This window comes from Polistes dominula, unplaced genomic scaffold, assembly GCF_049000335.1.
Source record: "Polistes dominula isolate Pdom_NZ unplaced genomic scaffold, Pdom_raw_medaka contig_68, whole genome shotgun sequence".
Taxonomy (NCBI): Eukaryota; Metazoa; Arthropoda; class Insecta; order Hymenoptera; family Vespidae; genus Polistes; species Polistes dominula.
In genome coordinates this window covers 36253-99466 of record NW_028301034.1, presented here as the reverse complement: position 1 = coordinate 99466, position 63214 = coordinate 36253, and the positions used below count along the sequence as shown (strand labels likewise).

Here is a 63214-nt window from a genome sequence, read left to right as displayed (position 1 = left end):
ATTTGAATATTACTAACTGCCTCACTCATATAAATATGTTTGTCGTTGAAACGTGTGCCTATAACTTCTAAAATGACAATTCTATCGTCCATTAGTTCGACCAAGAGGCAGAGATTTTTTCAAGAATGGATGATATCCCTAAAAAGTGACGATACTAATGTTCTTTGCGTCTGGCCAAATGAACGCACAATTCTCCTTCTGACTGTTGATCATCATTTTTGCTTTAACACTAATCATACTAAGACTTAATATATACCTATTTCTACCATAGCGGGTCAAATGACCCGACTTTATGTTTCATGCTTGAATGTATGAAATATGGATGATAGGAAGGAAATAAAAATATAAATTAAATTTATTATAATTAAACAAAATAGTATGTTGAGCATTTCTATTACAAAAGCAAAAAATAAAAATTTTTAATTCATAGTTCATCGTATTTTTTACATATAAGTGTGTCCATTGTACATTTTCCGCAAACATATTTTTTACATTTAGAGCAAATTTTGTTGGTTTTATTTTCTTTACAGTATCCTATTTGACATCTCATACGTTTATAAGCATCTGTAGTAGACTTAGGCAACGATCCTTTCGTATTTGTTTCTTGTTTTGGTTGTTCACGGGCTTCTCGAAAATCGGTGCCAAGTTCTTCTACTAGCTTGAGTAAAAAATCTTGTCTCGAGATATTTTCTCCTGTCGTTTGCTTGTACAAAATCCAGGCATTTATGCCAGCTAAATCAAGGATATTGAAAAAAAACTTGGAGAGGCCATCTGCAAGACTTAGATTTTGTAGTACAATTATCTGTTGTAAAAATTTTCGATGAAAATCGTTCCATATCATTTTTCTTTTGCTTCGCAATTAGTGGTAATTCTCTTTTATTTGACCGAATAGTTCAAACTAACGTAGTTTTTTTGGCTAGTTGTGTTGCTAGGGATTTGCTTGTGAAGAAGTTGTCTGTGGTCACAGTTCTTCCGCAACCCGTAAATGGCTCAATGAGTTTGAGTACAACATATTCAGAGAGTGGTACTGAAGAGGGCCTATATTCATCTTTTCCAAGATATGGAAGTGCATTTATGACGTATTTGCTATCGACGTCCGATGCTAACCAAAATTTGATTCCAAATTTATCCGGCTTGTTAGGCATGTATTGCGTAAATCTACATCGTACTTTAGTCGGAAATAGCTGTTCGTCTATAGTAATATTTTCACCCGGTTTGTAACAGTTTTGGCTGTTCTCAATGAAAATATTTCAAATTGCAGATACCATAGCGAATTTATCTGTTTTCAAACGTTGGCTCCGCTGACTTTTTTTATCAAAACGAATAAATCTAAGAATTTCGGTAAAATTATTTCTGCTCATAGTTTCAGAAAAAAATTTAGGCCCCCATATGTTATTCCACAAAAAGGAAATATTCAAATTATTTGCTCCATATGCAGCTCGAGCATATAAAATTGCAATAAATGCATCTAATTTTTTTTAGATAAACTCTAATCGGAACCTAAAACTCTCTTTGCCTCTTCTATTGTGCATGTTCCTATATGGTTCATAATCCGGTGGTCAATTATCAATGAAAATGCAGTACTAACTTTACCTTTCATTATATGACGTTTTGCATATACTGTTGGGCCTACTTCTTGCCTGAAAATGTTATGAAGTGGTGCTCTTCCAGGTGTGCCACCTACTTGCATTTGTTGCCAAACAGATCCATCATTCGCAACATTTTGTTCATTTATTTCTACTTCACTTTCTTCCGAACTTGAGAGTAATCTTATTCTTTTTCGGCCACTACATACATTCACAATATTTTCCTCTTCATCGTCAGTATCTGTAGAATCAAACTCATTTTTATTTGCAACCAATATATCTTCATTTTCAGAAAATTCATCTTCACTAATTACTGAAAACTCTTCGCCAATATTATTTATATCCTCTAAGAACTTGTACTGTCTTGTTTGCTTCGACATTTTTCTGGGTAAAAAATGAGCTGTATTACTATAGCTATCAAAATAAAATATAAGCTAGGTACTTACCAAGACTTTCAATTTTTGCCACTTTTTCTTACACTAAAAAGCTATTTTCAATCTAAAATTTGATATTTTCTTGAAATTATTCTGAGCTATTTTCGTTGAACTACTTTACGCAACAGTCTTTGGAAGAATGTGCAACTTACTGACTACAAATATGACTCGATAATCTCATAAAACAAAAAAATTCTCTCCGGGTCAAATGACCCGTTGTGGTAGATATCGGTATACAACAAGGATTACTCAGAATAAACAAAACAAAACAAAACAAAACAAAACAAAACACAACAAAACAAAACAAAACAAAACAAAACAAAACAAAACAAAAAAATTTTTATAACTGTACATTAATTACTTAGAAAAAGTCATGAAGTCAAATGTGCAAACGCAATAAAATTATACGTGCATTTTCAATGCAGAAGTACAAAATGGGTCATTTGACCCGTTATGGTATGTTTAGTGATAAATATTTCATCGAAGAAGAAAATGGACAACGCTGGCATCACTTTTTCCAATCTCACTGAGTTCTACAGGTATACGCTGGAGAATCGCAATGGTTTGCTACAATCTCCGGCAAATCAGGTCGATCTGATTGCCGAGGCCGAGACTCTTGGCGAGAATGAATATTTAACATCCATGACACCCACCTTCAAGACCATCTTTGTGGCCATTTACAATATGCTGAATGTCAATCATCGCAATTATTTGGATGAAAACCGTAAACGTGGTATTAGCCGAGACGTGCCGAAACGCGAGGATGGCATTAGCGATGCAATACAAAGATGCCATTCACCACCAATTATTGCCGCAGTGGCAGCTTTCTGTTTACACACAGTACACGAAGAACGTGTTCGTTACTATGGCATCCTACGTGCGCTCTCGGGCGAATATGCTTCTGTGAATGAGGTATTAAAGACCGTACGTGATTCTACAACTATTGACGAATTTAAGGCTGACGTGCCACTGAAAAGTCAGAAATTCATAATACAATCGATGATGGAATTGTCGGAGATTTGGAAAGATCACAGCTTTTCTCGTCTCGCCATTACCATCAATGAGAATCTTTACAATAAAGCGGTTAAAACATTATTCGCTTAAGAATACTTCCACGCGAACAGCAGCAACCGATCTTCGCCTTCTTGATTCGATGTGAGACTAGAGTGTGTATTATACGAGTGTTTTTTTAACTATTATTTTTTAAAAAATAATAAAAAGTAAAGGCCCCTTGCGGGGACTCGAACCCGCGAACCCCGATGCGTGAGTCGAGCGCTCTACTTTTTTTTTTTTTTTTGAAAAAGTTTATTTGCTTTATTAAAAAAATACAATCTTATTTACAGGTTTAACACTTATAACTAGGCAGCAAATAATACTTAAAAACCGGCCTTTAATATCACATGTTTTCATTCCTTAATGTTTGTCTCCACGCTTGGAGCTACTTACATTGATGCTATCTCTATCTGTACTAATATTGCAGAATTTTATCACTAAGGCATTCGCTTTGGTTAGGGTTTAACTAATGTTTAAATTAATTCTATAGTTGAAACTTATACTAGTGATGAAAAAGTAGTATAACAAAAGAAAAAACATCACTTTGTCTCTGGTAATGTTATAAATAGAAAAAAAAAGAAAAAAAAAGTAAAAAAAGTACATTATGTATTATGTCGTATCAAAGTATATCATGGGGTTAAGTCTTATCTTCTCCATATTAGCCTATGTAATACTGATATGTTTCGTTATTGTCTTTTCAGTCTTATATTTCATACCAGCCCCTCTTTCTTCTGTCTATGAGTTCTTTTCTATGAGCTGGTTCTCCCCTTAGCCACCAGTACTTGTTACTTAGCCTTCTGAAGTCCATTTTGTCGCAATCTGGGATTGTCATTGAGTAGACCCAGTCCGTGTTCGGCGACAAGATGTCTTCTGGCCTTAACTCAATTTTCTTGTTGGCTTGGTGTCGGCGCCAATGGTATATGATCGGCCTGTTATTGGCGTCTTGGATCACTCCAATTTTATCGAAGTATGTGAACGCCTGCGGAGGGATACACGCCGAGTTTTGGTTCCTTGTTATCACCTTCGTGTCGTCGATTAACGCCAGTCGTTTTATTTCGTTATTAGCACTGGTTGGCATTTTGCTTAAGTAATCTCTTGTTAGTTTTATGATGAAGTTGTCTATTCGTGGAATCCCCGCCAGGTTGTAGAGTATCTTATTACTGATGATTTTTTTGTAATTTGATTCTCTTGATCGGTATACTCCAAGGCATGCTTTTAAGCATTTCCTTTCGAAGATTCTTAGTTTTTCCATTTGAGATGCGCTGGCGTTCCACCATATGGGCGCCGCGTAGGTAAGTATCGGTCTTATTAGCAGTTGGTAGCAAATCACCTTGGCCTTTCCATTTAGCCCTCTTGCGTGGAAAAGTCTGCTATTTGCCTTGAAAGCCATTCGTGCTTTATTCAATTGTGTCTCGAGATGTCCGTTGAGCTTGGTGAGATGTTCAATGTGCATCCCTAGATATTTTACTGTAGTTTTTCTTGGTATTTGTACTATTTCTCCTGTATTTGGGTCCGTCGCCCTTATTCCGAAATCATTTCTGTTTCTTTTTTGATGTCTGCCCATGTGTTCACTAGTTCTTCTGAACAGGATAGTCTCGCATTTTTGATGATTTACCCTCAGGTTCCACATTCTGTAGAACCGATTGATTTTATCAAGTAGATCTTGGAGCTGTTCCTTGACCTTGTCTGGTGTTTTTTCAGACACGCAAACAATCACGTCATCTGCGAATGCAATAGCTCGTTTGTTCTCCTTGTTCAGATTGAACATTTTTAGTAGTGATACTGTGAAGATGACAAAAAGTATTGGGGATGAAACCGTGCCCTGTTGTAGCCCTTCTTCAATGTTAAAAATTCTGCTCGAGGTATTGTTACCGTCCCAGGTTATAAATCTTTTGTTGTGCACCATGTCCCATGTAATAAGAGTTAGCCATGACGGGAACCCCAGTTTTGTTAATTTGTATATTAATCCATCTAGCCACACCGAATCAAAGGCCTTTTCCAGGTCAATCAGTACAGCCCCTATCATTCGGTTATAGTGAAGTTCTTCTGCTAGGAAGTCCAGTAGGTAGTGGATAGCATGGATTGTGGAATGCTTATGTCTGAACCCAAATTGCTGGTTTGGGATTATAGAATTATCTTGGCAGAATTTATTTATCTGTGCTGTAATGATTGACTCATAGACCTTACTGAGTGCCGGCGTTAAGCTTATCGGTCTGTAGCTCGATGGCTTTCCTGGGTCCTTATTTTTTTTGAGTATTGGTAATACTTTGGCTTTTTTCCATATTTTTGGATAGTAGTAGTGGTTTAGCGCGTTGTTGAAAATGACTACGAGGTTGCTCACTACATTTGCTGGCAGATGTTTTAGCACTATGGGGGGTATCCCGTCCAGCCCACTGGAGGTCTTGTTGGGTAGATGCTTAAGTATTTTGTCTAAGCTGTTATAGTTGCAGTAGTAGGCGTTGGCTGCCTCGTAATTCGGACGAGTTGCTCTGTTGATATCACTGAAGTTTAGGTGTGTGCGTTTTGTTCTCCTGTTTTGTTCGAGTTCTTGTTTGATTTTTTTTGCCTTAGCTTCTACAATTTCCTTTAGCCTTGTGCCGTTGTTAAGGTGTCTTGTGGAATTTATGGATTCTAAGTAGTTGCCAATCACATTTAGTTTAGTTGTTGGGTCGGAGATGATTATTTTACCTTCGGTGTTTATGTTATCGGTGTTAATGTTTAGTTTATTAATGATTGGGTCGTTGGGATCGACCACCTGATCGCCAATCTTAACCCATTCTTTGCTTCTTAGCAGTCTGTTAATCTTAGGGAAGAAGGTAGACGCATCTTGGTGGCTTATCTGTTTTAGCTGCCCTTCGTAATAGCTGGTCGTCGCCCTAGCAAATTCTTTTCTTAATTGCTCTTTAATGCATTTTATGATTACCTTGGTTATTAATATTTCGCTTCTCCATCTGCTTGGGTTGTTCTTTTGCATTTTGTGAAGTGTTTGGATGTACCATGTTTTGCTCTTTTGCAGTTTTTTTATTTTGGCATTGAGGTATTTGTGAATATTGTTATGCGGTTTGAATTTTGGTACTGTTTGTTCAATGGTTGTCAGTAATACATCGTTTAGCTCAGTAATGCTATTATCTATTTCGTCTATGTCTAGGTTTCTATTGTCTGGGATTTTGCTGGTATAGTTCTTTTGTAGTTTTTTCCTAAATTTGGTCCATTTTGTTGCTTTGTAGTTGTATCTGTGTTTTTCGATTCTACTATTGTCATATTCTGCATGGTTAGGTAATTTCACTGTAAACTGTAGCGCTTGGTGGTCGCTATCATAAGAGCGGGTTTTGATTTTACCATTTACCAGGTCTATTATTTGGAGGTTCGTTAGGCAGATGTCTAGGTACGTTGAACTGTCCAAGCGGGTTGGCGTGGTGGTCGTGTATATTTTTACTCCGAACTTACTGGCATCGGAATATTCCCACTTTCTCATGTACCTGCCTCTTTCATTATCGGCGTGGTCGCCCCACTCAGTTCTTCTTGCGTTAAAGTCTCCAGCTATTACAAAGTCGCAGTCCCGATATTCGGCTTGAATTTTTGTCAATAGGTGGTTGAGTTCGTTGATGAATATAGTTTTATTGGAGTTAGTTGCATATAGGCTCACTACAAACAAATTTTTAGGCAGATTATTGTTCGTTTTAATTTTTATTATTGTATATTCTATTATTTCATTACCTGCTGAAGTTGGGTATCTTACGACCTCATGGTTGATTTCCTTTTTTACTAAGATTGCTGTACCTCCTCCTTGCTTGGATTTCGGGCGGTCGGTTCTGACTATTTCATAGTTTTTATATTTGATTATGTGATTGGCATTGAGCTTTGTCTCCGATATTAGGGCGATATCCGGAGAGGCGTCCTCTAGAAGCGCTAGTAGTTCTAATCTTCTGACGTTGTGTTGTATTGAGTTCACATTTATCGCTATTATTTTTATTGTTTGGTTGTTAGACGTGTGTCTTAATCTCATGTTTTCATTTCTGTGTGCAGTATTAGTCATTTTTATAACCTAGCTGATCGAATAGAAAATTGACTTTGTTTTCTATATCTTCGAATCTGCTAATTTGACTGTTGAGTTTTTCAACTGTTCTGTCAATTTTTTGCATACTTCTCATTATTTCGTTTGCCCAGTATGGTACTTCCTTATTATTGTTATTTATGTCTTGTTGGTTAGCCGGCATTGGTTTTTGCCCTGATTTAAACCATGCGTTTTGCGTTACTTCGGTTTGATAGGTAGGCCTAGTTTTTAGTAACAGTGGCCAGACGTTAACGTCATTTATTATTTTTTCGTTTGCTCTTCGCTGGAGGCTTTCGTTGATAACGGTTCTTCTTCTTATTCTCTCTATCGTTTCTTTTTTGCACATTTTCGATTGTTCTGCCGCGAATTTCCTATACGGGCAACCCTCGTAGGATGCCGGGTGTCCGCGTTTCCCACAGTTCACGCATATTAGCATATCTTTGGGGTCGTTTGCCGTAATTGGGCATTTGCCCCTTTCATGGCTTCCTCCGCATTTTACACATCTGTACATCATTTGGCACTGCGAGGAAGTGTGCCCCACTCTTTGGCAGTTTTTGCATTGCGTGATGCCTTTTTTGATCAGTTGCTCCCACCGCGTATTTTGGCTGAGCAATTGCTTTACCCTTAGCAGCTCCTTCTTGTTGCTGTCAGGTTTGATTTGTACGATGAAGTGTTGTTTCCTAAAGTTGCTCCTTTTGCAGGGCATTGCAATTACCTTTGTTATCTCGACGTTGCGGAGTTTGAGGTCTTCAAGTGCTCTTTTTATATCTTCACTGCTATATCCGCCGTAGAAGTTTTTTAATACAGCCGATTGTGGCTTTAATTCTTTTGGGGTGTATGTGTAAAATTGAGCGTTGCTTTCTTTTAACTTTTCTTTTATTAAGTTGTAGGTTTCGTTGTCCTTCGCTCTTATTAAGTGGCTACCGTTGTTTTGTTTGATTATGAAATTCTGGGAGCTTATCCCTTTCTCCGTTAGTGCGTCAGTGGTTACTTTGACGTCATCGCCCATTATGAAGATGGGCTGAGGTTTTGAGCGTCTGTGCTGCTCCCTGCTGGTCGCATTACACGCTTCGTTCGTTTCACCTTCCTCGGTGGTTTCGTGCTCCGCCGCCAGTCGGCGCTGTGAGTTACTAGTTTGGGGGCCCTCTTGGGTCAGTGTCTCGAATTGGTTTTTTGTTTCTATTTCCCTAGATGTTTCTTTATTGTTTCTTATCTTACTTGGTCTCTTTGGTTGTTCCCATCCATTTTCTATTTCTATAGGGACCGAGCCCTAACTGTAGAGGCAGCACACTTGTCGGAAGTGGCGCGCTCTGGTGTTTAATAAAAGCAAAAAACGGGTAAAAAGTGTGATAATAGATTATGTATTTTTTTGTTAATAATGGAAAAAATAATAAAATATGGTTTTCAACCAATAAAAAATACTCTTATTCGAGGTCAAAACGATACAAAAGGTAAAAAATTACATGAGTCTGGGCATGTTTTTGATGTGATTGAGAAAAAATTATTAAATGGTCTAGTAACCATAACCGCTGATGTTGTTGCTCAGACAAGTGTGTCTAAAACATATAATGTTAAAATTACAGTAAGTATTGACATCTAACTTTTTTTACACTTAATTACATAATTAAAAAATCTAAAAAATAATGTTAATCAGAAAATTTTTGTTTTTAGCTAGATGATCAGCGCAATACAAGTAATGCTGTGTGTACGTGCAAAGCCGGATTAGCTGGCAAATGTAAACATATTTGTGCAGTCGCTTATTACGTAAACTCACCAGATTCTGCTGATTCAAAAACAAACCATGGTCAAGAATGGGGAAAACCATCTCGTCGCCAGCTCTTGGAGTATGAAAAAGAAGTAAAAATAAGTAAATTATTTACTCCACCTCCTTACACCGATAAGAATCCGAAAGTGGTACCACTAAAGTTGGAATCACTCGTCTTTCCAGAGGATATGTCCGGGTGTCCTCTTTGTACAATGATAAACGTAGATAAAAGAGATGAGAGGGAAATTATTGCAGCTGAATCACTTGCTGCTTTAGTAAAAGTAAATGATAAGCGTGATGTAGAAACAAAGGTGAATAACGTTATCCAGGAAGTGATTCAGCTGCAATTGGTGAATAAGATTTATTCTCGAGAAAATTCAGTAGCAAGTGATGTTTATGAATTTTATTTGAAAGAAGTTAGTTGTGATAGTACAAAAATTATCAATATTTGCATTAAAACTATTCTCCAGTCTAAGATAGACGAGTGGTACAAACAGCGTATCTTCCGAATAACAGCAAGTAATGGTCATAAGTTAAAAGGGGATCGTTTTGATATTGAAAAAGCAATCACTAACCTATTAACACCAAGTAAAGCTGAGACACAAGCCATGGCGTATGGTAAGAAAATGGAAAGTGTAGCTTTAAAAGAATACAAAAAGCTTGTGGACCAAAATTTCGAAATTGTTCAAGTCGGTGTGGTCGTTAACATTAATCAACCCTGGTTATGCTGCTCGCCGGATGCTATTTTGATTTATGGTTCTGCTATTTGGCAAAAAAAATTAGTAGAAATAAAGTGTCCTTATACGTGCAAGAAGATACCTATATATGATGCTGAGAATGGAAAATGTAATGTGCAATATTTAAAATCAGATGAAAATGGATTACACCTGAGTACAACTCATTCCATTTACACTCAGGTACAACTGCAAATGTATATTACAAATATCGCTTTATGTGATTTATTCGTATACTCATCTCGGGGCTGTGTTTTGATAACAATTGCTCGTGATGAAATTTTTTTAAGTACGGTAGTTCCTAAACTAGAAAAATTTTATTTTAAGCATTACGTTCAAAGATTATTTATTAAGTATAATACAAGTAAATGAAGTACAAACATACTAGTAAATAGTTATATATTAATTTGTTTTAATATTTTGATATTGATCATAGTTTATGTATCAGAGTTTAATAAAAATTATATTTAATTACAATTATGGATTTCGTTTTATCCTCTAAATTTACAATTAGTTATTTTTACAATTTAATCATATTTTTTTATCATTCTATTTCTGATTTTTCTTGTTTAAACAGGGGCTTTTGAATATTTATGATAGCACATATGACAAAAACAATTTCATCAACATGAGGCAAAAGTGACACTGGTACTTTGGAAAGAATATTAAAGTCTTTTATTCGTTGATTCACTCTTTCAATGTGTATTCTCACTGAAGCAATATTGTAAGTTTCATCAACTTCCTCAGGTGTAAATTGATTTTTGTTGCAAAACGGAGGCATAATAAAAATCGCATTTTTCTCTTGCACTGTTGTTTGTATTTGCGGGAAACCTTTATCTGCTAGCACAACATCACCAGGTTCAATTAAATCTATTAGACCACAATCATTTGTGATAAAACAATCACCAGCACGACCACCATAACACTTTGACAGAAAACTTATAAATCCACTTGGAGTACACCCTACTAAAAATTTCATTGTGTGATGATGCTTATAATCTGAATACATTAAAACTCGATGTTTAACTGCTGGTGGAACTTCTGTGTTTACTTCGGTGCAGTCAATGATAACACGAGTGTTTGGATAATGTAGCTTAAATGATTCAGGTAAAGTTGCTTGAACAGCGGCTTTAGATGGCCAGAATATAAAATTTTTCAATAGAATATTTAACTGTTGCAAATTCTTTACGAATATTTTATTTACAGTAGTCCGATGAATATTAAATAAGACAGAAATCGCAGTAAATGTCAAACCGGTTTTCAGCTTCATTAACGTAATTAATAATTTTGTTTTTTTGTCAATGCCAGAACGTTTACATTCTGGGAGTTGATTCAAAAGCCATAGAAAGATAGATAATGTAACACCTGTTAAGCTACTCATAGTTTCATTACTTGTAATAGATGAAAATCCATGGAACCCTTTGCAATGAGATTGTACAGACTCGAAATTGATTGGATCGCAACTGGAATCTTGAACATTTTTTTTCATAGGCGGCATCGAAGTTTCACACATTTTATCTGCAGTTTTTTTTACAGATATATTAACTTGGACTGCTGCAGTATTAATACCATCATGATTATTCATATTACAAAAAAAATAAGTACAATTATCAGTTGAAATATCAGGAATGAATTCCTCAGTTTGAGAAGTAATACTTCGATAGGCTGGGGGAGAAACATTCATAACATTCACGTCCCTATCACAGCTGTCCTCAGTTTCTGTTATCATTTCTCCTGCGTCTTGCTTCATTTCAATGTCACTTGAATTATTTTTATTATCTTCAATAGAATTATTGCTGTTGATACTGTCAGTTAATATTGATTCTTTGACGTTCATTTCCTTATTTAATTGACGTGTTCTTGACCGTTCAAATCGTTGTAGACGTTGAATGGAATTTCTTGTGTTTTCTTTTCCAGGAAAAATCGAAGGAACATAAGATGGGTGATATGAGTTGTCTGATTTACTATTATTTATAAAATGAGCACTACAAATTCTTGTATGTTGATTTGGCTCCCATTTTTTCGGATTTTTACTAAAAAAAAAAACAACGAAATTTTAAGGTTAAATTTATACTATTATATAAATTTTAATTTAATTGTTATATGGAACTTTTTATTCAAATGAAATACTACTCGGTTTGATTTTGTAATATTTAAATTACTATGCCACTGCTGTTGATAATTATAATTTCTTACTTACACATAATTTTTTACTGCATTTATCCACTTTATACGTTTATCATCCTTCCATGAGGCACCACATTTACTCGAGGGAAAACAATAAAATTTCACTGGCATATCGACTTGCCACTTATGACGAGATTTTTCTGTGCATCCTTTGATACAACAAGATTTTCCTGATCGAGACATTTCGATTAATTTTTTAATATTTATTTAAACAACATTAACTAAATTGAAAATAACGTGTTGTTGCTTTACTTTGATTACCCGTTTTTTGCACATTTCTGTTACCAGTTGGCGTGACAGTCTAGCGGCTCGGTCCCTATAGGTTAAGGATAAGGACAACGATTCGGCGATTCGTTCCAATAGTGGGCCGAGTCTTTTAGGGTTCGAATCTTAGGAGGTAAATATTTTTTTTTCTATTTTTATATGTAAAGATACATAATAGAGTTTAAATAAGTTGAAAATGAAATGTCTTAAATGACTAGAAACCTTATAAGAGTTTTTTTTTTTATTAGCATTTGTATATGTTCTCAATTCTCACTATTTTATATGTATATATATATATATATATATATATATATATATATATATTAGATATAGTAGAGCGTGCAGCTAGGCAGCCAGTGTAGCCGCAGCACTTTAACTCGATATTCCCGCTAATATGTAGGTGGGGGAGTGTTGAATATCAAAGAGTAAACACAGATAAGTAGGCAGGCTACAAAAGACTATCGAAATAAAGAAAGACGGTGTTGGGACTGCTCTTTGTAAGTGAAGAAGTTGTGTGTGTAAGTCGGTGTGAGCTAGAAGGTTTTCGAGCGATATCACTGATTTGTTTATGGGACCGAGCTGGACTTTGGGAAAATTCGAGAACGATTCGAAAATGTTTTGTCCCTCGGGACTGCAGGGTGAGGAAGAAACCTCTTAAAGAGTGGACGGTCACGCGAGAGGAGCGTTTTTTTTCGGAAGAGTGTAGAGAGAACCCAGCGACGATAGCGAGCGATTCCATACGAACATGATTAGCGAGTGAATAGTAAAAGAATAGCGAGTGAGTAGTGACTGCGTGAGGTTTGACTGCAGTGAGTGAGAGAAGTTGCGAAGCGTAATTATATTGTAACTGTAATAAACAATAACTTGTGAAAATAAATAATATCTTTTATATCTCAAGTAGTGAGGCGGCAACTCGGTGAGATTAGATATCCTTAGTCGGATACAGAACGATAATTTTTTCCCTACAAATATAAGTATGAAATACGCGTTAACGCAACTGTCCATGTAGTAGTTGTATACATACATTTTATCCAATACTTTGATACTATGAAATATGTATATAGATATAGTAAAGCTTGTAGCCAGGCAGCTGAAGAAGCCACAGTATTTTGCCTCGATCTCCTAGCTAACATATAATATGATTTTCACGAACGGTCGCTGTTACTCGTAGCTGTTTGCCTTCCTACCATCGTTACATACAGAGACCAAAAAAAGATATTCTAGTACCAAGTATCATTTACACATTTTGTTTCATCGTCTTCCTCGTCGTCGTCGTCGTCCGTATTATTTGCATCTTTGATACTGGTACTACTATTATTTTTATTATCAATTATAAGATCTAGTTGCTATGACTTTGTACATTTATTTCGTACAAATAATTCTACGTTTAGTGTTTGGGGAGACATATTTAATATCGAAAGTGATTCTACGACAAAAAGTGTATAAAACACTTTAACATTATTCCATCATGCCGCAGTGCTGTCAGATAGTGGGTAAATCTTACCCTCTCCCTGTGCCACTGGGATTGCACACAATGAAAGTTTTCTATGTTCGTGTGTTTGGGATGTCGATAAAGGACAGAGTAGGGCACATATACGTTTCAAACACACATCAAAATTATATCACACGACACAAAAGAGAGAACATAGCGCGTTTATTTAATAATATAAAAATATATATATATATATATATATATATATATAAATATAAATAAAAAAAATAAATAAAGTTAAAATAAAGAAAAAAAAATGTAAAATAAAATAAAATAAAATAAAATAAGAAAAACAAACAAAGGGAAAAAACACGCCCTTGCGTGTAAACACAAGGCGATCTTGTCGTGAAGAGCATGGCAGCGCACTATGTAAGAAAGAAAGAGAGAGAGAGAGAGGGGGTGAAGTTGCCTCTCCTCTTCTTTCCATCTTGGGTCGTGGTGATGGAGGGAGAGATACGCAAGTGCGCTTCTCTTCTCCACTCTGAAGGTAGTATAGGATGTGTTGAAGAGCGAGAGAGAGGGAGAAAGATAGTCGCATAGTATGGTTGCGATGTTGCCACTTCCTCTCCGAGCAAAATATGGTATATTCAGTTATACAAAGCCTAGCATAGCATGGTTGCGATGTTGCCACTTCCTCTCCGAGCAACATATGGTATACTCAGGTATACAAAGACTAGCAGAGCGGGAGAATTTGAAAAGGCCGCGCAAGGCTATTCTCATTGGCTCAACCATTAAAAAAAGAAAAAACAAAAAAAAAACAAAAAAAAAACAAAAAAGAAACAAAAAAAAACAAAAAAAGAGAATAGTAAAAGCAGGAACATTTTAGACGTGTAGCTAAATAGATACATTGTAGTTGTGTGTCACTATAGTTGAAATAGTGGAAGCAGGCACATTTTAGATATGTAGCTAAATTGATAAATTTTAGATGTATAACTGTTTAAATACAGAAGAATGATAATAATAAAAGGTGGAATCGATTCATAAACATGCTTGAAACTTGGTTTGAACAAAATTAAAAGGTGCACCAAATTAATTGAATACGTCTTTTTTAGCGAAATTGGGACAATTAGTTGATTTGTCGAGAGCCTTGCTCCAGAAAGTTGGTAGTCAAAGCCAAGTTGCACGGCTCACTGCAGAAAAACATGGTTTCTTGCTTGAAGATGATAGCGAAAACTGCTGGGCAGTAGGTATGGACCAGATAAACATTGAGGATCAAAGTTTGATTCTGTCAGTACTATCAGACGCACAAGGTAATACGGTCAGAGTGGATGTTGGTCGAAGCCAGCATGACTCAAGCAGGTCGTTACAAAATGATTCGTCATTAGAGGTGTCGGACAAAGAATTAAGAGGCCCACGAGCAGCAAATGTAATAATGGAGGTCTCAAAGACAAATAGTCCAGTTGCATCAAGTAAGTCCTTTGTTTTAAATGTGTTGTACTAAAATTAAAAAAAAAAAAAATTAAAAAAAAAATAAAAAAAAATAAAAAAACAATATTAAAAAAAATAAAAAATAAAAAAAAAGAAAAAAAAAGAAAAAAATAAAAAAAGGAAAAAATAAATCTTGTCCTTTTTGGAATGGGATTTTACTGATGGGTGAGAATGGTAATTATGTGTATCGCTTCTTTATGCGCCTTAAGGCATGATGTATACTTAGTCTCACGGATCAGGTAAAATCGTTATTCAAAGGCCATGGTATAATATAATAGAGTGTAAATCGAACAGAATATTTGATTGAGATATCTAATTTTGAGCAATATTCAGTTTCTCAACAGAAGGACAGAGGAGATAGTACAACGAAGGCATTAGTAAACACGGCTGCTCCTGCACAGAACCCCGAGAGTACTTCAAATGTGGTTGACAATATAGAGGTCAATGTTATGAAGAACCTAATTAATACCCAGAGGTAGACCATTGCAACCCTTCGAGAGAAAATCGAGAGGCAAGACAAGGTATTCAAAGAGCTTACTGACAAACACAGGAAGGAACACGATGCTCACAATAGTCAAGTAGAAGGTTTGAAAATTCGGTTTGCCGAAAGTCAGAAAAAGGCTGAAGAATTTGAACTAAAGTATCTACGGTCTCAGAAGCAAATAGCCGAAATAAAGGAAGCTCTAAATAAACGCACTGTCGTTACAGTTGAAGAGCCTGCTTCGGAGTCATACGATGCAGTCTCGACAGCTCAACAGCTTTCTGTTGGAAGTAGCAGTACAGCTACTCGAGATAATGGTCGTGATAGGGGGTCTGATGTTCCGGTGAGTATTGTTCGAACTCACGGAAAACCAGTGAAAATAAACGAAGTTAACCTTGGTACAGCGATTAGAAATGAGATTTTGAAAGTACCTAATAGTGAAGTGATAGATAGTTTAACTTTGCAAAGGTCCGGTCCGAACTCAGGTTTAGAATCGAGTAATTTTTGAGTAATGAATCACACTCTGGTGAAACAATGAATCCTAGTAGTCAAAACACTGCTCAGACTGGATGTCATGACAATAATAGTCGGAATTCAGCCCCAGATAATCAGTCTTCAAATGTTCAATCCTGATCATAGCATACCCCGTGTATATAAACTTTGCCAGAAAACCAAATTTGATGACTTTCTTGATGATCTTAGATCGGAATTAAGAGCAAAAGATATATTGTATGTTATCGACAGCAGCATTAAGCTTTTCTTAGATAAAAATGATAATGTGAAACAGTGAGACATTTTTAAAGTAAAAGATACAATAAGAAACAGAGCCTATAAATTTTATGTTGATCAAGTGAGAAACATTGAAAGTCCGCTGGAGATCCTGGCTAAATTAAAAGACTTAAAGCCTCTTGAAAACACCGTATCGACTTGTTCTATTCGTAAAAGGCTGTATAACATACAATATAATCCAAGCAAAGAAAGATTTAAAGATTTTTGTAATAGATTTGAAGAGATTGTACGAACATTTGACGACCTTCCTGGATCTGAAAAAATATCAGAACTAGAGAAAAGAGATACATTTTACAACGCGGTTTATAAGTCGGTACCAAGTGTGCAAGGTGTAGATTTCCTCAAAAAAGCCACCAGGGAAGTGGTTTAACATATGCTCAATTGAAGGACTTTCTCACTAAAGAGGAGACAGAAAGGCTGTCATCCAAAGAACATTTAACAACCACTGCGTTGCGGACTGAGTCACGACAAAGGGAATTTAAGAGCTACTGCAAGAACTGCAAAAGACCAGGACACTTGGCATCGAAATGTAGAGAAGTAAAGAGAACCAACTGCTTTGTATGTGATAAACCTGGCCACATAGCTAAACATTGTTCGTTAGCTAGATTACCAGCTCATCGAGAGTAAGGTGGTTCGTCACCGAACCGTAAGGGCCGCGGGTATACTAGCACTCATTACCGAGGCAGATCAGGCAGATTTAGAGGTCAATTTAGTCAAAAGCGTGAGCACGAGGGTAGGTCTAAATCTGAAGGTGAGCGCAAGCTTGATCTAGGTCGTCGTGGAGCGAAGAGAGGCAGGTTTAGTATTCGTGGTGGCCGAAGAGATGGCCAAGGAGGTAGTCAAGCCAGCACCTCTTCAGGTGAGAGTGTCGAGTGTGAGTCAAATGAAAAAGGTAATGTTCTATTTGTAGAAAAATGTCAGCAATATCCGGGTAACTTCAATTTTAATTACAGAAATAATACACTAGAACGGTTTATCGCGGACTCGGGTGCTACAGAGCATCTGTCGAATTCTAAGTTGATTTTCAAAAGATTAAATGAATTAGACGTTAAATCGATTAAATGTGCTAATAGAAATTCTCAGGCGGACTTGCAAGCAAATGGTATAGGTACAGTAAAATTGAACTTGCAGAATGGAGAAACGCGCGAATTGTATAATGTCATATATGCTAAAGATCTATCGGTAAATTTGCTCTCGTTAAGAAAACTAGTAGAAAAGGGTTTAGTAGTTTATTTAAATGATAAAATAATTGATATTTACGACCCAAAGACTTGTGAATCGTTTATGATAGGGATATATAACAAACCTTTCTGGGAAATTGAATTCAAGTCTGATAATCGTAGTAGTGACGGGATAGGCTGTAATGAGAGTAGATACTGTCAAAAGGCCTTTTTAACAGATGGTGAAAATGGAAACTCTCATGAACATAAGTATTTTACGAGAAGTTCTACTCGACTTCAGAATGCTGAACAAATTGAAAAGGAATCAGAATTGAAAAGGGAAATTGGAAAGGCGAACTCTCCTGAAACTAGTGAGGCTCCTTTATTTACTGATGAAAATACAGAAAAACGTTTAATCTCGGATGTTGCAAGCTCTTCTGTAGAAAAGGTACAGGAAAGCTTAACAGCAGAAAATATAGCTGAGTTAAATAGACTAGTCATCTTCAATTCAGTTAAGGATAGAATTATTCATAATATTGACGAGATTCCTGAAATAGAATTATCGCAAAATGAAATTATGTCCTTGGAAGATACTAACGTAAAAATGAATAAATCCTTGTTGTGGCATGTACGACTTGGACATGCATCGAGTAATTATCTCAGAAATTTGCAAAAACAATATCCTCACTTGAAAGATATCAAATCTGCCGAATTTAACGAAATCGTGGATAGTTGTGAAGTATGTAAAATAGCCAAAATTAAACGATTGCCATTTAAAACTGTTAGACAGAGAGCTTCCAGACCATTGGAAACAATACATAGTGATATTATGGGACCGATAAGCCCAGCTTCTTATCCCAAAGGTTACAGATTTATAGTTGTAGTAATTGATAATTATTCTCGTTTAGCAATGTCTTATCCAATCAAAAATAAAAGTGAAGCGGGATCTTGCATTGAGTCTTTTGTAAAATCTGCCAGAAATATACTTGGTCGAGATGAAAAGGTCTTTCGTTTACGATGTGACCAGGGACTAGAGTATATGGGAGGTTATACGAAAGAAGTTTTAGAAAAATTAGGAGCAGAACTCGAACCCGCTAGTCCTGACACGCCCGCACATAACGGAGTAGCAGAACGTTATAATCAGACCATAATAAATAAGATTAGATCGTACATGTATGATTCGAAATTACCGGAAAATATGTGGGATTTTGGAGTAAGCGCTGCGGCGTACGCATATAATCGAACACCACATGCTAGCAATAATATGGAATCTCCGTTACATAAATTTGCACCTAATTATAAATATGATATCAATCAAATAAAACGGTTCGGATGTTTTGCCTATATTAAAGTCCAACGAAAAACGGGACCGAAGTTTAGGTACATTGGTAGAAGAGTAATTTTGATAGTAGGTTTAATGAAAGAATTGTTTACGGAGATAGATATAATGTAAAGGGTATTAAAATTGGCAGGATGAAAACGTTGGGATAAACAAAGAAACCTGGTTAGTCGAATTTGATAAAGAAAACTTAGAAGGAAACACCGAGACCTTAGATTCGGAGGGAGCGCCTCCGCGAATTAAAAGAAAAAGAGGTCGCCCTAAAAAGCAAGCTGATAATGCGCCTGAACATGCTGAGACGACTGTTGATCCTCTCCCCATGGATGACGTATCAGCGAATTTTATTTATGCTTTTGATAATTCTTTAGAATATAAAGTAGATGAAAGAACAAGATTAAAATTGATGAAAAATGTCACGCACTACTGACTGAAATCAACAAAGATCCAAAGAACTATAAAGAGGCTATTAATGGTCCAGAGAAAGAACACTGGATAAAAGCAGTTGCAGCTGAATTAAAGGCTATGGGTTTACGTAAAGTCTGGACAATAGTAGAAAGACCAGGATGTAGTAAGAATGGAACACCGCCTAATATTATAGATTCAAGGTGGGTATTCAAAACCAAAGTTGATGAAAAAGGTGAGAAGCTTTACAAGGCGAGACTCGTTATACGAGGTTTTAAAGATCGAAACGAGTACGATTTGAAAGAAACCTATGCACCTGTTTCTCGATTGTCACTGGTCAGAGCGTTATTTGCAATAGCAAATGCTTACGACCTTGATATGTGTCAATTGGACGTTAACACAGCCTTCTTGTATGGTGAGTTGGATCAATTAATTTATATGGAAATTCCGGAAGGACATCTACCTGAAGATCAAAGACCAAAGGATCAAGTTTGCAAGCTTGAAAGATCGTTGTATGGCTTGAAAGTAAGTCCGAAGAAATGGAATGAAAAATTTCACTGAAGTTGCACTTAAAATAGGACTTGAGAAAAACTTAGTTGATCCATGCTTGTTCACCTGGAGAGAGGGTAATGATTTTGTACATTTGCTTGTTTATGTTGATGACATAATAGAGATAGGTAATCATCCGGGTAAAATGTTAGAAATTAAAAATAAGCTCAAAGCTGAATTTAAAATGAAAGACTTAGGTGAACCAAAAGAATACTTAGGAATTAGAATTAGAAGATCCAAGAGATAGAAGAGATAGGAGAAATAAAATTTTGCGACTAGATCAGGAAAAACTTATTGACAAAATGCTTGAAAAATTCTTAGAAGAAAATCCCTATCCTAAGAGAACACCCATGGTTTCGAATCAAGTCCGTAATCGAGAAAGAATAGATCGGGAAGAAACTATTGCTGTACCACTGACAAAAGATTTTCCTTACAGAGAGGTCGTTGGAACATTGTTACACATAGTTAACGGTACATGGCCTGACATGGCATACATTACTAATGTGTTGAGTAGGCATCAATTAAATCCAACTAAGAACGAATGGAATATGCTGCAGAGAGCACTGCGTTACTTGTTGGGTACGAAAGGTATGACTTTGACGTTTAGAGGCAAAACACAAGAGTTGCAGGCTTATGCTGATGCAAGTTTCTCTGATTGCAAAGGCTCACTGACTACGTGTGGGTATGTAATACAGCTGTTTGGTGATACTATTGCTTGGCGAACACATAAACAGCCAAGGGTTGCTCTCTCCACTTGTCAGGCTGAATATGTCGCATTAAGTGAAACATGCCAAGCTTTGCTGTCAATCAGTCAGTCAATTGAGTTGATAATAAAAGGAAAATGGTATCCAATAAATGTGTTCAGTGACAGTAAGTCAGCAATAGCGTGTGCAAAATCTGTTGGCAATAATAAATTAAGGCACATGATCGAAAGGAAAGAACACTACGTTAGGGAATGCGTTAATTTAAAGTTGGTCAAGTTAAACTGGGTTCCTTCGAATAAACAGATTGCTGACATTTTCACAAAGACATTAACCTTTGAAACACATAAATATCTTACAGATTTGATTATGAATAATTAAATTGTTATCTTCTTCCCATCCAGGGAATAAATCTTCTTCTTCGCAGGGCCAAGCTGTGTAACTGAGAGTTAACTGACATTCCGTGCCAAAGATTTGTCAAGTTAGATAAATTTTATTTTGAATAAGTTCAGTATAAATAAGTATGAAAAGTTATTTGTTCATAGATTTTGTTTAATCTATTTACGATTTTAATCACTTAAAGATGTTGTTGAATATATTGTATGGTTTAAACCATTTAAAGAGTTTATTAACAAAAGTTTGTGGAGTATCTAGACATACCGGGAGGGAGTGTTAAGAATAGCGTATATAAGAGACGTTACGTCTTCTCACTCCGTCACCCCTACTCTTTACCCCTACTTCGCCTATGGGCCGCGCAGTCCCTTAGTACAGGGTGCTGTTGCACCCTGCCGTTATTCTGTATTCGGCCTAGCTCTCGGCTTGTTCAACAGTTCTTGCTTTTCACCGTTTTTATAATAAATCTTACTTTTAATATTAACTCTGCGTTGTCTTATTTATCAGCCATACCTTAACAATATTCAAAACTCCCCACCTACATATTAGCTGGAATATCGAGTTAAAGTGCTACGGCTACACTGGCTGCCTAACTGCACGCTCTACTATATCTATATATGTAAATAATAATCTTACTCTCTCCCTGTGTCATTGGGATTGCACACAATGAAAGTTTTCCATGTCCGTGTGTTTGGGATGTCGAGAAAAGCCGAGTGTAACCGAAGTTGGCGGGCACGCCGGAGTAGCACACTATGAAAGCGACTCGTGTCGTCCGAACACATGAACACGAGTCACTTTCATAGTGTGCCACTTCGTGACCAATCGCCAACTTCGGTTACACTCGGCTTTCCTCGACATCTCAAACACACGGACATGGAAAACTTTCATTGTGTGCAATCCCAGTGGCACAGTGAGAGAGTAAGATTTACCCACTATCTGACAGCACTGCGGCATGATGGAATAATGTTAAAGTGTTTTATACACTCTATGTCGTAGAATCGATCTCGCATAAAGTGTAGGAAACCAAATATGAAACGGTACACTTTGTGTCGTAGCATCGATCTGGCGTAAAGTGTATGCAGCCACGGCAGGATGGAATAATGTTAAAGTGTTTTATACACTTTTTGTCGTAGAATCACTTTCGACATTAAATATGTCTCTCCAAACACTAAACGTAGAATTATTTGTACGAAATAAATGTACAAAGTCGTAGCCACTAGATCTTATAATTGGTAATAAAAATAATAGTCGTACCAGTATCAAAAATGCAAATAATACGGACGACGACGACGACGAGGAAGACGATGAAGCAAAATGTGTAAATGATACTTGGTACTAGAATATCTTTTTTTGGTCTCTGTATCTAACGATGGTAGGAAGGCAAACAGCTACGAGTAACAGCGACCGTTCGTGAAAATCATATTATATGTTAGCTAGGAGATCGAGGCAAAATACTGTGGCTTCTTTAGCTGCCTGGCTACAAGCTTTACTATATCTATATACATATTTCATAGTATCAAAGTATTGGATAAAATGTATGTATACAACTACTACATGGACAGTTGCGTTAACGCGTATTTCATACTTATATTTGTAGGGAAAAAATTATCGTTCTGTATCCGGCTAAGGATATCTAATCTCATTGAGTTGCCGCCTCACTACTTGAGATATAAAAAATATTCTTTATTTTCACAAGTTATTGTTTATTACAGTTACAATATAATTACGCTTCGCAACTTCTCACACTCACTGCAGTCAAACTTCACGCAGTCACTACTCACACGCTATTCTTATACTATCCACTCGCTAATCATGTTCGTATGGAATCGCTCGCTACCGTCGCTGGGTTCTCTCTACACTCTTCCGAAAAAAAAACGCTCCTCTCGCGTGACCGTCCACTCCTTAAGAGGTTTCTCCCTCACCTTGCAGTCCCGAGGGACACAACATTTTCGAATCGTTATCGAATTTACCCAAAGTCCAGCTCGGTCCTATAAACAAATCAGTGATATCGCTCGAAAACCTTCTAGCTTACACCGACTTACACACACAACTTCTTCACTTCCAAAGAGCAGTCCCAACACCGTCTTTCTTTATTTCTATAGTCTTTTGTAGCCTGCCTACTTATCTGTGTTTACTCTTTGATATTCAACACTCCCCACCTACATATTAGCTGGAATATCGAGTTAAAGTGCTACGGCTACACTGGCTGCCTAACTGCACGCTCTACTATATCTATATATATATATATAAATAATAATCTTACTCTCTCCCTGTGTCATTGGGATTGCACACAATGAAAGTTTTCCATGTCCGTGTGTTTGGGATGTCGAGGAAAGCCGAGTGTAACCGAAGTTGGCGGGCACGCCGGAGTGGCACACTATGAAAGCGACTCGTGTCGTCCGAACACATGAACACGAGTCACTTTCATAGTGTGCCACTTCGTGACCAATCGCCAACTTCGGTTACACTCGGCTTTCCTCGACATCTCAAACACACGGACATGGAAAACTTTCATTGTGTGCAATCCCAGTGGCACAGTGAGAGAGTAAGATTTACCCACGATCTGACAGCACTGCGGCATGATGGAATAATGTTAAAGTGTTTTATACACTCTATGTCGTAGAATCGATCTCGCATAAAGTGTAGGAAACCAAATATGAAACGGTACACTTTGTGTCGTAGCATCGATCTGGCGTAAAGTGTATGCAGCCACGGCAGGATGGAATAATGTTAAAGTGTTTTATACACTTTTTGTCGTAGAATCACTTTCGACATTAAATATGTCTCTCCAAACACTAAACGTAGAATTATTTGTACGAAATAAATGTACAAAGTCGTAGCCACTAGATCTTATAATTGATAATAAAAATAATAGTAGTACCAGTATCAAAGATGCAAATAATACGGACGACGACGACGACGAGGAAGACGATGAAGCAAAATGTGTAAATGATACTTGGTACTAGAATATCTTTTTTTGGTCTCTGTATGTAACGATGGTAGGAAGGCAAACAGCTACGAGTAACAGCGACCGTTCGTGAAAATCATATTATATGTTAGCTAGGAGATCGAGGCAAAATACTGTGGCTTCTTTAGTTGCCTGGCTACAAGCTTTACTATATCTATATACATATTTCATAGTATCAAAGTATTGGATAAAATGTATGTATACAACTACTACATGGACAGTTGCGTTAACGCGTATTTCATACTTATATTTGTAGGGAAAAAATTATCGTTCTGTATCCGGCTAAGGATATCTAATCTCATTGAGTTGCCGCCTCACTACTTGAGATATAAAAAATATTCTTTATTTTCACAAGTTATTGTTTATTACAGTTACAATATAATTACGCTTCGCAACTTCTCACACTCACTGCAGTCAAACTTCACGCAGTCACTACTCACACGCTATTCTTTTACTATCCACTCGCTAATCATGTTCGTATGGAATCGCTCGCTACCGTCGCTGGGTTCTCTCTACACTCTTCCGAAAAAAAACGCTCCTCTCGCGTGACCGTCCACTCCTTAAGAGGTTTCTCCCTCACCTTGCAGTCACGAGGGACACAACATTTTCGAATCGTTATCGAATTTACCCAAAGTCAAGCTCGGTCCTATAAACAAATCAGTGATATCGCTCGAAAACCTTCTAGCTTACACCGACTTACACACACAACTTCTTCACTTCCAAAGAGCAGTCCCAACACCGTCTTTCTTTATTTCTATAGTCTTTTGTAGCCTGCCTACTTATCTGTGTTTACTCTTTGATATTCAACACTCCCCACCTACATATTAGCTGGAATATCGAGTTAAAGTGCTACGGCTACACTGGCTGCCTAACTGCACGCTCTACTATATCTATATATATATATATAAATAATAATCTTACTCTCTCCCTGTGTCATTGGGATTGCACACAATGAAAGTTTTCCATGTCCGTGTGTTTGGGATGTCGAGGAAAGCCGAGTGTAACCGAAGTTGGCGGGCACGCCGGAGTGGCACACTATGAAAGCGACTCGTGTCGTCCGAACACATGAACACGAGTCACTTTCATAGTGTGCCACTTCGTGACCAATCGCCAACTTCGGTTACACTCGGCTTTCCTCGACATCTCAAACACACGGACATGGAAAACTTTCATTGTGTGCAATCCCAGTGGCACAGTGAGAGAGTAAGATTTACCCACGATCTGACAGCACTGCGGCATGATGGAATAATGTTAAAGTGTTTTATACACTCTATGTCGTAGAATCGATCTCGCATAAAGTGTAGGAAACCAAATATAAAACGGTACACTTTGTGTCGTAGCATCGATCTGGCGTAAAGTGTATGCAGCCACGGCAGGATGGAATAATGTTAAAGTGTTTTATACACTTTTTGTCGTAGAATCACTTTCGACATTAAATATGTCTCTCCAAACACTAAACGTAGAATTATTTGTACGAAATAAATGTACAAAGTCGTAGCCACTAGATCTTATAATTGATAATAAAAATAATAGTAGTACCAGTATCAAAGATGCAAATAATACGGACGACGACGACGACGAGGAAGACGATGAAGCAAAATGTGTAAATGATACTTGGTACTAGAATATCTTTTTTTGGTCTCTGTATGTAACGATGGTAGGAAGGCAAACAGCTACGAGTAACAGCGACCGTTCGTGAAAATCATATTATATGTTAGCTAGGAGATCGAGGCAAAATACTGTGGCTTCTTTAGTTGCCTGGCTACAAGCTTTACTATATCTATATACATATTTCATAGTATCAAAGTATTGGATAAAATGTATGTATACAACTACTACATGGACAGTTGCGTTAACGCGTATTTCATACTTATATTTGTAGGGAAAAAATTATCGTTCTGTATCCGGCTAAGGATATCTAATCTCATTGAGTTGCCGCCTCACTACTTGAGATATAAAAAATATTCTTTATTTTCACAAGTTATTGTTTATTACAGTTACAATATAATTACGCTTCGCAACTTCTCACACTCACTGCAGTCAAACTTCACGCAGTCACTACTCACACGCTATTCTTTTACTATCCACTCGCTAATCATGTTCGTATGGAATCGCTCGCTACCGTCGCTGGGTTCTCTCTACACTCTTCCGAAAAAAAACGCTCCTCTCGCGTGACCGTCCACTCCTTAAGAGGTTTCTCCCTCACCTTGCAGTCACGAGGGACACAACATTTTCGAATCGTTATCGAATTTACCCAAAGTCAAGCTCGGTCCTATAAACAAATCAGTGATATCGCTCGAAAACCTTCTAGCTTACACCGACTTACACACACAACTTCTTCACTTCCAAAGAGCAGTCCCAACACCGTCTTTCTTTATTTCTATAGTCTTTTGTAGCCTGCCTACTTATCTGTGTTTACTCTTTGATATTCAACACTCCCCACCTACATATTAGCTGGAATATCGAGTTAAAGTGCTACGGCTACACTGGCTGCCTAACTGCACGCTCTACTATATCTATATATATATATATAAATAATAATCTTACTCTCTCCCTGTGTCATTGGGATTGCACACAATGAAAGTTTTCCATGTCCGTGTGTTTGGGATGTCGAGGAAAGCCGAGTGTAACCGAAGTTGGCGGGCACGCCGGAGTGGCACACTATGAAAGCGACTCGTGTCGTCCGAACACATGAACACGAGTCACTTTCATAGTGTGCCACTTCGTGACCAATCGCCAACTTCGGTTACACTCGGCTTTCCTCGACATCTCAAACACACGGACATGGAAAACTTTCATTGTGTGCAATCCCAGTGGCACAGTGAGAGAGTAAGATTTACCCACGATCTGACAGCACTGCGGCATGATGGAATAATGTTAAAGTGTTTTATACACTCTATGTCGTAGAATCGATCTCGCATAAAGTGTAGGAAACCAAATATGAAACGGTACACTTTGTGTCGTAGCATCGATCTGGCGTAAAGTGTATGCAGCCACGGCAGGATGGAATAATGTTAAAGTGTTTTATACACTTTTTGTCGTAGAATCACTTTCGACATTAAATATGTCTCTCCAAACACTAAACGTAGAATTATTTGTACGAAATAAATGTACAAAGTCGTAGCCACTAGATCTTATAATTGGTAATAAAAATAATAGTCGTACCAGTATCAAAAATGCAAATAATACGGACGACGACGACGACGAGGAAGACGATGAAGCAAAATGTGTAAATGATACTTGGTACTAGAATATCTTTTTTTGGTCTCTGTATCTAACGATGGTAGGAAGGCAAACAGCTACGAGTAACAGCGACCGTTCGTGAAAATCATATTATATGTTAGCTAGGAGATCGAGGCAAAATACTGTGGCTTCTTTAGCTGCCTGGCTACAAGCTTTACTATATCTATATACATATTTCATAGTATCAAAGTATTGGATAAAATGTATGTATACAACTACTACATGGACAGTTGCGTTAACGCGTATTTCATACTTATATTTGTAGGGAAAAAATTATCGTTCTGTATCCGGCTAAGGATATCTAATCTCATTGAGTTGCCGCCTCACTACTTGAGATATAAAAAATATTCTTTATTTTCACAAGTTATTGTTTATTACAGTTACAATATAATTACGCTTCGCAACTTCTCACACTCACTGCAGTCAAACTTCACGCAGTCACTACTCACACGCTATTCTTTTACTATCCACTCGCTAATCATGTTCGTATGGAATCGCTCGCTACCGTCGCTGGGTTCTCTCTACACTCTTCCGAAAAAAAACGCTCCTCTCGCGTGACCGTCCACTCCTTAAGAGGTTTCTCCCTCACCTTGCAGTCACGAGGGACACAACATTTTCGAATCGTTATCGAATTTACCCAAAGTCAAGCTCGGTCCTATAAACAAATCAGTGATATCGCTCGAAAACCTTCTAGCTTACACCGACTTACACACACAACTTCTTCACTTCCAAAGAGCAGTCCCAACACCGTCTTTCTTTATTTCTATAGTCTTTTGTAGCCTGCCTACTTATCTGTGTTTACTCTTTGATATTCAACACTCCCCACCTACATATTAGCTGGAATATCGAGTTAAAGTGCTACGGCTACACTGGCTGCCTAACTGCACGCTCTACTATATCTATATATATATATATAAATAATAATCTTACTCTCTCCCTGTGTCATTGGGATTGCACACAATGAAAGTTTTCCATGTCCGTGTGTTTGGGATGTCGAGGAAAGCCGAGTGTAACCGAAGTTGGCGGGCACGCCGGAGTGGCACACTATGAAAGCGACTCGTGTCGTCCGAACACATGAACACGAGTCACTTTCATAGTGTGCCACTTCGTGACCAATCGCCAACTTCGGTTACACTCGGCTTTCCTCGACATCTCAAACACACGGACATGGAAAACTTTCATTGTGTGCAATCCCAGTGGCACAGTGAGAGAGTAAGATTTACCCACGATCTGACAGCACTGCGGCATGATGGAATAATGTTAAAGTGTTTTATACACTCTATGTCGTAGAATCGATCTCGCATAAAGTGTAGGAAACCAAATATGAAACGGTACACTTTGTGTCGTAGCATCGATCTGGCGTAAAGTGTATGCAGCCACGGCAGGATGGAATAATGTTAAAGTGTTTTATACACTTTTTGTCGTAGAATCACTTTCGACATTAAATATGTCTCTCCAAACACTAAACGTAGAATTATTTGTACGAAATAAATGTACAAAGTCGTAGCCACTAGATCTTATAATTGGTAATAAAAATAATAGTCGTACCAGTATCAAAAATGCAAATAATACGGACGACGACGACGACGAGGAAGACGATGAAGCAAAATGTGTAAATGATACTTGGTACTAGAATATCTTTTTTTGGTCTCTGTATCTAACGATGGTAGGAAGGCAAACAGCTACGAGTAACAGCGACCGTTCGTGAAAATCATATTATATGTTAGCTAGGAGATCGAGGCAAAATACTGTGGCTTCTTTAGCTGCCTGGCTACAAGCTTTACTATATCTATATACATATTTCATAGTATCAAAGTATTGGATAAAATGTATGTATACAACTACTACATGGACAGTTGCGTTAACGCGTATTTCATACTTATATTTGTAGGGAAAAAATTATCGTTCTGTATCCGGCTAAGGATATCTAATCTCATTGAGTTGCCGCCTCACTACTTGAGATATAAAAAATATTCTTTATTTTCACAAGTTATTGTTTATTACAGTTACAATATAATTACGCTTCGCAACTTCTCACACTCACTGCAGTCAAACTTCACGCAGTCACTACTCACACGCTATTCTTTTACTATTCACTCGCTAATCATGTTCGTATGGAATCGCTCGCTATCGTCGCTGGGTTCTCTCTACACTCTTCCGAAAAAAAACGCTCCTCTCGCGTGACCGTCCACTCCTTAAGAGGTTTCTCCCTCACCTTGCAGTCCCGAGGGACACAACATTTTCGAATCGTTATCGAATTTACCCAAAGTCCAGCTCGGTCCTATAAACAAATCAGTGATATCGCTCGAAAACCTTCTAGCTCACACCGACTTACACACACAACTTCTTCACTTACAAAGAGCAGTCCCAACACCGTCTTTCTTTATTTCTATAGTCTTTTGTAGCCTGCCTACTTATCTGTGTTTACTCTTTGATATTCAACACTCCCCACCTACATATTAGCTGGAATATTGAGTTAAAGTGCTACGGCTACACTGGCTGCCTAACTGCACGCTCTACTATATCTGTATATATATATACTAGCTGACCCGGCAAACGTTGTTTTGCCATATAAATAATTTCCTAGTAATTTCTAGTGTAGACAAAAAATAGATTACTTATTGTAAGTATGTATGTATGTTAGAATGTGTATATTGTATGTATGTAAGAATGTGGTATATGCGTGAAATAAGCATGAAGCGCTGTGAACGATGAGGGAATATAAAAATAACAAAAGGCAAACATTATTTTTAAGTTATTATAATTTATTCTTTAAAATTATATATCATTAATTAAACAAATACGACAGTAACACTATTAAACAATATCAATCTCTTAATGCTATAGCGTGAACAATATTTTTTGTTAGTCCATCTTTAGCTAACACAAACAAACTGGATGGTTTACCCACTCGAGAGCATGCCACGTATAATTGTCCGTGTGAAAAACATGGTGTTCTCAAATCTAATCCACAAACAGACATCGTTTGACCTTGGGATTTGTTGATAGTCATTGCAAATGCCAATCTAATCGGAAACTGAATACGTTTGAATTGAATTGGCACATCTGTAGGTATAATAGGAATCCGTGGTATGAGTATATTTTCACCTCTGAACTTGCCATTTAAAATCCTGGCTTCGATCACGTTTTTCATTAATTTTTGAATGACTAATCGCGTACCGTGGCACAGCCGGGGCGGGTTCAAATTACGAAGCAAGATAATTGGAGATCCAACCTTTAATTGTAAATTATGCGGTGGCATGCCTGGCAAATCCAGTGAGTTCAAAAACTCTGTGGGAAAATTTATTGCTTCGCTGTTGTCGCAAACTGTATCAATAGATTTATATGATACCAAGTTCCCTGGCAACAACATTTGTATCTTCAGATTTAAATTGTCAACGTCTACATTTTTTGCCGCTAAAATCGCTCTTTCGGCAAGCCACTCATGATTTATGTACTGTGTGTGTACATCGGGAAATATTTGTTCAATGAGAGTATCTTGCGAATCAGCGATTGTGCAGAAATCGGTCGGTAATTTTACGTATCCAGTTTCATCTATAGCAACTTTTCCATCACCGATATCTAAGAGTTGTTTTGAAAATGTTTCAGCGGATGGATCTTGAAGCATTTGAACGCGCATATTTATTTTTAGCTGTAATTTTTCAACATTACGCCACAATGGAGATGATTTTAAGCAAGCGTTGATCTCATCAGCGTATGTTGAACGTGGAATGACTGGAAGTGTTTGTCTGAAATCACCTGAAAGGACCAACAGAGTTCCGCCAAATAGTTTGTCACTGTTTTTAATATCTTTCAATGTCCTGTTCAACGCCTCAAGTGAATGTTTGTGTGCCATAGTACATTCATCCCAAATAATAATTTTACACCGTTTCAGCACAGTGGCCATGGACGATTGTTTCTTAATGTTGCATACTGCGTCAGGGTTATTCTGAATATTTAGTGGCAGCTTAAATACTGAATGAGCTGTTCTACCTCCATCCAATAAAGTTGCTGCAATGCCCGATGATGCAACAGCCAATGCGATGCCATTATTTGATCGTATTTCAGCAAGAATTAGCGAAATAACGAATGTTTTGCCAGTTCCACCCGGTGCATCCAAAAAGAAGAACCCACCTTGTCCAGCTGAAACTGCGAGCATAATGCGATCATAAATGGTTCTTTGTTCCTCATTCATTAGTGGGACATTGCGGGCAACAATCGCTGCCATTTCTACAGTACTGTACTGCAGTTCACGATTCATTTCAGTATTCATTAAATCAGATGCAGTTCGATTTGGCGAATTCATACCGAAATTACAAAGTGGTAAGTTGGCAATGACAATGTAAAGATCCTCAATAGCAATCAATGCTTCATTGTACATTTCGTCGCTGAATGTTATGGTTAGATCGTGGTACCGTATACGATGTTGATGCAATATATCATCAGTCATTGAATCTTTGTGATTTTCCCACAATATCTGTGCTCGGGCTGGGAAACATGTAGTCAACACTATAGCGAATAGTAGACGAATTTGTATTGCTGTACAGTTCAATGCAGCTTCAGCAAGCATGCATTCCCACTGGTTGTCGTCTTCCAGCAAGCCGAGTGCAAGGCATGCATCTTTATACGTTGGATATTGTTGCCTATTCACTTTACGTATATCTTGAAATGATAATAAGCCAGTAACATTAACCAACAACAGTCGAAGATAAAAGCACTCCGTGTGTCTTGGATTGACTGTAAATAATCGCCCCAAGGCGTTTGATTTAAATATATTGAGACATGCAGCAACTGGTGAGCCTTGCTTGCGGGGCATCCATGTTTTTGTTTGAGTCCATGTGAAATAGCGTGGTACTTGTGAATAGAGTAATGTTCGTGCAAAGGCACCAAAATCATCCGCACGATTATACAATTCAAAAAATGCAGTGAGTGTAGTTTTAGGTGGATTTATTGCACGATCAATCGCTGTCTCGTTCGTGAAAAATACACGCTGACCGTTTTCAAGATGGATGGCTAACTGAACAACTGCTGGATCCCGTTCATGAATTGGAAAACCAAAGATACGCCAAGCAGCTTCATTGGAGCTGATGTACCGACCAATTTGGTAGAGCGTTATTTCATCGTTTTTATTCACTGGAGGAGCATTCACATTAGTATTTTCCACTCTAAACACAGCCATATCACCGCCTTTATGGACATACTTGCAAATGTATTTGATGCTCTTCACAGAACTGCAGAACTCAACATTAATATGAGCATTATATGTCTTGCTCAGCAAAGGCGAATATGGCACCACCCAACGATTGTCAATATCAATGTCTGTGTTGATGATATTTTTAATAAATGATTGTCCGCCATTTTCAGGATTTCTTCGACGATATATTGGGTATCCGTCGACATTTGTGACCGTATCATTGGTAAAATCTTTAGGGAAATTTTTAGTACATTTTCCATCAGCCATGCAAGGCGATGAACTATTAAGAGTACCACATGGACCATGAATCATGTTTGTTGTAACAATATCAAACAGCAGTTGGTCAGTGGATGGATCTGGAATTTCCGCAGAAATGATACTATCGATTTCTTCAGGACGGATTTTGTCGATGAACCAAACCAAAATCTGTGCATGAGGTAATCCTCGCTTTTGCCACTCAACCGAATACATCCAGCAACGTGTGGGACCAAATACATGTGATTTAGTAATGAAACTTATTAAAGACTTCAACTTTTGTCTGAACACACGTGCTGTAATGTCATGGCGATGTATTGCATTTTGGCCAGGCAGTAGCAAAGATGTAATCTCTGGCCATTTTGGATTACATGTGAACGTGATAAATAAACATGGTCGTCCATATTCGCGCACGAAAGTCAGAGCATCCTGTATATATTCTTGCATATGACGTGGACTGCCTACGTACGATGATGGTAAAATGACATGGTTACCAATTTCGGCGACGTCGGCGTTGTTGTTGATAGCGTCTCGCAAATGAATGTACTCTTCCGCGCGCAGCTTTTGTTGATTATATCGTAAGTATCGTAGTCGTTCGCTCTCAATCTTCGCGTACATGTCGACCATGAATTGTTGACAAAGCTCACGACATCGTAAAATGACGTTGTCCAGGCCACGTCTAATCATTAATCGGTACGCATAATAATCCTTTGAGCTAACGTTCTTGTTTGTTTCAGCTCCTGTAATATTTGTTCATAAAAATTAATTTAAATTTATTACGTTCAATAATTTAATTGTTTTGTTAAATGATTAATGATCAAATTAATAATCAATGAAGTACCTGATACGGGATCTCGTTGTTTTATGTTTATGCAATATCCGTCTTGTCCCTTCCAGAATATTAGCGGATATTGGAGAGCGTCATATGAACGATGTGTGTCAGCAATGAACTGAAGATTATTATTTCTTCTACGAATCACAATTTCTCGTGCAGCTGTACAATCGCCAACCATGATTCCAGCAACATCATCAACAACGGGTGCATTGAATCTACGAATATGCTCTCCAGCTGGTGTTTTATCAGGATTAATGACGATAGCGTGATTATCGCTTTGTAATTAGTGCATATGTGATTTGAATATTTTCAACAACTCGTTGTGCTCGTTCGAAAGAGCATCTAGCTCGCTGACGATGCGCCTGGCATAAAGTGAATCAAGGTTATTATAATCACAACGTGCATTCACGCGATTGGCAAGTGCGCTTCCGGAATCCTCGCCGCCCATAAAGTAGATTTGTAAGAATTTATGTGGTTCGTTTAGCATTGGCAGCAGTGAGCCCATTTTATGATAAACTTGGCCTCTGATTTTGAATGTAGAATTGAATTGTTGACCATTTGCATTAGTATTTCGAACTATTTCTGTTGCTCCGAACGATGTCATTTGAAAGCATGAATTGAATCTTTGAATTGACTTCAGGAACACGTTAGAATCTGGATCCGTGCCGATAAGTAAGCCGTTCAATGGTTCAGGTGGTGTTTCAATTTCAGGTAGTTGCACTTTTCCTGACGCGCAACACATCCCAGCTGGCTCATTTTTGAATTTCAGAGCATGACAATGCGGACATTCCTTGTCCATAGCACCAATTACCACTTTTGAATGAGCATAATATTCAATATCGGGCTCATACTGGAATGCTAGACGCAGGAATGAATCAGATATAAATGCTCGATGTACCTGTTGTCGTTGTTGGTCATTTGTTCTTCGTCTATTGACTGTGAAACGGCGTGATTGTCGTTGTTCTAATCTTCTGACTTCATTGCGTTCAGCTCGTGTATCTTCTGGCTCTTCTTGATGCAATTGCGCCATTCTGACACGTGCATCAGTATTTTGTTGCTGGATTTGTTCTTCTGTTCTTTCGGATCTGCTATTTCGCAACTTTCGAGCTTTACTTGTACTGCGGCTCAAATCAGCCCCTTTGCGTTTTCTTGGCATTGCTCACTGTACAAAACATACATAAATAGAATTAATGAAATTATTTAATGATGAAAAATGTTAAAAGTATAATTAGGGCCAGGATTTTTGCCGCAGTTTTGAAATGATTAGTTTTAATTTATGAAATTATAACAAAAATATAAGTTTTATGGAAAAATTTTTCAAACAAAAGTAAAAAATTAAATTTTATGAAAACATTGTCTCTTATAATTTTTTCATACAACCAATATTTCCATTGACATTTCAAAATAAAGATTCATAATGATTGATTTTTTGGAAACTATGAAAATCTTAATTGTTCAATTACATCTAATATATAAAATTAAATTAAAATTGCATTTTTATAAGATCAACAACATTTTCGATATAAATAAAAAAAAGTATACTTACAACACAAAATCCGTTGTTATTGGAAGCTCGTGTCAGGTGTTGAGTACTTTTGAGGTTATAAAATCACTTGATTAACTAATCGTGCAAAATACACTCAAAATTGATAATTTAATTATTATTGATAAAATAGGAATGATTAAAAGTTAATATGAGAGTTACACTGAGATAGCAAAATAATAATTGTCAACGTTACTACTACACTTGATGCATAAACAATAATAATAGCCGACAACTGTGTAGGGAGTGAGAAAGAAAGGAGACCGGCTTCGTTCTCATCCCTATTCCGTGCTGTTTACTGGGTCAGAAGTGACACCTGTAGACATCTGGCGGGGATAACTAATTAAATGACGATTGATCAGTTTTCGACCGGAGAGGAAAAATGAATAAATTACTAAAATGGCTATTAAAAAATAAGAGTTGACCGCAGAAGGGTGAAAATTGAGGATTGTATGTATTTTTGTATGTTGTATCATAAAAAAATAGAAATTAAAAATTTTGTCTAAAAAAGAAAAAAAATTCAGGGGTAGACTACCCCTAACATTTAAGGGAATGAAAAATAGATGCTGGCCGATTCTCATAGATACCGGATAAGCACAAAAAATTTCATCAAAATCGGTCAAGCCGTTTCGGAGGAGTATGGCAACGAAAACTGTGACACGAGAATTTTATATATATATATATATATATATATATATCTATATATAAATAATAATCTTACTCTCTCCCTGTGTCATTGGGATTGCACACAATGAAAGTTTTCCATGTCCGTGTGTTTGGGATGTCGAGGAAAGCCGAGTGTAACCGAAGTTGGCGGGCACGCCGGAGTGGCACACTATGAAAGCGACTCGTGTCGTCCGAACACATGAACACGAGTCACTTTCATAGTGTGCCACTTCGTGACCAATCGCCAACTTCGGTTACACTCGGCTTTCCTCGACATCTCAAACACACGGACATGGAAAACTTTCATTGTGTGCAATCCCAGTGGCACAGTGAGAGAGTAAGATTTACCCACGATCTGACAGCACTGCGGCATGATGGAATAATGTTAAAGTGTTTTATACACTCTATGTCGTAGAATCGATCTCGCATAAAGTGTAGGAAACCAAATATGAAACGGTACACTTTGTGTCGTAGCATCGATCTGGCGTAAAGTGTATGCAGCCACGGCAGGATGGAATAATGTTAAAGTGTTTTATACACTTTTTGTCGTAGAATCACTTTCGACATTAAATATGTCTCTCCAAACACTAAACGTAGAATTATTTGTACGAAATAAATGTACAAAGTCGTAGCCACTAGATCTTATAATTGATAATAAAAATAATAGTAGTACCAGTATCAAAGATGCAAATAATACGGACGACGACGACGACGAGGAAGACGATGAAGCAAAATGTGTAAATGATACTTGGTACTAGAATATCTTTTTTTGGTCTCTGTATGTAACGATGGTAGGAAGGCAAACAGCTACGAGTAACAGCGACCGTTCGTGAAAATCATATTATATGTTAGCTAGGAGATCGAGGCAAAATACTGTGGCTTCTTTAGCTGCCTGGCTACAAGCTTTACTATATCTATATACATATTTCATAGTATCAAAGTATTGGATAAAATGTATGTATACAACTACTACATGGACAGTTGCGTTAACGCGTATTTCATACTTATATTTGTAGGGAAAAAATTATCGTTCTGTATCCGGCTAAGGATATCTAATATCACCGAGTTGCCGCCTCAGTACTTGAGATATAAAAAATATTCTTTATTTTCACAAGTTATTGTTTATTACAGTTACAATATAATTACGCTTCGCAACTTCTCACACTCACTGCAGTCAAACTTCACGCAGTCACTACTCACACGCTATTCTTTTACTATTCACTCGCTAATCATGTTCGTATGGAATCGCTCGCTATCGTCGCTGGGTTCTCTCTACACTCTTCCGAAAAAAAAACGCTCCTCTCGCGTGACCGTCCACTCCTTAAGAGGTTTCTCCCTCACATTGCAGTCCCGAGGGACACAACATTTTCGAATCGTTATCGAATTTACCCAAAGTCCAGCTCGGTCCTATAAACAAATCAGTGATATCGCTCGAAAACCTTCTAGCTCACACCGACTTACACACACAACTTCTTCACTTACAAAGATCAGTCCCAACACCGTCTTTCTTTATTTCTATAGTCTTTTGTAGCCTGCCTACTTATCTGTGTTTACTCTTTGATATTCAACACTCCCCACCTACATATTAGCTGGAATATCGAGTTAAAGTGCTACGGCTACACTGGCTGCCTAACTGCACGCTCTACTATATCTATATATATATATATATATATCTATATATATCTATATATAAATAATAATCTTACTCTCTCCCTGTGTCATTGGGATTGCACACAATGAAAGTTTTCCATGTCCGTGTGTTTGGGATGTCGAGGAAAGCCGAGTGTAACCGAAGTTGGCGGGCACGCCGGAGTGGCACACTATGAAAGCGACTCGTGTCGTCCGAACACATGAACACGAGTCACTTTCATAGTGTGCCACTTCGTGACCAATCGCCAACTTCGGTTACACTCGGCTTTCCTCGACATCTCAAACACACGGACATGGAAAACTTTCATTGTGTGCAATCCCAGTGGCACAGTGAGAGAGTAAGATTTACCCACGATCTGACAGCACTGCGGCATGATGGAATAATGTTAAAGTGTTTTATACACTCTATGTCGTAGAATCGATCTCGCATAAAGTGTAGGAAACCAAATATGAAACGGTACACTTTGTGTCGTAGCATCGATCTGGCGTAAAGTGTATGCAGCCACGGCAGGATGGAATAATGTTAAAGTGTTTTATACACTTTTTGTCGTAGAATCACTTTCGACATTAAATATGTCTCTCCAAACACTAAACGTAGAATTATTTGTACGAAATAAATGTACAAAGTCGTAGCCACTAGATCTTATAATTGATAATAAAAATAATAGTAGTACCAGTATCAAAGATGCAAATAATACGGACGACGACGACGACGAGGAAGACGATGAAGCAAAATGTGTAAATGATACTTGGTACTAGAATATCTTTTTTTGGTCTCTGTATCTAACGATGGTAGGAAGGCAAACAGCTACGAGTAACAGCGACCGTTCGTGAAAATCATATTATATGTTAGCTAGGAGATCGAGGCAAAATACTGTGGCTTCTTTAGCTGCCTGGCTACAAGCTTTACTATATCTATATACATATTTCATAGTATCAAAGTATTGGATAAAATGTATGTATACAACTACTACATGGACAGTTGCGTTAACGCGTATTTCATACTTATATTTGTAGGGAAAAAATTATCGTTCTGTATCCGGCTAAGGATATCTAATCTCATTGAGTTGCCGCCTCACTACTTGAGATATAAAAAATATTCTTTATTTTCACAAGTTATTGTTTATTACAGTTACAATATAATTACGCTTCGCAACTTCTCACACTCACTGCAGTCAAACTTCACGCAGTCACTACTCACACGCTATTCTTTTACTATTCACTCGCTAATCATGTTCGTATGGAATCGCTCGCTATCGTCGCTGGGTTCTCTCTACACTCTTCCGAAAAAAAACGCTCCTCTCGCGTGACCGTCCACTCCTTAAGAGGTTTCTCCCTCACCTTGCAGTCCCGAGGGACACAACATTTTCGAATCGTTATCGAATTTACCCAAAGTCCAGCTCGGTCCTATAAACAAATCAGTGATATCGCTCGAAAACCTTCTAGCTTACACCGACTTACACACACAACTTCTTCACTTACAAAGAGCAGTCCCAACACCGTCTTTCTTTATTTCTATAGTCTTTTGTAGCCTGCCTACTTATCTGTGTTTACTCTTTGATATTCAACACTCCCCACCTACATATTAGCTGGAATATCGAGTTAAAGTGCTACGGCTACACTGGCTGCCTAACTGCACGCTCTACTATATCTATATATATATATATATATATATATATATATATATATATATATATATATATATATATATATATAATATATATATATATATATCTATATATATCTATATATAAATAATAATCTTACTCTCTCCCTGTGTCATTGGGATTGCACACAATGAAAGTTTTCCATGTCCGTGTGTTTGGGATTTCGAGAAAAGCCGAGTGTAACCGAAGTTGGCGGGCACGCGGGAGTAGCACACTATGAAAGCGACTCGTGTCTTCCGAACACATGAACACGAGTTAAAGTGCTGCGGCTACACTGGCTGCCTAACTGCACGCTCTACTATATCTATATATATATATATATATATATATATATATATATATATATATGTTTGCATACGTATGGTATGCATCTAACGTCCAGTTTCTTCTTCACTAAATTCTTTGGTCTGGCATGAAGACACACATTTTGTCAAGACTGCTGCTGCTACTACTTTTTGTATCTTTCTTAAATATATCATCAAATAAATTTACATTCTTCAGCAGTTTAATTTTATTCTGAACAATTTTAACTGGCTGATTAATGTAATAGCCCAACAACGGTCTCGATATTAGTATGAATTTGTCGATGCTGAATAGGGGTTCGAGCAATGGCACGACAGTCAATGTGATCAACATCACTCGTTGTCGAGTGAAAAACAGAGCATGTCACAGAGTACTGTTTCATTTTGGGCGGAATAATTTAGTGGTAGGTCGCTCGTATAGAAACTATTTGCCAGTTCGAGTACATTTTCCCAGGATTTCAATGAAACAGACATTATTATGTTTAAACAATTTTATTTCAATATAAATTTCTCATTACATGATTTTTCTCTACCTATGTTTCTATACAGCTAAAAGAACGCAGCAAGTAATGTTTGTAGATTTACAAACATGTTTGAGCACGGAATGCCAGTGGTATCTACATTTTCTTGCTAATCACATACGTTGGCTGCTTCTTTAAAAACTAAATTTGCCGGACACGATTGCTCGTAGGCAATGATTTTCGACGGATCTCTTACATCTTTAACACATTGATAGTAATTATGACAATCGCAGAATCTCTTGCCGAGGCCGGTGGTACGACACTTACTGGAGATACATTTGTTCCATGGTTCTCGATCGCCGCTAGATCTACTTTCATTGCCGCTGCCAGATTCGCCGCCTCTTTTTCAACTAATCGTCAAATTGCTTGTCTTCATGGCAAACTACTTCAACATTATGTCCGATTCTTTGGGCGTAATAAAACCTACTGCAAAGTTTTTACCCTTTTTCTCGTCAAATTCGCCAATGTAGTTGGAAACAAAAGTGGCAGAGGCAGAAACAACAACAGGATTGATTGGTGGTGTTATTGAAATGTATGTATTTGTCGGATTTAGAGTGTACAAATTGACGCCGCGACATAGTAAGTTAGGATTTACATTGACCACATTATTTTCCGCATCGGCATTTGTTGATTGTTGCCGTCGCCGAGTACACGCATCAACGTGTCGCAATTCACCATGAAATGTGGTCAATCGTGATATGAGAAAATGATCGGCATTATTATTTACATTGATAATTTTATTATTTAACAGGCTAAAACCATTGTCAAAAATGGACTTATCAAAGTACAGAATCATTTTGTCGCATTCACCATATATATATATATATATATATAATACATACGTACGTACAAACTATAAATACTGTAGTGGATTGTTTTCGATGAAGGGGAAATGCTTATAGGAATTTAATGGATTGCTTGAACACTTCGTATTCGTGCTCATTGCTTGCGGCAATACGATCATCACGCATACGCAAAATCTTATATTCTGGTGACAATTCGAAGATTTTATCCACAACACCGTGCTCGGGTAGAGTTACTTGCTCACCACCAATCTTAAAATGATAGAGAGCAATGCATTTGGCGTCGATCGTTGGCATTTTCCACTTTATAATTAGATCATTTTGAACAATGATGAATATATCGCAGAGAGTTTCATCGTAGGTCTGTGGTTTGGGCGCATCGTAGAATCGTTGTACTTCAATTGGATTTCCGTCTGCACGCATTGACAAAATGTTCCGATCAATGTAGTCCAATATTTGAATATTACTAACTGCCTCACTCATATAAATATGTTTGTCGTTGAAACGTGTGCCTATAACTTCTAAAATGACAATTCTATCGTCCATTAGTTCGACCAAGAGGCAGAGAATTTTCAAGAATGGATGATATCCCTAAAAAGTGACGATACTAATGTTCTTTGCGTCTGGCCAAATGAACGCACAATTCTCCTTCTGACTGTTGATCATCATTTTTGCTTTAATGCCGTTCCACTTGTATGCCCACTTGTAGGGCTCGTCTTTGTTGAAGCAATGCCACATTTAAACTTTTGTCATGATACACGAGTAGATATTTTCCAACAGTAGATTTTGCGTTTGTCCATAATGTCGATGGCTGGCAGCCACTTCCATAAGTTTTTGCTTCAAATGTAAAATCTTCTCATACGACGTCGACGAATCATACTCAATTTCGTATTCCACCGTAAAACGTTCTCCCTTGCTGCACTCCTCCTTATTGTAGGCAATCCGTATGACATGTGTGGCGTCCAAGTTGCATGTTTGTATGATTCGATGGGTGGCTTTTACGACTTCGCTAAACTGATCGATACTCGTGGCCACCTCGCTGGCCGTAGTTCTTACCAACGGATAAACTAGACCGTTGAAAAAGCCAAGAATATGTTTGCACGACAGCGTAGTTTTGCACTGTATGCAACGACTGCTGAGACGAGTTTCGTTTTTAAAAAAAATAATATGTCTAGAACGCCTTGGGCACGATTGAATTAATCACTAGTGATGGGAATCTTTATCGTACTTTCACATTCCAACATATTGTTCATTGTTCTCTCGATCGTATTGATTCACATGTTACCTAGCTGACTTATGATGTTGGTCTACATTATGCCGCTATTTTTGATAAACAGTTATTAACCGTTTTCGATACTATTGCATATTGCCACACACCAATGAGCAATGATAACGGGCTAATGTTCCCGTAGCTCCAATCATAAGCCATGATATTATCTTATTCTTCTTAGATGTGTCTGTCGCGGCTGCACCTTCGGCCATGGTAGACGGTGTTTTCTTCATGCCGTAAATAATGGCACTGGCAAGAAACACAAGAGCAATGAGAATGACAATTACCGACACGATTGAAGCCAATTTAATGCCCTTGGATAGATTTTCGCATTCGGGCGTTAGCCCGGATCGTATCCTTCCACCTACAGAAAACATTGTCAAATAGACGATTATAATTTATCGGCAAATTTCGAAAATATACTATCTTATGGGTGATTATTAGATCGACTATGGTGGCAAAATCAAATAGTCTCGCTTCGTCAATTGGCACTTTCCAAATGGTACACTGCAAAGTCTCTCTATATTTACTGGCACCTTTTATGTGCACACTCAAATCCGTCCCATTGGAGTGAGCCAATTTTAATGTAAATGTATCATGTAAGAATATCAACGGATACGTCGATTCGTTCATGGGAAAGGCATACGTAGTTCGATCTTTGAGAAACACAAAAATATAGACGATGGTCGATTCGATACTGGGAACTATTAATCGATGGTCCTACCACTTGCACAAGTCTTCCAGCTGCGAAGTCGGTGGTCCTGACACTCGAACGCTCTACCATATTGTCCCAGTCAAAGAGACCACAATTTATGCACAAAAGATGTATAACGTGGGCAACGAGAATGACGAATTTTGGGAGAAATTACCAAAACGGTTGTTAGCTATTATAATTATTATTATGAAGCTTCACATTATTACAGACGGTCAGGGTAGCGTAACACTTTGCAATAAGCATCTACTGAAGCGTGTCAATAGAAAACAAAATTAGACTCATTATTCGAACAAAACGTGGATTCGCAATGTCGTCAAGTCCATCTTCCCACGAGCTGTAAGTAAGAAGAACATACCAACCAACATTCCCTCCTGGGCATTGGATGGATATTTTGCATGAGAATCCGACAACTGGTAGAACCGCTAAAGAAACATTCGAAGTTCTTTATTAAATATGATCAGGGCAATTGAACGCTGCCAAAAACTTATTAATATGTCTAAAGAGGTATGTTAGTTATTCACTCTCACTCTCGCTTCTACAACATCCATTACATGTGGGTATTTTTTGTAGGTTTGGGAGCACATACGATGCAACGACATAGCCGCATTAGTCGTGAACACAGTCCCACAATAGTCGTGAAATATCGACAGCATCCTTACCACCCAACACCATGTTCATCAAGAGTATGGATGTGTTGGCCAATGTGTCGGGACCGGCATTGCTTTATAATAAAACTATTGTAATTTTCACACCCGACTACTATGACATTCTCAATATGTAATATAGTACGGTTGTGGGAGAAAAATAATAAATGAGAATTTAATGGAGTTGTGTTATTTGTTAAACGACCTAACACATGGATCAACAAACAATTCTCAATCACCTAGCGTTATTGTCCTCTTTTTTGGGCTTTCTCGTTGCTTTAGTCAACAGCGCTATAGCCATAGACGCGATGTTGCAAAAGAAACATGCCACTCTGGCCATAATTTAATAATCAAGCCGGTACGCGGTACGGTTGACGATTATGTGTATGCCGCAGTTAAACGATCGCGAATCAATAATTCCGAACAGCGTGTTCGGAAATCGTGTCCGAATCGACACCATTTGTGCTGTAATCACGACAACATGATACAGTCGCTTATTTACAAAATCCCTTTGAATCGTCTTCGGCAGCGACTTCTGCATCATCGAATAATATTCCATTAGCAGCGCCAAATAATACATCATCTTTACACTTAATGCTCCTACATCATCACCAACAAATAATACTTTGACATTGCCACCGGCCTTTACCAACGAACGCTCCAAACCCACCGCCTTTACCAACAGTCATTCCAGCACCACCACCTTTGCCAACAAACAAAGTTCCAGTACCGCCGCCTTTGCCAACGAATGCGCCGCCAGAGCCGTTGCCTGTCCAAACTACACCGTCGGCAGCTACCAAGCCGATAGATTTGCGCGATCAATTGATGTCGAAAATTGTTAATTTTAAATTTTCCAATAGACAAAAGACGGCGAGGCGAGCAACAACGATTCGCGACCACGATGACAATGATTTTACAGCGCAACGACGTGAAATATTGACGGATCGACTGAGTTCGACATGCACGGTCGTTCACAAAAAAGTTGGACATTAGTGGCGATGAGATAGAGACTTCGTCTGTCGACGACGACGACAACGACAACGACAACGACAACGACAACGACAACGACAACGACAACAACGAGAACGACAACGATTCGTGGATTGAGTAAATATAGTATATATTGGTAGAAAATTAAAATGAGCCAAAGTAGTAATCATTCAGAGGCCATACCGTCCGATGACGATGAACAGCTAGAAGATGTTGCCGACACCACCGCCGTCTCAATCACAACCTACCAGCACAGCAGCTGAAACGAATAATGTTAAGAATTATTCCCTCAAGACTATTCTAAATTCGTTGCTGTTGACGAATTTTAGCTTCACCGCTAGCGAATTAATTTGCTACTCCATTTGCACACTGACCATATTCATCGGTCTCATGTACTTATTTCCACACCAACTGCTAACGTTTATGCTCCTATTTGTGCTTATGCTATTAGTTGCTGTATATATAGCAATTTGTCGAAAGTGGGATTCCATGCAAATTCGACCCATCAGTGCAGCACGTTTACGCCAATTTCGTCGCAATAATGTTGTCGATTTCTTTGGGCGAGCTAGTGGCAATAACTTTTAAACATCCATGCGTGCTGAATGTAATGAAACAGCATGACATCGACATATTGATCGACCATTATACATCAAACTCATCAACAGTGTGCCCGAACATGGTATTCGCATTCATTCATTTGACGAGTTCAGAACACACTGTGATGAATTGTTGTGGGCTATTAGGACCTACTTAAGTGACAAGGAGATGGATATTTTAATAAGACACAAAAATAGTATAGCTTCTTTACTATTTCATATATTTGAGGAGATTGTAGAGTGTTAATTTTTTTTATATTTACATATGAAAAATTTTTCATACAAGCTTATCCACCGTAATGAGTCCGTTCGAGTTATAATTGTCGCGTTCGACAAATTCATTGCCGTCGTAGAAAATCTAAGAGCTAGCCTTAAAGATAATATTATGATACTCGTCTGCACCATTAGCTGCCTTATATTTCACATTTTCGCGCATAAAGTATGCACGAGCATTATCCTGTTCTACCGGATCATTGTACACGGCCACTTGATCTTCAATGTCTTGAGCAGTAATAATGGCACCGGGACACTCGCAGACACACATGTTGCGCATAATATGATCCACCAGATCCACCAGCTTCTTGAAAATGCTTAATTACCGTGCCCATTTCGCCCTATTGATTTTCAAAGCGCTTCTTGAAAGCTGAAAATTTGCGAAAATCATCGTCCGCCTTGTTTTTCATGAAATTACGAATAATATTGATGAATTTATCCGTGCGAATGTGAAGATTGGGTGCCTGTAGGATGTCGGCGTTGACGAGAAAGTTGTACAGCCGATTCAATTCAAACGATACACATTTTCGCAATAATTCTTACTCACGGCATTGTCCACGTCGATGCGCGGAAACAAATTTTCATCACGTTTCAGCACATAAGTCAAATAACTGAGCCAACTGACGGCGTTGGTCATTTCGTTTAGTGTTAAATCTATCGTACCATTGTAGAATTGTTAGTCTGTTAGCATGGCCAGCAAACTGTAGCTCTTAAAACTGGCACAATTTTTGCCTGTTCGTCAATTTTATCACGTGAAAACGATTTACCGACACCGGATCTACATAATTTTTATAATTAATAAAATCTATGATGGAATTAGTTGCACCATATACATACCAACGATTGACTAACATGCATTTCGTATTCTTGATTGAAAAACTGTTTGGCCGATTCAGCATTAATGCCCGTAATTGCTTTCATTCGTTCCGAATCCACTTCGGCCAATTCATTTAATATTGTCGCATTGGTCTTGGCTCGTAACATTGGCTCGTTCCATCGCTTTATTTAGATCGAAGTAACGACCCAATTTGGGCGACGCCCATATGTTGTATAATGTCGCAAATGTAACACTCTTGCTAACACTCTTGATCTCCATGATATGTGAAAATTTTCTTGAGCACATTGACGGGCACAAAGAGTGCCGATAGACTGACTAGTCATGAGTTCTTTCGTCGTGACCGGATTGAAACTCGTTGACATGCCTGAATATTGACTGAACATTGCCGCCGTAATAATGTTACGTTCAAATTCACTGAGATCCGTGCCGAAGATCACTTTTTGCGCTCGAGCTAAATTCTTGCGAAAAGTCTTAACACTTATATCATAATCGTAATCGTTGTACGCTTCATGCATGCACCGTCATATGGACGGTCATATAACGCGGTCATATGGAATGCCTCGGTAAATGTGTCAAAGGACATGCATTTGATGAAATCAATGACGGCCAAAATGGTAGCATAAAAGCAAAACTCTTCTGTAATATTGTCCACGGAATCGCGGTTGATGGTCAACAGGATTTGCAGTTGAGTTTCTTTTTGCTCATATGTGAGAGTTTTGAGGACATCGCTGAAACGTGTACGCCACGCTTGTGTATCGACACTGTGATAATTGAACACATGATCGGTTAACCTAATATAACTATCCAAACTATCCAAACAAGCCATCATATTTTTCATAGATATGCATAATAATGAAGATGAATTTGGGATCAATGGGGAATTGTTCGATGAGAAAATATGCCGATTCCAAGTTGTCATTGCGTGAGAATGTCGATGAGACTTTCAATGCGATACTCGTCGATTTTGTAACTATGTCGTATGTTTTGTAACTGCATAATTGCCGTAGCTAGAAGAAAGTGCACAAATAATGGGGCAATGTTGTCGTTGAGCATGCGAGCATAGCGTCGTTCGGTCGTCTGCAAACGCTCCAAAATCACATAATTCTGGTCCGGACTCATGATGTAGGGAGCACGTAAATCCCAAATGGAACATTCGCGATAGCAAATGAATCGAAGAAAACTGGTTTTAGCCACATAGAGTCCGGTGACACTGTTAAATACTCCCATACATATGGAGAGTGGAAAATTGAAATTTACACTTATTTAGGTTGAGGCAGGTTTGATTTGTGACAAAGTGTTGTCCAAAGTAATGTCCAATTCGGCGTGTACCGAATCGTTCGCGCGATGCATTGCTTGAACCGATCCAATTGTAAATCACTCCCGGCAACGATTCCATCTTCAATGTAATCTTATAATGCGTGCCCGTACCACTGAGTATGTAATAATTTGACGTTGCTACATTGTACATGATTGCTTTTATGACAATTAAAATATCGCAATAGGAACTAATGATTTTTCGCATTTCGTCAGTCTTTTGATTCTTATTCACGTTGCGTAGAGATCGTTGGTACGATCGTTGGCCGAGTCACAATTTGTAGCTGTCTGTAATAACTTGTCAATTTGATCCTCGAGCGTGTCAAAGGGAGAAATGTCTTTGGCAAAGAGATAATGCAAATGATTGAGCATGTCTTCGGCCGACTCGATGTAACATGTATACGTATTATTGTCATAATAGTTTATAAAACGAGCTAAACAGGCATCTTCAATGTTGCTAAACATCAACTAATGCAAAGTACCTTTCGCATGTCCTCCTGAGAACCGCATGGGTGTGAGAAATTTTTGTAGACACACGACAAAATGTTGCAAATAAAGAAAGACAACTGTGACAGCGTATTGAAAAGTTTTGAAATGGCTCACAACTAATAGATGCTGTACTCGTAAATTTTTCATTGAATTTGGTTATAAAACTTAACACTCTTTCACGCAATTCGGCATCTTCGACGCTGCTAGACACATTAACATTACCACATTCCCCAGTCTTGGATAAAGTTTCAACTTCTTCCTCTACCAAATGGCTAATGTATTCGGCAAATTGACTCATATGCTTGTAGCTAGGACAAATTTTGACCGATTTGATGTACTTAATGTGTGGTAGACCATACGTTTTCTTTACCTCAAGCAAACGATTGAAGTATAGGTCGGTGGTGCGTGTGTGTACGTGCGTGTGTAAAACGTTAGCGTTTGCTCATGTACACACTGGACGCCTCGTAGAGTTCGTGGTAGGGATCTTGTGGTAGAACTGTTAGTGGGACTTGACTTCTTGTTGCATCGGTAACATCGGCAAATACGGATGGATTCTCACATTCCTTGGCCGTATGGTATGGTAAAGGCATGAATTTTGGCACTTCCAGCAGCACATTATCTGTGGCAAATTGAGCCATAATAATACGTACCAGCTCCTAGTGCGTTGGTAGAGATACATTGACATCACTATACAAATGATAGCCACATTTACGCTTCCAAATGGCAATGTTCAGGGCTTTGGTTAGTTTTAATTCCTTTCGTAGTAATTCTTCGACACCACCTCTAACACAATTCACGAGTTGATCGATCATTCAAATGTGTTAACGTATGTTTTCTCACACGACAAATGCAGTCAAGATCTATCGTGAATTTACGCACATACATGCTAGACTAATCGAATCCGAGTGTGTGTCCGGTCACCTCAAAACACGAACGTAAATCTTCGACCGTCAACTCACGCGACTGTTTCCACGTGTAATAGGTGTTTGCGGTACGCGAATAAATAGTCGGATATGTTGACTCGCGTTCATCGCTATTGCGTAGCGTAAGATTTTCGAGAAATTGTAACTCGGCGGCACGCGTCTTCTCACACGTATCATTGGGCAAAGCCTTATTTGGCTGAGTTAATGCAATTGCGGTCATAATTACGGTTAATTTGAGCGCAAATTATGGCGTCTCTAACAACGTACATTTTAATGTTTATAGTAATTATTGGATCGCTAATTTGTATGAATTTTCTAAAACAACGCATTGACATTAAGATAAGGATAAGGATAAGGATAAGAATAAGGATAAGGATAAGGATAAGGATAAGGATTAGGATAAGGATAAGGATAAGGATAAGGATAAGGCAGCGGCCAATTCGGCATTCAATCCGACCCAATTTAAGATTTATGATCGCTCGACCAACGACACATGCAATCGATTGATTGAAATTTAACCGTTTGGCTGGTACGTTTGGGCCTGTAACGGTACTTACATACTCAATCATACTCAATCATACTCAATCCCGTGGGTAGCATAAAATGTTGACCAAATAATACACCAGCAATACTCGTGTTGGAAGATCAATTTATTGAATTGTGTCTACAAATTGACTATGCAAATTGACCATTTTGCGTGGTTACACGAGTAACGGTCCCAGTCTCGTTGTTGTTCCCTACGAAATTACTACAAGAACATTTACTATATTGTCAGCGTTAAATATCTTGGTAGAAGATTGGATCACATTTGAGAAGAATAATGCTAAATTTGATAAAATCGATACTGTTGTGGTACTGAATGAACATTCACAGCGTCCTGCCAGTCGTCAAAAGCGTACATTAAATTCAACTCAAGTTGTTAATGCTTATACTCCTCGCAATACCCATGTCCCATCCGATGCTGTCACGTTTGTATCGAAAATATGTGAGAAATCAGCTAAATCGCAATCTCATAGACATTGCTTATGTAAAACGTTTGCAAGAACGTAATAGCAATAAGACAGCAGCAGTAGCAGCAGCTAATATTACTGAAATGTAATAAGTGATATTATGTGAGGAGTGCTACAACCATTGAAGAAATATTATTAATGCCGTTTCTCTTCTCCAATCGATACAAAATTACATTGGCTATAAACATTTATACACTTTATACCATTATATGAGTTGTGTCATAAAGTGTAGTTGAAATGAAATAATAGATTGCTAGTAGTAGCAGCAGTAGCAGTAGCAGTAGCAGTAGCAGTAGCAGTAGCAGTAGCAGTAGCAGTAGCAGTTGAATGAGAATGAGAAATAATAAATATATATTTATGATAAAATACGTATAGAAAATGCCTGGCTTAATCAGCTGCATGGCTTCATTCATATTATATACACTTTTTGTCATTATACCCTTCTTGTCATAAAGTGTATTTGTACAACTTGTAATTGTTGTAGCAGTAGTGGAAGAAGCATGCAACGTAATATTTAATATGACAAAATATGGGATGTAAAATGTATGGCTACATTGGCCGCGTGGCTTCATTACACTTTATGCCATGCGACATTTTAGCAGTAGTTGTAGTAGTAGTGACACAAAAGTGTAATAGCAGCCATACAATGTTATTACACTTTTTTTTGCTTGTGTGTGTGTGTGTGTGTGTGTGTGTGTGTTACAATTTATTTTTATTGCAAAAGATCAAAATTATATACCACGCAGCTGGATACTTATATTATATTCGGTCGTGATTTAAATCAGTTGCATCTCAATCGAGCATAAATAAACATAAAATAGGTAATAATGGCGACGTCATATCAAATGCGCTTAGCCGTGCATGTGGATCGACGCAAGTTATCCCTCATTACTAATAAAATTGTGCGAGAATTGGTGGCACTTGAGGAGTGTTCTGACCAAAAGATTCTTCAATGAAAATTCCTCTGATCATTACTTATATGCTATGAAGTGGAGAATGAAGGATTAGATTAAGGTGTAAAATAAAACACGTGGTTGAGCCAAACAAAGAAACAATGCCTTTTTTATTGGCTCGTCAGGGAAAAGCCTTGCGGCATAAAAACCCTGGATGTTGTTTAATTATAAAAATGAGAGTCCACCACGTGGTATTACCACGCGGGAAAATACCGTCGATATAAAATGTATATAATGGAAAGATCTCACCTCTCGTTCGCTTCGCTTACTAACTTAACTTAACTCCTTTGATTTCGATATGTATTCACAGGCTTTCTATAATGGACTGGAAGAATGTCCTTTTGTACTGGCCCCGCAGGGTGTACGGACTGGATGTAAGAAGTGGGGAGGCGAGAGGTGGGGGTGACTAGAGGGGCGCTTCGGTAGTTACTAGTAGTTGATCGATGCTCACCATGAGTATCGATCGAGACCTTTAATCGATGGAGGTGGATGCGCGCGAATTTTGAATACTGCTAATTACCGTATGATCCTTTTGGATCGTACATACTCCCCCCGTTGAGAGTGTAACGATCAATGATATTCTTAATACATGTGTTGTGTTGTACGCTTATTCTCATCGATTTACAATGCTTTCGACCTAGGTCATTGAATCAGTTAAGTATATCGCTAGTTGTATAAATTATTGAACATGTTCATTCGATTGCTTATGATATAACGCTAGACGTATTCGCTGAATCGCTCAGCGTATTTTCGCTGACTTAGTCAGCATTCTCGAATTATCGCTGGCCAGGCGCCTTACTTGTACGTACAAGGGAACCGTTGGGTCTTAAAGACAATGATTTAACAATGAACAAATAGTTGTTACATTGTGCTTGACAATTCCGTGGACCGTCTTCACGGTCATCTCGTGTGTAGTTGAATTTTGTCAATTAGCATGACGGAGATATTCCTTTGATTTTGTGCTGGATTGGGATCCATTCTTGATGTTTCCTTGAAGACAATCGATTGGCGGGAATCTTAATGTAATACTTTTCCTCCGTCAATGTCGTAAACGTTCCTTTAATCTAAAAGAAATGTGCAGGCGTTAGTATGGTTGCGTCATTTAAATCTGACGAAATGAGGCTTAACGGGCGTAAATTTAAAATAACTTCGATTTCGATAACGAATGTGGTCTACTTCTTCGTATGCGAAGAGCAGTTCGCCCACGTTTCGTCTAAAATGATGTTTGAACGATTTGACTGCAATTTCCCCCCAGACCTCTAAAATAAGGTAACAGGGGATGATTGAAAGGTCATGAGATTTTACAATCTACAGCGAAATCATGGCTCTTCGCCTTATACTCGTCCGACTCGAGCAAGGCATACAGTTTCTTTAACTGGGTATTAGCCCCGACGAAGTTGGTTCCATTATCAGAATAAACGTGAGTGGGAATAGTTTTCAACTTACAAACCGCCGGAAAGCGGCCAAAAAGGCATCTGTAGTCAGATCGCTGACTAATTCGATGTGTACAGTCTGGATAGTCATGCAGAGGAAGATGCACCCGTATATTTTAACGCGACCTTTATTACGGTACTTCTTTTCTTTCGCGTAGATTGGACCGAGGAAATCTACTCGGACGTGGCGGAATGCAGTGGCTTCCTGCACTCGCGAGCTTGATGAATTCCCCATTTTATACTGGATGCCGGATGCACGGAATCGAATGCCATATACGCAATGACGCACGATTCTTCGCACTTGATTCTTACCGTCGAGGAGTCAAAAACGTTGTCGAAGGGCATAGAGGGTAGTCTGTATACCGGCGTGAAAGTTTTGTTCATGGAGCTTTCGGATGAGATCGGTGAGGTGGTGATGTGAGGGCAATAATACCGGACATTTTTCGTGGAAACTTAAATTTGCGTTCTGCACTCGACCCCCCACTAAAATTAAACCTTCTTCGTCAAGAATCGGATTTAACGCGGCTAGTCTTGTGCTCTTGACTCCCCCCGCTGTTTCTACTCTTTCCCTTTCGGCGTGAAATTGTTCGCCTTGCACGATTTTAAAAAACGCGTTGTTCCGTTTCTGTTATTTCTGCGGTAGACAATTCTCCCTTATATGAGTTAGTTTTAAGCCATCGTCAGCATCGAGTTACAATTTTTAATAATCGCGTGTAACTAGAGAATCGCTGAAATATGCTTCTTGATTCAATTCACGTCGTTAATACCGATAATCTCTTTACGTCCGGCAATTAGAAAAATTCCCTTTCCATGCATCGTTCTTTTAGGAAATCGCGCGGAAGCATTCTCCTCGATAAAGCGTCCGCTGGGTTGTCTCCGGATCGCACATGTTGTCATGTGATACCTACACAGATTTCTTGTATTTCGCGTACGCGATTTGCCGAGTATATTTTTAACGTACTGGAGTATCTTTTTCAGCTAACCTAGTACAATCATTGAATCGGACCAAAAGGTTATCTTGTCGGGTTTCAATCCGCCGGCAGTTCGGACTTCTCTATATAATCGCGCGAGTGTTAATGCTCCGCATAGCTCTAAACGTGGTATAGTGGTATTCTTAAGGGGAGCGACACGACCTTTCGCGCAAAGTAGACGTACATATGTGTTACCGAATTTATCTCGCGATCTTACATATAAGCAGTCGCCGTAACCAGATTGACTCGCGTCACAAAAACCATGCACCTGCACGTCAATCGGGTCGTCGAGTGTGACGCGTCTTTCTATCGTTAAACTGTCAATTAATGTCAATTGTTCTGCGAACTTTATCCACGAGGTGTGTAACGTATTGGGTACCGATTCATCCCAGTCGATATGTGTTTTCCAGCAGTCTTGGATGAAGATTTTGGCTGTTAGAATGACGGGTCCTAGAAGTCCGAGTGGATCAAAGATCTTTGCGACTTCGGATAAAATTCGTCGCTTGGTAATTCTTTCGCGAATATCTACTGGCGCGACGGAGTAAATTAAACAATCATGATGTGCGTTCCATGAAATACCGAGTGTCTTTAAAATAGGATTTTCCCCAGAGCAGAGCTCGACATCGATGTTTTTTATGTCTAAATTTTCGAGTACCGGTCGGAAGTTAGACGCCCACTGTCATATATTAAGACCGCCTCGTTTTAACATTTCAATAGTCTGATCGCGTATCCTTCCGAGGGTTTCGATATTATTAGTTCCCGTAATGAGGTCGTCTACGCATAGATCGCGGTCAAGTATTTCGGCTCCGAGTGGATAATTAGCCCCTTTATCCTTCGCGAGTTGTTTGATGGTTCATATGGCAAGAAACGGTGCTGACGCTATTCCGAATGTTACCGTATTAAGTTCGAACGTGCGAATCTGTTCGTTATGTCACCAAAATATCCGTTGATATTGATGATCGTCTGGATGAATCCATATTTGCCGATACATTTTCTCAATATCCGCTGTTAATACGTACCGATATGTCCGGAATCGTAATAAATGTTCTACTAATGTGTCTTGTATTGTAGGTCCGACTAATAAGGTGTCGTTGAGAGAAAGTCTCTTATCATTTTTCGCGGAGGCGTCGAATACGACCCGTACCTTTGTTGTCGTGCTAGCTGATTTGATAACCGCGTGGTGGGGAAGATAGCAACTTCCTATAGGTTCGTTTTTGACGATCGACATATATCCTAAATCGATGTATTTATGTGTAATCTGTTCATATTCCTTCCGGAGTTCGATATTCGCGTGTAATTTCTTCCGGAGATTACGGAACTGACTATACCGCGTAGGTGACTGCAATCGTGGCTTTCTTCGCCGAAGGGAACACGCACGATATATCTTTACGATTCATAGTGTTTCGCAACTTAGACATAATGACTTTGCCTTCTATTTTGTTTACTAAATTCGATCGCGTTATCTTAGGAACGATGAGTAGCGAAAAGTTCCGCCTATATTTATCGTCTAATGATCGAATGGTTATCTCGATAACGTCTTTTGATCGAGTTCCGGTATAGTTGATAGCGTGCATGGAACTCGAATATGATTTGATCAGTAAGCGTGACTCTTTCGCGAAATTCTCAGTAATGAAGTGTGCGGCGGCACGCGTATCTAATACCACCCGACGTTGTCTGAGAGTTCCGTCTCCCTTTCTTACACGATACATGATACTCAGGAGAAATTGATTCAGTACACCGTGCGAATTGACATGAGACTCGGTGTTAGTCGCGTAAGGGTGGGTTCATTTGCGATGTCGACGCGGTCTCTTTCTTCGCGAAAAGGTAAACGCACAATATATCGCTCTGATTCATCGCGCTTGGTGTTTTAGACGTAATGATTTTCGCAGTCTATTTCGTTTTCCGACTCCGATCGCGCAATATCTCTCTATGATTGGAGTTAAACTATCGACTCCTCCTGCTTCGTTGATAGCAGTAACGCGCTTTTCATAAAAGGTTTCGTATTTCTCTACTAGTGGTGCAAGTCGTTCGTAGCGCCTTCTTATTTCCTGCTTATTTAGATTTCCTTCATTGATTAGATTTTCGACGTGCGTTAAACCCAATTCTAAAACTAACCGTTTTTGTTCGAGCTGTCCGAGCTGTTTTTGCGATGCCATCACGAACCGTTATTAACTATTCTACTCTTCGAAATCTACTCAAATGAATTTATGATATTATAAAAATTTCCTTTGCACGAGTATATGACCGCGCGTTGGGTTCTTGATCACGCGAGTACGGTCCTGCTGCCGTAAATCGTTGGAGGGGGTGTCCGTTTATTGTCAGTGGTAGCCCGATGGAGGGGGTATGCGATCGTCGCTAGCTGTATGCCGATAGATGGGATGTCCGGCGATGACGTCACGGCGTCTTCGTTCTAGTCGACCGTTCAAACAAAGGAAGGTGGCGTGGCGGTGAAGCCGCCGAAAATCTTATCGTTCTTTGTACGAGAATAAAGCGATTTCCGCGTGATTAAGAAATGACTATTTCGTGAATCTATACGTTTCTATCTTTGATATTAATAATTAAATTATTCATATATCGATTCAAAGCTTAATGTGAAATTTCTTACAAATGATGAATAAATGAATAATGATATTAGAAATTGCAAACTTCTACTGGATTCGAAGGTGCAGTTTCACTTGAAATATATGTTAATGAACAAAGGTGTGTACGCATAAGCGCACACACGGATAATTGAAACTACTTATCTCGTTTCTAGATCTTTCGTGATGATGGTTGAGCTGAGCGTTGAAGATGTTCGCAAGATGGCGGACTTTCTCGACTTCGTTGTTCTCTAATCGGTTTGCTCGGCGTGGTGATAGACTATTCACTGCTTCGTAAACCAGAAGTCGGGAACTCGCACCTTACAGGATTGCACCAAAATGTTCTGACCAAAAGATTCTTCAATGAAAATTCCTCTGATCATTACTTATATGCTATGAAGTGGAGAATGAAGGATTAGATTAAGGTGTAAAATAAAACACGTGGTTGAGCCAAACAAAGAAACAATGCCTTTTTTATTGGCTCGTCAGGGAAAAGCCTTGCGGCATAAAAACCCTGGATGTTGTTTAATTATAAAAATGAGAGTCCACCACGTGGTATTACCACGCGGGAAAATACCGTCGATATAAAATGTATATAATGGAAAGATCTCACCTCTCGTTCGCTTCGCTTACTAACTTAACCGAACTCCTTTGATTTCGATATGTATTCACAGGCTTTCTATAATGGACTGGAAGAATGTCCTTTTGTACTGGCCCCGCAGGGTGTACGGACTGGATGTAAGAAGTGGGGAGGCGAGAGGTGGGGGTGACTAGAGGGGCGCTTCGGTAGTTACTAGTAGTTGATCGATGCTCACCATGAGTATCGATCGAGACCTTTAATCGATGGAGGTGGATGCGCGCGAATTTTGAATACTGCTAATTACCGTATGATCCTTTTGGATCGTACAAGGAGTATCGAGCGAATAGCGAGCGACTGTGCCACAAGTGTGAATGTGATTAATCACTGGTTTCCCACTAAAATACCATTGTTCTACCCAACAATGAGGCTCTGTTGCATATAATAAAGCCCGATCGTGACTTCATCTACACTCGAGCTGGTCTGCAGTTGCTGAAAAATCGCTATTTACGACTACACGAGCCAATAATTTGGTGGCTATGGTGCTTATTGTTCTGCTATTATGTACCGAGAAGAAGTTCTTTATCATGGTGTACGATGCTCTCTCCTGCGGCATGCTCCACGTTTCGTCCATTTTGGCGGCTGCCAATTTGGACATTGACGGTACAGAACCGGGTGAAGCGTGTCACTTGATGATTGCCGAAGATACCTATGATCATCGTCTCGTGGCGCAATTGGAGAAAGTCAGTTTAACCGTTAGCCTGGGTGTTGGTGTAGGCTACGGTGTGTCCAATTTGCCGCGTATAGGGCAAAGCGTATAGGCGAGCCCGGCAAAATAGGATCGGGCTTCTTGTCCATTGCTCAACGTCTAAACAGTTCGAATTTTATCACGTTGCACGAGCGTAAACCAAAAATTGCTCTCTACTTGCACATTCACAATGACACGCTGTTCGAGGCATTGGACTTGAAGGTGGTGCCGTCTCGTGGACCGTTGGAAGACAATATCTTCATTGGACTCCTAATTCCGGATCATTTTATGACAAAAGTACGCAACGACGATCGTTGGCACTTGTTTCCGGGAGACTTGAAAAATTCGGAGAATAAACATTTGTGCGACTATTGGGGCAAGGAATATGCACGAGAATATGAGCGTTTGGTTAAGGAGCAAAAATTTGTGGAAAAACATCGAGCTCGCGACATTATGACTCGTATTATTAACTCACTCATGTTCAATGGATCACCCTACATCATTTGGTCGGACATTCTAAATCGATATAACAATCAGCTACATTGTGGACCCCTAAAGACGCTCAATCTGTGTTCCGAGGTGACAAATTATGCGAGTGCGATTGCGAGTGCGAGTAAGATTCTTCGTCGTGCACTCTGATCAGCTGCAAACATGAGCATGTATCAGGATTTGGTGAAAGAATTTGAGAATATTCGCGACAATTTGCTGACATCCAATGAATTTATGGACGTGCAACAGTTTAATTTGTCAGACGTTGCTGTTTATGCCTTTACCATTGGCAAATTGGGTGTATATGCGCTCAATATGTTTATAAATAAGATGCGACAAAAAGCGACTCGTCATGAAATCGGTCTAAATCCGTTGGGCGTCTATGACATGGCGTTGCAAGCTAACGTAGATCCTATAGCAGTTTGTCAGACGGTCAGCGAAGCTCTCTATGCTGGAGCCATTAGCGGCAGTTGTGAGATATATGAAAAAACTAAAATTCAATGTGCCATGTTTGCCGGATCAGCCTTTAGTCGAGGAGCTCAACAATGGGTGCTGCGAAATGCCCTGTCATCGTGTCAATTTGCCGGCTGGGACAAGTTGCGAGCTCGCATGAGTCGTGGTATGGCCAATTCTATGCTAACGGCTCAAGCACCAACCGCTTCTACGGCCATATTGACGGGTGCCACCGAGTCCGTGACTCTACCCATGAGCGTACTCATAAGAGTCATCGAGAGAGCAACAACGGTCGTAATCGTAACATCTCCTACGGACTCATGTATGTAGCCCTCAACAACGATACCTTTCCTACCATCGAAAACGACATTGATACTCAATTGGCAATGTATCGAGTGTCTGCTCCCTATGTGGATCACAGTCAATCGACCATGTTCACCATCGACCTGGATTCGCAGAATATTTTCAATCTATTACTAAAAACCTATCAGATCCCACTGAAGACGGGCCTGTATTATTTACTCTTTCGTCAGGATCGTCCGTCGTTGGATGTGGTGAAGAATACTGCGACAGATCGAATCGCCTGCGACGCTTGTACTTTATAATTTAATAAATATCCAATATGTTGTAGCTTATACTTAATATCTAATATGTAATAGCTAGTACCCTATTAGTTAATAAATATCCAATATTATGCGGCTTGTGCTCTGTTAGTGTTTACTCAATATGTAGTATATGTGAAGCTTGTACTTTGTAATTTTATAAAATAAATTATACTCGTTCAAACAAAGAGAGAGAGAGAGCGAGAGTTAGAAAATGATGTCGAGTAAGGTTATTAAACATCGACCCATACCTAATATGCGAAATCCACGTGAGCAAGCAATTGCCACACGTTTTATCTCATTCAGCAGTCAAAATCGACAAGCTGACACGGTAATTTGTCATTGTTTAGCTGCCGGCTACGTGATTATTGCCTTAAATCGACAGGGTAAGCCGATCAATGCGTGGTCAATGCCATTCAGGCATACTTGCCGCTCAAGACACGACGTGTTTGCACGGAAAATGTACGTCGTCTAATTCTCAGTCTACATCCGTCGGGTTGTGTGTATGCCAATGATGGCGTTATTTTAGCATCATATGCCGGTAAAATTATTCCTTACTATGAGTCGTTGGAGAGTTTGTTGAAAAAATTAGACGGTAAAGATGAGCAGAATTAACGATTAGTGGAGATTCCAACGTTTGCAGAGACTCGTCAGTTAGACTCGTCAATATCCTACAAAGACTATAATGCTATTTACGAATGAGTTATTTTTTTTCATGAGTATTTAATCGTTGCGCAGTAAAAAGTTGTAGGTAAATGTGTAGGCACGTTGAATGGCCAATTCGATAATTGCTCGATCAACGGCCACGTCGAGCAAGTGTAAGGGCGAATCGAGATAAATGATACGTTCGCAATTGTTCGGATCGGTCATGTAGATGATGCGTTCACGCTCATGAAAGAGAATGATCATGAGACGATATAGGAGACATAGGAGAGAGAGATTGATTCGCGCGAGTACGTTCACCACGCGACAATTCGCGATGCTTAAAACGCCTAATTTTCTCCTCAATGTGTCGACGTTCGGCGAGAATTTGAACGTGTTCGTGGGCACAGTCACGATCGCCGCCAACCAAGTAATAAATACTTGGCCAATTGTGTGAAACCCATTTCACAGGTTTTACACAGGTAGAGTGGCGGTGAACCGAGTGACAGACCTAATGTCTTACCATCTAATCTGTTATACTCGTAGATGGGAAAATTATTGAGTAGACCTCCATCAACTAACAAATTGCCATTGGCATCTTGCGTTGGACTAAATATTAGGGGTAATGCGGCAGACGCGTAGATGGTTTTGGCCAAAGTGGCGTGTGGTGTGGTGGCAGCATTACATTACGTACAACCGTCGTGTCAATCAATCGAGTCGAAAAATACGTTAAATTATGTCGCCTGAGTTGATAGAGTTCGAACAGTGTAGTATCTAGTGTAACATTGTACGGACTTAGGGGTAAAACGTGGTGTTCGAGCTAACGCATTAAATTGCTCGCATCGCTTAGACCGCCGGAATATATAATTTTCGTAGCCATTGCTACGCAACAAATGTAAGAACTTGGAGAATCTTGCATTTCGGGGTAATTTGTTGTAGGCTCCTTCCAGCTCAATCAGATCAACAGTCAAATAGAAATCCAGAGAGTCGGAGGCCACATACGTGTTCGAAGTGTTGACAAAGGCAAACGCAGTCCGCATTCACGCAAATAATTTGAGCCTTGTTCGCGTAAGCCTGCAACAATTCGGTTTGTCGATTAGCCAAAGCAACAAAGAAAACACCTCGTGGATCGCAGCACTCTTTGCGACACTCCAAAGTTGTGCGTTTTTTTATGTTACATCGAAAGTTAGAGTGTGTCTTGGGGATATAAGGGTCTATGATATAGACCCTTCTTCTCCGTGTTGCCGGTCAAACTAGCTGAGAACATCTTGCCATTCTCCAGTGCGCACCGAGAGAAAAACTCTTTGATCGTCTCTCTATTGTGTACATCTATATAGTAAGCAAAATCAAGCGTCGGGGTTTTTTCTCCCTGAGAAATATATATATACTATATATTGCCGGATAATATAGTATAAATATTTCATCTAAGAAGAAAATGGACAACGCTGGCATCACTTTTCCCAATCTCACTGAGTTCTACAGGTATACGCTGGAGAATCACAATGGTTTGCTGCAATCTCCGGCAAATCAGGTCGATCTGATTGCCGAGGCCGAGACTCTTGGCAAGAATGAATATTTAACATCCATGACACCCACCTTCAAGACCATCTTTGTGGCCATTTACATTATACTGAATGTCAATCATCGCAATTATTTGGATGAAAACCGTAAACGTGGTATTAGCCGAGACGTGCCGAAACGCGAGGATGGCATTAGCGATGCAATACAAAGATGCCATTCACCACCAATTATGGCCGCAGTGGCAGCTTTCTGTTTACACACAGTACACGAAGAACGTGTTCGTTACTATGGCTTCCTACATGCGCTCTCGGGCGAATATGCTTCTGTGAATGAGGTATTAAAGACCGTATGTGATGATTCTACAACTATTGACGAATTTAAGGCTGACGTGCCACTGAAAAGTCAGAAATTCATAATACAATCGATGATGGAATTGTCGGAGATTTGGAAAGATCACAGCTTTTCTCGTCTCGCCATTACCATCAATGAGAATAATTACATTAAAGCGGTTAAACATTATGTGAAAAATAATACATTTGTCTCCATATTCCCGTACAGTCCGTTATTTATGAAATATTTGAAAAAATGTATTGATCCGGGGAATGTGCAGGTCGAACAACGACAACTCATTAAGGAGTACAGCGAAAATCCACGCACCACCATTCTTTACTTGCTCGATCGTCTTACGAATGATTCGCTTAAGAATACTTGCACGCGAACAGCAGCAAACAACAACAACAGCAATGTACAACAATTTGAGTAGGATAAAATGTACGATGGGATAGGGATAGGGATAATATGTAGGATAAAATGTTCAAGGGACCGCTCAATTTCATGACCAACCTCATGATGACCAATTATGCCTACGAGGGACAAATCTATCGTATTATCACTTACAACGATTATCTCTACGACGTGTTGGGATGTGCAAGTGGCAAGTGTGCCGACGACACGCGTCTCTACAGCAGCATGGCCTGGAGTGAACGTCTCAAGCTGTTGCCCTATCGTGCCAAGATCGAGTTGGAAACGATGAGTGGCAAGGAATTGAATGAATTTTTTGTAGGTTTTTTTTGTAGGTATTTTTGGGGGTATTTTTTGTAGGTTTGGGAGCACATACGATGCAACGACATAGCCGCATTAGTCGTGAACACAGTCCCACAATAGTCGTGAAATATCGACAGCATCCTTACCACCCAACACCATGTTCATCAAGAGTATGGATGTGTTGGCCAATGTGTCGGGACCGGCATTGCTTTATAATAAAACTATTGTAATTTTCACACCCGACTACTATGACATTCTCAATATGTAATATAGTACGGTTGTGGGAGAAAAATAATAAATGAGAATTTAATGGAGTTGTGTTATTTGTTAAACGACCTAACACATGGATCAACAAACAATTCTCAATCACCTAGCGTTATTGTCCTCTTTTTTGGGCTTTCTCGTTGCTTTAGTCAACAGCGCTATAGCCATAGACGCGATGTTGCAAAAGAAACATGCCACTCTGGCCATAATTTAATAATCAAGCCGGTACGCGGTACGGTTGACGATTATGTGTATGCCGCAGTTAAACGATCGCGAATCAATAATTCCGAACAGCGTGTTCGGAAATCGTGTCCGAATCGACACCATTTGTGCTGTAATCACGACAACATGATACAGTCGCTTATTTACAAAATCCCTTTGAATCGTCTTCGGCAGCGACTTCTGCATCATCGAATAATATTCCATTAGCAGCGCCAAATAATACATCATCTTTACACTTAATGCTCCTACATCATCACCAACAAATAATACTTTGACATTGCCACCGGCCTTTACCAACGAACGCTCCAAACCCACCGCCTTTACCAACAGTCATTCCAGCACCACCACCTTTGCCAACAAACAAAGTTCCAGTACCGCCGCCTTTGCCAACGAATGCGCCGCCAGAGCCGTTGCCTGTCCAAACTACACCGTCGGCAGCTACCAAGCCGATAGATTTGCGCGATCAATTGATGTCGAAAATTGTTAATTTTAAATTTTCCAATAGACAAAAGACGGCGAGGCGAGCAACAACGATTCGCGACCACGATGACAATGATTTTACAGCGCAACGACGTGAAATATTGACGGATCGACTGAGTTCGACATGCACGGTCGTTCACAAAAAAAGTTGGACATTAGTGGCGATGAGATAGAGACTTCGTCTGTCGACGACGACGACAACGACAACGACAACGACAACGACAACGACAACGACAACGACAACAACGAGAACGACAACGATTCGTGGATTGAGTAAATATAGTATATATTGGTAGAAAATTAAAATGAGCCAAAGTAGTAATCATTCAGAGGCCATACCGTCCGATGACGATGAACAGCTAGAAGATGTTGCCGACACCACCGCCGTCTCAATCACAACCTACCAGCACAGCAGCTGAAACGAATAATGTTAAGAATTATTCCCTCAAGACTATTCTAAATTCGTTGCTGTTGACGAATTTTAGCTTCACCGCTAGCGAATTAATTTGCTACTCCATTTGCACACTGACCATATTCATCGGTCTCATGTACTTATTTCCACACCAACTGCTAACGTTTATGCTCCTATTTGTGCTTATGCTATTAGTTGCTGTATATATAGCAATTTGTCGAAAGTGGGATTCCATGCAAATTCGACCCATCAGTGCAGCACGTTTACGCCAATTTCGTCGCAATAATGTTGTCGATTTCTTTGG

General features: G+C 38.8%; 5 protein-coding genes and 1 long non-coding RNA gene across 10 annotated transcripts; 3 read left to right on the top strand and 3 right to left on the bottom strand.

Moving 5' to 3' along the window:
• The first annotated feature begins 8384 nt into the window (after window positions 1-8384).
• LOC107074253 (uncharacterized) lies at window positions 8385-10431 on the top strand. Its single transcript, XM_089174489.1, has 3 exons — window positions 8385-8709; window positions 8799-9809; window positions 10204-10431. The coding sequence occupies exons 1-3, from the start codon at window positions 8506-8508 to the stop codon at window positions 10267-10269; spliced, it is 1281 nt and encodes a 426-aa protein (XP_089030615.1). The 5' UTR covers window positions 8385-8505; the 3' UTR covers window positions 10270-10431.
• On the bottom strand, window positions 10292-11996 carry LOC149031842 (uncharacterized). The gene is made up of 3 exons (XM_089174491.1): window positions 11827-11996; window positions 10366-11659; window positions 10292-10318 (listed from the first exon to the last, which is right to left on the bottom strand). The coding sequence occupies exons 1-3, from the start codon at window positions 11994-11996 to the stop codon at window positions 10292-10294; spliced, it is 1491 nt and encodes a 496-aa protein (XP_089030617.1).
• Window positions 11993-17650, top strand: LOC107073785 (uncharacterized). The gene is made up of 2 exons (XM_015334487.2): window positions 11993-14978; window positions 15331-17650. The coding sequence occupies exons 1-2, from the start codon at window positions 14759-14761 to the stop codon at window positions 15474-15476; spliced, it is 366 nt and encodes a 121-aa protein (XP_015189973.2). The 5' UTR covers window positions 11993-14758; the 3' UTR covers window positions 15477-17650.
• A 4823-nt stretch (window positions 17651-22473) lies between these two features.
• Window positions 22474-36320, bottom strand: LOC149031840 (uncharacterized). 5 transcript variants are annotated; one of them, XR_016177295.1, is made up of 4 exons: window positions 36189-36320; window positions 24994-29303; window positions 23368-24669; window positions 22474-23043 (listed from the first exon to the last, which is right to left on the bottom strand). XR_016177295.1 is itself a non-coding variant. In XM_089174557.1 (2 exons), the coding sequence occupies exons 1-2, from the start codon at window positions 33482-33484 to the stop codon at window positions 29850-29852; spliced, it is 3534 nt and encodes a 1177-aa protein (XP_089030683.1). In that variant the 3' UTR covers window positions 25727-29849. The 5 variants fall into 5 exon arrangements, 1 of the variants encoding a protein (XP_089030683.1); XR_016177296.1 differs by lacking the exon at window positions 36189-36320 and having other exon boundaries at window positions 25047-25083; XR_016177294.1 differs by lacking the exons at window positions 22474-23043; window positions 23368-24669; window positions 36189-36320 and adding exons at window positions 29358-33211; window positions 33313-33484 and having other exon boundaries at window positions 25727-29303.
• Window positions 33590-36191, bottom strand: LOC149031841 (uncharacterized). Its single transcript, XM_089174558.1, has 2 exons — window positions 34853-36191; window positions 33590-34468 (listed from the first exon to the last, which is right to left on the bottom strand). Exon 2 carries the CDS (start codon window positions 34460-34462, stop codon window positions 33590-33592), a length of 873 nt encoding a protein of 290 aa, XP_089030684.1. The 5' UTR covers window positions 34463-34468; window positions 34853-36191.
• A 5872-nt stretch (window positions 36321-42192) lies between the features above and the next one.
• On the top strand, window positions 42193-43270 carry LOC149031839 (uncharacterized). Its single transcript, XR_016177268.1, has 2 exons — window positions 42193-42947; window positions 43014-43270. It is a non-coding gene; the product is annotated as an uncharacterized LOC149031839 (long non-coding RNA).
• Window positions 43271-63214: the final 19944 nt, after the last annotated feature.

Coding starts and splice junctions, on each gene's coding strand:
- LOC107073785 (XM_015334487.2), top strand. CDS start 14,759: ATGGACCAGATAAACATTGAGGATCAAAGTTTGATTCTGTCAGTACTA. Junction 14,979..15,330: donor AAATAGTCCAGTTGCATCAA/GTAAGTCCTTTG, acceptor AGCAATATTCAG/TTTCTCAACAGAAGGACAGA.
- LOC107074253 (XM_089174489.1), top strand. CDS start 8,506: ATGGAAAAAATAATAAAATATGGTTTTCAACCAATAAAAAATACTCTT. Junction 8,710..8,798: donor CATATAATGTTAAAATTACA/GTAAGTATTGAC, acceptor TTTTGTTTTTAG/CTAGATGATCAGCGCAATAC. Junction 9,810..10,203: donor CTCATTCCATTTACACTCAG/GTACAACTGCAA, acceptor TTGTTTAAACAG/GGGCTTTTGAATATTTATGA.
- LOC149031840 (XM_089174557.1), bottom strand. CDS start 33,484: ATGGTTGGCGATTGTACAGCTGCACGAGAAATTGTGATTCGTAGAAGA. Junction 33,212..33,312: donor ACAACGAGATCCCGTATCAG/GTACTTCATTGA, acceptor CAAATATTACAG/GAGCTGAAACAAACAAGAAC.
- LOC149031842 (XM_089174491.1), bottom strand. CDS start 11,996: ATGTCTCGATCAGGAAAATCTTGTTGTATCAAAGGATGCACAGAAAAA. Junction 11,660..11,826: donor AATGCAGTAAAAAATTATGT/GTAAGTAAGAAA, acceptor TTTTTTTTTTAG/TAAAAATCCGAAAAAATGGG. Junction 10,319..10,365: donor ATCAATTTACACCTGAGGAA/GTTGATGAAACT, acceptor ACACATTGAAAG/AGTGAATCAACGAATAAAAG.
- LOC149031841 (XM_089174558.1), bottom strand. CDS start 34,462: ATGCCAAGAAAACGCAAAGGGGCTGATTTGAGCCGCAGTACAAGTAAA.